The following is a 72,089-nucleotide window of genomic DNA, read 5'->3' as shown; positions in this document are numbered from 1 at the left end:
AAATAGCATTTTATTTTAATCATTTTTTAAATTTCATTATCCAAAGAAAGTTGTAACAAATATATAAAATATTTAAAATGATACTTTAAAATAATCTATTTAAATCAATTTTTCATTTGAAATTTTACTTTTAAAACCTTTTTCTAAAAAACTTGTAACAAACAAAAACAATACTATAAAAATTATTACAAAAAAACAAACGGTCCATTAATTGGTAGATTGAAATGATAATTAATATTGGGCTTTTTAAATATTCAAAATGTAACTTTTTTTGGTGAATTTTTTAGATAGTATGTTATTGGGCTTTTAGATATTAGACAATGTGTTATTTATTTATTTAGATTAAGAGTAGTCTAGTCTTTTATATTTCTAGATTAAGAGTAGTTTTGTTTGATTGTACATTCTCTTTCTAACGTTTGAATTCATAACAAATAGTATTCTATTGAAACCATAGTCTCATTCTCTTCTCTATGTTCTACGTAATTTTCAATATTGTTAAAATGGATGCTAGAGCTTCTTTCAATCATCTTTGAATCTTTATGTTCTATGTAATTCTCAATATTGTTAACATGGAAGCTAGAGTTTGAGAATGTAAGATTTGTTCAGCCTACCATTTGGAAGAAACATTTAGAAGAAAAAGAGCTATGGTGTTTACCCAACAATATGTCATGCTATGGTGATAATTTGTATGTCTTATTTGGTACTATTAATTCTTTTTTGTTGGATATTGGAATTTATTGCTTGAAGGCTTGCTTATGAAGGCCATTATTGCACTCTTTTATATATGTCGTTGAGTTTATAAAGTGACATCGTATTGTATTTAAAGAATATTATTTAATTCTCTTGGATTTTGGCATTTGGTGTTGTAGTTGTCAATTATATATTATATATATTTACATTTGAAAGTTTTAGAGTTGGCAATTAAATTCTACTATGGAGCGGTGGAAGTTGTAAAGTGACTTGACCTTTGGCCTTTGGACGAAGTTTGTTTTGTTCGACTTTAGTTTGGTTTGGTTTATTTTGTGGTTTTATTTTCTTTGATGGTTCTCTTTTAATTCCTATGATTATTGCTCATCTCTCAATTGGCTCTTTTGTTTGGTTGATCATCTCTTTATTGATTCTTCTATTTGATTGGTGCTTCTTCATCTTTGGTTGCTTCTCTTTCTTTTTGTTAGTTTGCCTCTTTGGGTGTTGCTCCTTTCTATGTTGGTTTATCTCTTTGGCCACTACTCATTCTTCGATTTCCCTTCTCGGTTGGTTATGATATTAGTTCGTTTGGTTTGATCTCTTAAGTTTTAGTTTTATATTATTTATTATTAAGTATTTTTTTAAATCATATTATGGAGTATGTTTTTCGTTTCTCGATTGACAAACTTTCTACAATTTATGTTAATGCAACGTGAGATAATATGTTATTAATATGTTATTGGACTTTTAGATGTTAAATAATGTACTATTGCACTTTTTACATTTTTAGGTTAAGGGAAGTACAATGTTTTTATGTTTTATTGTAACTCTTGAATTCATAATAAAAAGTACTCTATCGAAACTCTAGCCTCCTTGTCATCTTTCCCTTATCACATTAACAAAATTGACATGGACGTTTTTGTTGGAGTGATAACCAATTATTCATATATTCATGTATAAGAGGTGACCGGTTCAGCATAGAAGAGGTGGTACAATTCAAACAAAATAGCCTATTGAATATTCCATCCATCCCAAATATTTGGTCCTTTAAATTTTTTATTATTTTGATTTGGACAAAATGTCTCCGGCGGTTTTTTAATTTAATTTCATATAATAATTCAGTCTTTTTTTTTCTTTTCGAATTGATCGTGTACTTTAATTTCAGTAACGATTTGATTTTTTATGTCTTAAAATATCAACAATGCAATCTTTATTTATAGAAATTCAGGAAATTCATCATCATCTTCAAACAAAACCCATAAAATTAATTATTATCTTCAACAAAGTTCATATTTTCATCAAATTCATAACTCAAATCTTCAAATAAACTCATATTTTCATCCTAACAAAAACAACAACATCAAATATATCAAATAAAGAACGCACATTTAATGTTGGTGAATGATAGAAAGACGAAGGTATTCTCTTGATCATTTAGAGATCAAATCTTAAAGTGAGTTCTTTTTGATGTTATTGTTGTTGTTGGAGATGAAAATATGAATTTATTTAAAGATTTGAATTATGGATTTGATGAATATAAGAATTTTCTTGAAATTGATAATGAATTTCTTTAATTTTATTTGAAGATGAAGACGAATTTTATAGATTTATTTAAAAAAGGTATATTATTATTGACATTTTCAGACATAAAAGATTAAATCTTTACTTATAATTAATTAAATGATCAAATCAAGAAAAAAAAAAGAACTGAATTGTTAATTAAAATTAAGTTAAAAGATCACATGAGTTATTTTGCCTTTAATTTGTCTCAAAACTTTAATTCTTTTGAAAAATCGAGATACAATTAATTATATGTTTTCTTTCATATCTTTGCAAAATTGCAAACATGAATTTAATGAATTTTACTTTTATTAAATAAATTGATGATAAATTGGTCTAAACTAATCTAAGTTACTTTCTTAATTCTTAATACGCGGGCCCAAATTTATGCTCGTGGACATTAGGGGACATGCTACTTTTATTGATGGAATAGCCAAGGCTACCATTTTTTTTTAATAAGTTGATATATTTTTTATTTGTTGTAAAATTAACTGAAACAAGACCAAGATAAGATATAGAAAAGTAGAGACAATTCAAGTTTTGAGAAGTTGAGAGATGAAGAAGAAATCTAGAGATCAAATAATATAAATTTTATTTTTGTATATAAAATTTAAGTCTCAAACCCGATTTATAAGTTCTAAATTATATAGAGTTACAAGAATATCTAGAATAACAATAATGTACATTATCATCTTCATCAAAGGCTGTCTTCCATTATTCTTCTCAAATACAACTTGTGAACATCCACTAAATATTATTCATAACACTTCCTCTTGGATGTTCATTAAGGATATGTCTCATTTAAACATTTTTAGTAAAAACTCAATGCAAAAAAAAAAAAAAAACTAATGAAGAAAAAAAGAGTGAATAATACATTTAATGCTCTCCTTAATGAAGGCAATTATATCTGATATAGTGAAGAACAGTTAATCTTTGATACTAATTGCACAAAAGCTTCACTCGACAGAGTATTTGTAGAAAGATTTATCATATCTCCTTTATTATACTTTTCTCTAAATTAGATGTGCATGCGATATTATATTCACATTAACTTGTTGCAATAACTCCTTTTTAGAAGAAAAACCACAAGTTTCTTGTATGTGTAGAATAACACATCTTGACAAAACTACATTTTTAAGTTGTCTCATGTACGGTAGCGGAGCTTCAACGAAAATGTTGGGGAGGCTAAATTTTTAAAATTTTAATGGATAAATAAAAAGATATAATATAATTTTGTATATAAAAATTTTAAGTTGTAAATTTATAAAAATATATTGATGATCAAACTCTTTACTTTATAAGATAGAGCTAATAAATCAAATTTTGTTTGACAATTTTTATAATTAAAAATTAGTTTCTAAAAATCTATTTTTTTTATTTAAACACTAAAATTTTATAATTTAATTGTTATCTTTTGTCAATGTAAAATTTTATAGTTTAATTTTATAGTTTTTCACTGTCAGCACATCACAATCATCTATAAATGTGATTTTAAAAGTAATTATAATAAAAGTCAAATTATTTTATTAATTTGACGGTTATGATTAATTAACAATGTAAAATATATTTACATTGTCGATGCATACAAATTAAATTCAAATGTTTACACTATTAATATAATTTTCTTAACTACAAAGACAAAAACAATATATATATATATATATATTAAAATACATTTAAACACAACACATTGTTTAAGATATCAATATTGACATAGTGTTAATAAAAAATAAGGGTTTGGTTCGAGTATTATGCTATCTATTTTAAAATTAAATAAAATTAAATCTCAAATCAATAAAGGTCGAATTTATTGGTTTAGTTCAACTTCGACTCCAACTCATCAAAAAAATATGAATCTAATTTAATTAGTTTTGGTTAAATTTTTGGGATCTATAATCATTGATTTGATTTTTATATCTCTATATAAAATTCACAATTATATTTTCTAGATAAAATTCACAACTCACATAGTTAGAATTTATGTTGAAAAATTTAGTTTATTTTATATTTTTTTATGAACAATTTTCTCCGATTTTTTTTATAATAGATATTTGAGTTATAATTTAGTCAATAAAAATTGATGTATTTGATCCATAACATGGATCGAATTTATCAATTCTTGTTGATCAAATGATAACTCAAATGTATCTTATAAAAAAAGAGTAATGTTATTGGAACACAAAACATAATACAAAATATGACACAAATACAACACTGTGTAAAATAAATAGGATCACGTTTTGTATTTGTATTTCAATATATTATTATTGTATTTGTGTCTCGAATTATCTCAAATTATGTTTCAATAACATTATCCAAAAAATAAAATAAAAATAGTAGTATTCTTTTAAAAATTATTGGGGACTTTGGGGTGGCCGTGGCCACCCTATGTCCCCATGAAGATCGGCCAATGCTCATGTAATGATAAAATATCATTGTGAGGATTAGATAAATAAAACTACATATCTAAGATAACAAAATATATATTTGATTTCATTCCAATGTCTTTGTGTTGTGAAGAAATGTATATTGTTAATAGATTGACAAAAAAATAATATATCAAAATATTTACAATTAACAATGTTCAATATTATCTTCAAATTGAACTAAAATATGGTACTTCACGATCAATTAGTTCTTAATCCTTTTCTCAAGTTCTAAAATCAATCTTTGTTCACATCTAGTGACCTTCGAACTATTGGAGTACACAATAAATGTGAGTTGTCCATATAGAACTATATTAGTACTTTTGTTTTATAAGCTTCACGACTTACTCAAATACTCTTCTTGTAGTATTCAATCAAAAAAAGGTATTGTTCCTTAGTATATATTTCATCTAATTTTTTTTTAATCAAATTGATTTACTAAGTTGTGATAATATTTATATCAAATTAATTTCCAAATATTTTCTTAATAATAGAAAAACATTGTCAATCTCATATCCCTCATCAGTTAATATTCACTAAAAATATTATATAATATGCATCTAGATTGTTTAAGAGGATAAAGAGACTTATTTCTTTTCATTAAGTAATCTCTTCAACTCAATTCTACGTCTCACAAAAATTAAATCCTTAAGAGATTTTCACATAATTATCACTATCAAGTAATCTATAAAAATACATTGTAAATCTTTCATATGTAAACTGAAAATTTCATGTGCTACTAAACTTAAATAAAGTATGAAAAAGATTTTGAATACACATCAGATGAATATGTCTCTTCAAAATCAATGATAGTCTTTTGCTAGTAGTCTTGAATTTATGTATTTTACCATTCTAATTTTCTTTTCACACAAAAAATAAATCATATTTAATTAGCTTAACATATTTGGATATGCATACTTCAAGTCTAAAAGACTTTCGCTTTACAATGCAAGCTTAACTCCAATATATTGCTTTTTTCTACTTTCTGAGCTTTTCTTTGTCTATAATCTTTAATAGACTTTAATTCATGATCTTCATTATTATTGATCACATCTAGCGTTAAATTATATGAAAAATTATTGTCAACGTTTGATTTCATTTATGTTTCATCATATTTCGTTCTTGACCTGATTTATTGAGATCTCTTTATTTTCATAAATTACAGGTACCTGATTAGTTCGTCAGGAGCTGAAAATCAATTATATCAAATTAATCTTTTGAAATATTCATATCCTCATTTAGGCCATCTTTCATTTTAGCTTCTTTCCTTGTTCAAGATTTTTATCTTTGGAATCGACAAATTTTTATCTTTGAAATTTTCATATCCTCACTTGACTATCTTTCTTTTTAGATCATTTTTGTTGTTTGAGAATTTTTGTTCTTGGAACCGAGTTGTCTACCACGTTTCAGGCGCAATTGAGATTTATTTGTAATATAAAATTCGAACAGCGACATCCATTTTGATTGAAGTATTAGCAACCGATAATTTGTTATATAAATTTTACAAATGAGTTATCTATTGAACTTCTAGTTCAAAGTAGTTTGTTTGAGGATCAAGATGAGATAATATGTTTCAATAATTATTTTCATCAACTTATTCTCTCCCCTGATATTTGCAATACTAATTTATCAAATGATAATAAATAAATTCATTTGAAAACAAGTCTTCAATTTATTGACTCAATGTACTCTATTACATATGAAGATTTCATATCCAATATATATTCTCAATATTCTTTTATGTCCTATCTTAGTGCATTATATTTGAGCAATTAAAATATACACAACACATTCAAAAATCCTCTTAGATGGAGAGTATTAGGTTATTAACCCAAAATTGATTATAAATTAAAGGAAGAAATTTCATGTAGTAACTTGTTGGGTTGGTGCGAATCAATATCTTTGTGACATAACTTTATTCCCAAACTTTTTTCTTCAAATCACATACATAATCGATCCTCCCTCATTTGGGGTGTTCATGATGCAAAAACTGAACAACATTGGACCACATTAATGTCTAGTTTAGTTCTTAAAAACCATATTCGAATCAAATTCTGTGCACTTCTAAAACCGATTTAAAACTGATTTATAATATAAACCAGTTTAATATTTTGAACAAATTTTTAGTTAAAGAACGATTTCAAACTAGTTAATCGGAAAAAGAGTTTTAAAATTTTTTAAAAAAATTTTGATTTTTTTTATAGAATAATAGATGTAAATATTTCCGGATAAAAAAATTATGAAATTCTTTTGGAATTTTCTTTTTTTATTTTTTCAAAAAAAATTAGATATAAATAATTTATTGATAGAAAAGTTTTCAAGAAAAATATATCCATTATTTTTTAAAATAAAAAATTGAATATTTTTCAGGAAACTGTTTTCAATATTTTTCTCAAAAATTTTCCAATAAAATGATTTAAATTTTTTATTTTGAAAAAAAAAATTTTGATATTTTTTTAAGAAAATTATCTTAATTAATTGAGATTTCAAAATTTTAAAATTGTTAAACAGATTTTTGAATTAAGTTTGGTTAACTGATTTATTGTAAATATATAGTTCAATCTATTAATACGGTGAAATTAATTATATATTTGCACACTTCTATCCCCACCACATCGATCACAACCTCCTTATTTTCACTTTAAAAAAAAATTATCAAGATGTATCGAAAGAAGTTGATATAAAAAAAATAAAACTATGAAAATTAATTTTTAGTTTAGTTTATATAAAATCGTGAAAATAATAAACTTATATAAAATTGTGAAGATTAATTTTTAGTTTAGCTTTTATATACCGGTATTGAAAATAAATAATGGTTAACACAAATAATGATTAAATTATATTTAATATTAAATTATTGATTCAAGATATCCACAATTAATTTGGTCAATAAGCACTTAGACGCTAGAATTATTTTGTTCAACAATTGCAGCTACGTGTGATAGATATTATACACGTTATGAATTCCAAATAGAAAAAGATTGATAATTTGATGCAACATAGAAGTGCTTCTACCTTCCTTCAAGAAAATAAGCCGATTATGGATGAAAATGACAGTCACATATTCTTTATTCAAGTTTACACCTATTATCCTAAGTTTAGTGTATTTAAATTTATTCATATGAAAAGTAGTTTTTATAATCAATTTATTGTGATGTTTTAGTTAGTTTTTTAACATTTTATGACAGTAATTCAAAAATATTTAAAGTTAAAGAATTGCAAGTATAATTTAATGTATCTTAAAGACTAATTATGCAAATTAATGTAATTTAAATGGTCACTTCCGAAAAAAATAAACTTAAAGTAACTAAGCGAAAATTGAGTTAAACTTAAAAGACTTTTTTATTTAAATTTATTCATCTTGTTTTGAAACTTCTAGTCTCTAACACAACTATAAAGAGAGATCTTTGTTAACAATAAAAATTGTTAAGACAATACTCATAAATAAAATAAACGATAACGATGATACTTACAAATAACTAAATTGTTTACACAAATACATTGTTAGTCTATTTAATACAACAATTATTGATGAATTTAATTATTCAAAACGCCGTGGAACTCAACATGCCTAAACAACTATTGTCAATTTTATATTTCTTTTATATTGTTGTAATTGAAATTTTATATTAAAAGATATTATAAATTTATTTGTTTAATAATTAAGTTTAATACATTAACTTTAAAAATATATTAAATTTTTTCTTTTATATATGGCCTGCTCCTAAAATTAATTATAGCTTCGACATTTGTCGACATCCTATTACATGGCCACATAATTACTTGGTCTAGGCTTGATGATTCAACAGTGAGTCGTTTGGATAGGTTTTTGTTTTTGGAGGAGTGGTGCTTGGTTATGATCATTGTTCTATTACGCCCGTTTCGTATGTTGAAATGTTAGTCAAATTTTTCTTGCTACCAAGACTTTGTTTATGATCAAATTTTTATGATCAATTTTTATAAATTTTTCTTTTGCACTCTTTATCACGTTTGAGTTGTATTTTTCAGTGGGAAAAGTTTCGTTTACTATGGTTAAAAGAGTATGTCAATTCTAAATTCTTTCATGATGTGATTGCGCATAGAATGAGGTTTAACAAGATTTTTATATTAATGTATATGGTGTGCAAATAGAAGGAGTTACTGAGATGAAGGAGATAGTTTTTTTTATCATTTCATGAATCATTTTAAATAAGTTACTTTTCTAATATTAGGGATTAAGAATTTACATTTCGTGTCTCTTGTTGATCAGGAAACCACCTAGTTGGAAAATATCTTTTCAATAGGTGTTGTGTTAAAATTTTGCAAGCTCTTTCTTAGTTCTTTTACAAGCTATGATGTTAGTTTTGTTAAATAGTTAACAAATTATGTAGTTCACTTTTTTTAAATACCAAGACATTTACAACTAATTCTTAAGATTATCATCATTTGTGTTTTTGTAAGTCGGTTTTGACTCAAATACGTTGAATTTTTATTCTATGTTTGATTTAACGGAAGGGAAATGAATGATGAGAAGTAGAGAGACATGTTTGGTTCAAAAAAGATTATAAGAGGGGATGGTGGAGATTTATAATGATTTTGTGTTTGCTTCAAGTGGTGGGAGGTATTTTTAATGATTTTTAAGTTATATTTACCCTCCCCTCCAAATTCCTCCAAAATAAAAGGAGAGCAAAAACAACTTTAGGAGAAAGTTTGCACTCATTTTCTTTTTTCTTAAAATTTGAACCAAACATACTTTTTTAAATATATTTTCTCCCCTTTAACCAAACATATTAGTATATAAGTTGTTAGACATATTAATTAATTAGTTAGATATACAAGTTAAGAACAATAGTTAGTTATTTACTTTATTAAGAACAATAGTTAGTTATTTACTTTAATAACTTATACTAATTAGTTGTTGCGTGTTACTTATGGGTTTATATAAATTTTATGTATTTTGATTTACTTCAACCACTCTTTCATTATTCAACCTACTTTCTTTTACTTTTCTCCTATTTTATGATTTATGTTTAGCATTGTAATATATTATCAAAAAAATAATTATTTAATTATTTTTTTTTCTTAAGTGTAATAATTATTCATCTTGTTTTCCTCCTTTCTCTAACCTTTTAAAAGTGGAGCATTTAACCCACATATAAAAAATAAAAACATTTTTTCCGCTTTCTCCTCATCTCCCACAAAAAAAAGAAATCATTATTTCTTCATTTTTTTATTATACACAACACAATTGATATTCACTTAAATATGACTTGAACATTTTTGTTCATTTTCTTCTCCAAATTAAAATTATCTAATGACGACGATGATAACAAAAAGTAAAATAAAAAATAACACAATAGGTATTAAAGGCAGTGTATTTGCTCATTATATTTTAAATTCTTCTTCTTTGTGACATAAATTTTTTCCCAAACTTTTTTCTTCAAATGACAGATATAATTGATCATCCACCACTAATGGTGTTCATGATGCAAAAACTAAAATGTATTGGACCACATTAATGGTTTGATTTAATTCTTAAAAACTACTTTTGAATCAAGTTCAGTGCAGTTATAAACGGGTTTATAAATATAAATATATTTAATATTTTTTAAAAAATAAGTTAAAAATTGATTTTGAACTAGTTTTTCGGAAAAAAGAATTTTGAAATTCTTTTGACAAAAAAATATCAATTTTTTTCGAGAAAAATAAATGTAAAAAGTTTTTCGAAAAAAAAAAATTTATCGTTAATTTTTTTAAAAAAAAAAAATGATCTAATAAAAAAACTTGTCCAAGAAAATTATTTATTCATTTTTTTGAAAAAAAATTTCAGCATTTCATATGTATTTTTTATATGAGAAAATAAATTTTAAAAATTTTCTAAGAAAAAAATCTTATTGAAATTGAAAATCTTTTAAAATTATAAATTGGTTTTTGAATTAAGAAGTTTAGCTTTTATATACCTGCACTGAAAGAAAAATAATGGTTAACAAAAATAATAAATTTCTGTAAACTATAAGTATTGGTTATAAATTTTGCCAATTAATATTAAATTATTGATTCAAGATATCCACAACCTAATCTGGTCAATAAGCACTTAACGCTAGAATTATTTGTTCAACAATTGCAGCTATGATAGATATTTTACACGTTATCAATTCCAAATAGAAAAAAGATTGATAATTTGATGCAACATAGAAGTGCTTCTAACTTCCTTCTAGAAAACAAGCTGATTATGGATGAAAATGACAGCCACGTATATTTTATTCAATAGACCCACATGTAGTGGTGTCTTTTAGAAAAGAAAAAATAATATTAATAATGAATTAAAGTTCCTTTTGAAAATTTTAATTCTTTATTTTATGATACAATTCTCAAGTTTGGAGAAGCTAGGTAGTAACTTTTATCATGCTACTGTAACTAAAAAATAAAGATGTTTTCTTTGCTTCAATCATTTAGCTTCTTTGGCCATATATGGAAACGTAGCTCTATTTTTAAATTATAACTAAATTGGGTATGGGTTGGGGAAAAGGGTTGCATAGTAGAAAATTACATATCACTGATTATCCACTAACTACTAAAGAGATTCTTATATTGGCACTGAGAGTTGAATCTGCGTTTTTGTGAATGTAATTTAATTTCTTATTAATTGAATAAACTTTTATTGATGTAAGACATGTATTTTTAACTATCACATGGTTACTCATTTTTATTTTTTGTTTATATATTTATAACTTTTTTTTAAGTATATGACTCTTACAACATGAGAGAAAATAAAAGAATAAAACGGAGAAGATTGTAATTCTTGCTAAAATTGATTGATCTAGAAGTGTTTATTAATATTATATGCAATTTATTATACGTAATTCAAAGTCAACAAGGAGTTACTTCGTAAATAATAGTCTTGATAGTTTCAAAAGTGTCTCATTTCAATAAAGTCAAAGACATATGATCGAAGAATCGGATCTTGAGAAATAAGAAATTATACTAAAAAAGATTCATCCAAAGCACAAACTCGAATGTAGGCACTTACAAAAGAAGTCTAAAGTTAGTTAAGGGATGTTGAAAGTGAAAGAAACAAAAGCCACGTGTCTTACATATGATGTTTGGTAGTTCTCTAAGATTCTCATCAAGCCTAGATAGAGGCAAACATCCACCCTCACAAGATTCTCAATTTCTTTTGCTATTCAAATGATGATGTATGAAACTCTTACTAAATAATAATCTTCATTTTTACGGTTCTTTGTTATTTACTTTATTTATTTCTTATTCGAATTAATATTACATAATCTCGATTTCTAAATTTAATCTTGTACTCATTAGACATGTCAATTTAGAAACATCTAATTTCAGTCTTAGATTAATCATCAAATTTATTTGTTTGAAATAATAAAACTTACTATCAACAAATGAATTTTGTTATGTTTTGTTGTTCTAGACTATAAGTTATTTTGTTTTTAAAACAAATTTTAACTTGAAATTAGAATTTTTGTGTGTTTGGTTTTCCTGTTACAAAAATTGATTTGGAATTAATTCATTTTTAAAAATTGATTTTAGTTAAAAGTCAGTTGAATGTAAAATAATTTATAGGCTAAATAGCACCCCTTAACTTTGATGTAGCTAAATATCACTAGAAGGAGGGTTGAATAGGGATTTTGCTGTTAAAAATAATTTTCAAGTGTTTTTAAAAACTATCCTCTTGCAGAGGATGGCAACCCCGAGGATGGGTTTTTCAAACCCTTCAGATTTGAACTGAGCTAAAGAGTGAAAGAGAAATATAAGATTGACACACACTGTTTTTATACTGGTTCACCCAAAGATGGCTACGTCCAGTCCTCACACCCTTGTGAGATTTCACTAATGTTAAAACAGATCAACCTCGGACAGATGATGATTACAACTTGTGTATTTTTTAGATTCACCAAGCTTACAATCAGATTTCAAATGATTCCAAGTGTATCTCACGTGGAAATTACAATGTGATATGAGAGTGATTGATTCTAAATACTTTCTCAAAAGATTAACAAAGATCTAATGTAGGATTGTTGAAAGTATAAAGAGATGATGGATGTTGCTTCTTAAAAGCTTTAAGATCTTTGATCTTTTTAATGCAATGTGTTGTGTGTTTGATGAAGATGAGCTTGCTGCATTTTATAGAGGTCTTGTGATGTTCATTTCATATGTCAAACTTTTTATGACCGTTGGAAAATCCATTTTAGAAATGCCAAGGTTTTTCTTCATAATTACGAAAATGTCATTCAGCTCATTGGATAGATGCAATCCATGTTCAAGTACGAGGTAGCAGATTTTCTGGGTACTTGGGGCACGTGCTGTCATTTTCTCTTTTCTTTCTTTAATGTTTGTAAGATTATGTGAAGTCATTTTCATTCTCCTTTCTTCAATGTCTTGATAAAGCTTCACATGTGAACTTTTTCTCTTTCCTTCATTTAATGCTTGTAAGAACATGTGATGTCTTTTTCATTCCTTTCTTCAAGGCTTTGTAAAGGCTTCACGTGTGAAGTCATTTTCTCTTTCCTTGCCTTAAGACATGTGAGCAATTTATTTTTGACTTGTTTGTTGTTGCCTTTTTGAAGATTGACTTTATAATCTTTTTAAATCACACAAGAGTGATCTTTTTGGTCTACATGTAGCCTTTGCCTATGATATGATGAGTTGCTTTCAAAAAGTGTTTGGGATGCTTTTCAAGATGTTGACTATAGGCACATGCTAGTATAATCCTTCCTCGTACCTTTCTTTTGCCTCCTTACTCCTTTTCTTCAAAAGCTTTTCTTTATTCATTCTTTAATAGTATTTTGCCTTTGTTGAATGAATCAAACAATTCATTCTTTAATATTATTCTGTCTTTGTTGAATGATTCAAATAATTCATTCTTTAATACCATTCTGTCTTTGATTAATGAATAAAAGTAATTCAAATCAGCGAGGATGCAGAACTGCAGTTTCACCAACTCGTGAGGCCATCCTCGTCATTTTTCATACTTAGCATTTAACTCAGAATTTTCTTCTTTTTGCCTTAATGAATAATAACCTGTTTTCTTATATGAATACTCTCAAAAGCACAGATTAGTCATTAACCTCAATCACTTTATTCTTTAATATTGTTTTGCCTTTGTTTAAATAAAAAACAATTCATTTCAGCGAGGATGAGTATTCTGTAGATTTGAATATTCATCAACTCGCGAGGCCATCCTCAGCATTTTCCATACTTAGCATTTAACTCAGAATTTTCTTCTTTTTGCCTTAATGAATAATAACCTGTTTTCTTATATGAATACTCTCAAAAGCACAGATTAGTCATTAACCTCAATCATAATCTTTTAATTAATTTTGTTATCATTAAAACCATTTGAGAGAGATTTTGTCTCAACAAACTTAATTTCAATTAACATTTTAGTTATTTATTTATTTTTCTTCTAATTTGATCATTTATTTTAATTTTAAGTGACAATTTGATGTTTGGTGTTTTAAAATATCAACAATTTTATCATTTTTTTTTACAAATATTCATCAAAATTTTCAAACAAAACTCATAAAATTAATTATTATCTTCAATATAATGCAAATTTCATTAAATGCATAACTCAAATATTTAAATAAACTCATATTTTCATCTTCAACATCAAATTCATCATATAAAAATAAAGGGACCGCGTGTGCTATTTAGCCTAATTTATTTTTAGATATATTTATATAAAAGTAAATTGAATAATAAATTTCACAATAGTGTAAAATACACCTTTTAAATCAATTCATTACCCAATATAAAATTTTCTCCTTTTTAAATCATCCGCATCTATAAACAAATACAAAACCAATTTAAAAAGTATATTTTGTAGTTGTGTTAAAATTTCTGGAAGCAAAATCTTAACTTCAAGTTAAAATCAATTTTGGGAAGCAAAATCAATTATACTCGAATAAGACATAAACATGTCAAAATCCATTTTACATTTAGTATTGATTTTGTCTCCTCCAAATCTGGAACCAAATATGCACAAAACCTTTGCCTCAAGAATTGATTTTTATCTTGGAATTTATCTTCAACTCACTTTTACATAAATGGAACATATATTACTTTACATTCAACATATTTTTAGTCAAATCAATTTTACATAATCAATTCATTCAAAATCAAATTTTATCAACATAGAAACGAACATAAACTATGTCACTAACTTAGTTTTGGAAGAGTTAATAACATATGTAATTTTCTCTTGTGGAGAGTTCGGAGAAGCGAAGACAGTAACAACAAACAAATGATCATAGCTATCTAGAGACTTGAACAACATATCTCCACCCAAAATTTTTTAAATAATAAATATATGGGTCACATCTTTTATATATGATTCGTTTAATTCATTTTTAATCGATGTTTGACTAACTACTCACATATAAAATTAAACAATTAATATCCCTTACTAGTGGAAGTCACCCACACAACTACAATTGATAAAATATACCAAGATCTACTCCTACTTCCTACTAAGCCAAACCATGCTCTCATATCACTTTGTTGGGAGTATGAAGAGCACCTGAAGCGACACTAGATCAATAAATGACTTGGAACCACAACTTCACTTAAAATCTTATATCACTAAAAATATGAGTTAGATCTCTTATTTATCCTTCATTTTATCATTATTCTTAGTAAATGTGAAACTAACTACTTAAATTACCATTCAAATAATTTTGACAAAAAAATACAACGTTCTAATCTGAATTTTTTTTGTTAATTGGTTATTTAGGAATTAGTTTGTGATACTTTCAATTTCTTATTTTGTTAGCTAATTGATATTTTGTAATTTAAGCTTCTTGTGGTGATCCCACTTGTCAGCATCCAAGAGAGAGGAATGAGAATCTTAGTTAGAATTCGTTATCTAATTGGTCAAGTAGAAATTAGTTTGTTCTTATAGTTAAATTTTAATTTGCTAGTTAGTTACTCACTATAGAGTTAGTTAGCATTTACTTTGGTAGTTAAGTTGCTCTATTTATAGAGAGCTTATTGTATTACTTTCATCATATTTTTTCAATACGATCTTATGAGTTTTCAACACTCTCAAGCTTCCATAGCTCTTTTGATTCGTTCTTCCAAAATCCTCTAATTTCTAATATATTTCACTGTTGATTTGGAATTAATCAAATAGTGAGAGTTATCTTGGATTGTCTTCAAGAGATCAAATAGTCTAATGACAATATGTTGACATAAACAAATATAGAATCCACAAATAATGTTAATTATACATAATTCTCAATTATATAGAGAACAAAATTAAAAAATATTCACTTTTAACAAATATTAAAAGAACTTTTTAACAATACATAGTTATCTAAATAATAAGGAATTTGAACACTTTAAATAAGTGATTAGAGGTTTGATGAATATTTCGTACCTATATATTATGAAAACAATTTTCATATACTATACTTTTACAATTTAAAACAAAATATTCAGTCCATGTTGCCAAGATCTTCATGCAAATTAAATCTAATATTAAAAAGATATGTTAAATTGTGGTCGATACCATATATTTTATATGTTGAGATTCCAAATTTGACCATATATCAAAAGGAGGGAACTAAGTGGTCTTTGCTTAGCCTTCTCTTTCCAAATATAATAAAATTACACTTTTGCAACTTTTTTCCTTTTCAAACACCACTTTCTCTCTTTATTTTGTGTTTCCATCACTTGAGTGTCCCTTTTAGTTTTTTTTTTTCCTTTTCCCTTTTTTATATGTATTAAAGCATTACTTCCCCTTTGCCTTTTGACTTTGGTTATCTTAATTCATAATGACTTAGCATCATAGTTCACAACTCAATTTAATTTATATTTTATCAAGTACATGATAAAATACTAATTATTATCAAGATTCACTATAGTAAAGGATTCTTAACATTAATGATGTTGATTTAAAGGCAAAGCTATACCACTATCCTTTAACTAATTTAAAGTTTTGAATAGTTTTATTTATTATTTTTTTTTGGGGTCAAATTAATCTTTTATACTTAAAAACATCAATAATATTGTGAAGTAGAAATGTCAATTTTCAAGGAAAAGGGGTTGGAATAAATTCACTCTTTTAAAATTTCCTGTTAAAACTTACAAATTTTAACTCTAGATTGATTTTGATTGTGAAAACAGAGAACATTATTGGTTGCGAAAACAGAAAACGTGGTTAGTATGAAACACACAATTTAACTTATCTATTTAACTCAATAATCAAAAGACTCTAAATAAATATAGATAAGAGAAGAGAAACCACATATAGATTTATCCTGTTTCACCTAATTCAGGTTACGTCCATTCCTCACAGTTTGTGAGATTTTTCACTAAGTGTCCAAACGGAGAACGTTCTTGATTTTTACACCACCAGTTCATATCAACTTTGATCTGCTACACAACTCTTCCTTTCTACCTCGAAAGAATTTCAACAAACTACCTTTCAACCTTTGAGAGGATTTTTATACTTTACCTTTTACACATAAAAGAATTTGCTACAAATTACTAAAACTATCTTCATTATAATAGTCTTGAGTTTACACAATTATGATTTAAAGTGTTTTGTCAGAATCTAATAAAGTTCAACACTTGTTTGAGTTTTGATTCTTTTGACAGAGAAATACAATAGAATGATTATAGGAATCAAATGAGAAAAATCAAAATTGATTTTATGTAAGTATATGAGAGACTTTCGAGTATGATTGTAAGTAAGTGATGATTTGCTTTGCACTTGAAACTTTGATTTTTCCTTAAGTTTGGAGTTCCTTTTATAGGTTTTAATGAGGCTTATGACAGCTCATATGACCGGTGGAAAGGGTCTAGCTGTCATGTGTCATCTTGTGGATAAGATCAGACTTGAAACAAGAATTTCTTAACTGAACATTCTTCGTTTTACTCCTTCATGAAGAATAAAGATTTGTAGCCTTCTTATTATCCATCATTGACAGTATTTTTTGGCCTTTTATCACTTGCGCATATATCTCAGATATACACCTAAAGCATATATTTCAAGAACGTTCTTAGTTCTTGCCAATCGAGCAAGAGAATTATCATTCTTGAATATCGAGAATAAACTTGCTTGATTTATCATGAGCCATAGATTTTATCCTTTGCATTTTGGAGTGTCCTTTTGCTAAGATGAATCATGTATTTTCCTTGGAGAATACTGATAACATGATTGTAAAATCTAGGAGCAATTTATTCTTCAATGAAGGTGACCACTGTTCTTGAAATTTCAGAACTGTGGAGAACATTCTTCCTTTTCAGACTTCTGTCAAGAATGTTCTCCGTTCTGTCTTTGTATTTTCCTTTTCTTTTAAATATGATTTTGCTTGTAATGTTTGGCACCTATCTTTGATTATCATATTAAAAAACGCATGTTAAGTTAACATACTATTTAGAATCATCATTAACATTCTTAATTAACATTTGTTTGTTTACATCAAAATACTAATTTGAGATGTTGTCTTAACATATTGAACCAAACTTCATTTTTTCGTAATTGTAATTTATCAAAAGTCTTATTTGATCATTCAAAAAGTTCAATTACTTTTCAAATTGATCAAGATAATATATACATTACATCATAATAATTGTTACAATATTAAATCTATCAAAATTAACATGATGTTATGAAATAAATTAAAAGATAACATGATAAAAATATAGGAGATTGAAGCGTTTTATATTATTTTCTTCTCAAGTGTGTGCACAAAACATGGTAAATCCTATTTATAGGACACAAATAGGTAAGTGATAGAACAAGATAAAAAAAAATAATTAATCCATTCACTAATGAAAGTTACGTGAATGAGAGTAATGAGAATATGGAAGACCAAAGAATTGACATCTATTAACAAATATTATTCATAACCTCTCTGATGTCCATGAAGATATGTCTCATTAAAACCTTATGAGAAAAACTCGGTGGGAAAAAACTCTAGTGAATAAAAAAGAGTACAACATAATTTCTATGAGAATTGCCTTATTAAAAAATTTACCAGGAAAACCCAATGGGACAAAACCATGGTGAATGAATAAAGAGAGCAAAATATATGTATTTCTCCCCCTCACGTAGACAATAATATTTGAAATGACGAAGATCGGTCTTTGTTGTAGTTGTTGAAACACATTACTTGTCGGTGACTTTGTAATGATGTATCAAATGTTATCACATAAATGACTTTGTTGATGTCTATATCATCACTCGGTTGAAGATCATGAGCGATTACATATTTTTCTTGAATATGTCTTTTCATTGTTTCAACTAAGTGGTGGATGCAATATTATCCTCATAAGAAACTGTTGTAGTCATTTCTATGGAACATAAACCATACGTCCCTTGCATGTGTTGAATCACATGCCTCAATCAAAACACCTTCTTGACTTGCCTTGTGTAGCTGTAAAATTTCCTCATCATTTGATGATATTGTTGTTGTCGTTTGTTTCACAATCTCCATGAAATAGTTTTACTTTCTCGTGTAAACAAATATCTTGTTTGTGATATATACTATTATGATGATTACAAAATAACTTTCATATCTAAGGTAACAAAATATATATTTGGTCAAGTTCTAAAGAAGTTCACTTGTCTAACAAATTAATAACAAATGATATTTCACAACAATTTAATAATTAACAAGATATATCAACGTTTGATTGTCCTAATATTTGATGTTTCAAGACTATGTAGTAATCATTATTTTAATTCATGATCCTTATTATCATTTATCACATATAACGCTAAATTATAATGCAAAAAATATTGTCAACAATCTTTGACAACCCATCTTAGTGCGTTATATTGGAGCAATTGGAACACACACAACATATTCAAAAAATCTCTTAGATGAAGAATATTAGGTATCAACCCAAAATTGATTGTAAATTAAGGGGAGAACTATAGTAACTTGATATTTTGATGCAAATCAATATCTCAACATACATGATTGCATGTTCCCAAAATAGAATTTAGAAGCTATGATTTCATAAGTAGAAATTAGAAGTCTAAAAAATAGATTTTCAAGTACATTTTTGTGTATCAGCATATGCTTGCTACATGATGTTCAATATCAAATCCAACACATTCATTATTTTCCAAATTCTTTTTAAATATTTATGAAAGTTGACTCTTAGTCAAAGTAGTTGACATAAAAATCTCACAGATTTCTAGTTGTGATCGAGTTGACAACAAACATATACGACACCATTTAGTTTATGATCGATGTATTGATCTATATAATCGGTGTATTGATTCACATAATCGGTGTATTAATTCACAAATACAACCTCATTTACATTTAAGAAATATGAGAGACTCGTTCCCTTAAATTACCACTTCTTATGGGAACTAATAACACACAAAAATTATTTGATTGAAGAATCTTTTGCCTCTTCAATACATGTTGTCATAATTAAAAATCTAATTTTCACATCATAACAGATTCGGGATGGCTAACCGGTCTTGCCAACAACAATCTTCAATATGATTTATAAATTTCTGGTTTACAAATATTACACATGTTTCAATTGTTCCAACTCATTCAAATCAATAATAAACAAATATAATTTCTAAAATTTTGTAACCAAATGAAACAATTAAATATATATTTTTAAGACTTAAATTCTATTTTGCACTATCAAATGTTATAATTTACATAAATAAAACCCCTTAAGCCATGACATACATTGTTTAATTAACTATAAATTAAACTAAAAAATAAAATACACTTATATATAAACCATATGAAAGTTATAAATCATATGATTTTTTTTTTCTTTATAAGTTGCACAAAAGAAAATGCACTTATATATGTACAAGAATTTTTTAAAAGTAATTTAGCAATACATATTGTTAGTTCTCTATTTAAAATATAGGCATATTCAAAATATATATTATACATATCCGATCATAAATAATTTTCAAAAAAAAAATTAATATTAATTCATATCTAACAAGAATATTTTAAAAATTTAAGATAAATAGATTTAAAAAACTTCAAAAATATACCACTACACATAACTTACAAATGGAATTTAGAAGATATATTTATATTTATCTTGATTTAATCTCATGTATTTGTTTTTTGACAGTATAACATATATATGTTCATTGTGATTTGTGATGGATCCAGAAATTTCCTTTTGATGGGTGCAATAAAATAGTATATATTTAGACCAAATTTTTTTTTACTAACTCTTAGAAAATACATAACTATAATGACTAGAAAAACTAAAAACATATACGAGTTTTTACAAATTACAATTGTTATATACGAAATTTTATATTCTAAAAATATTCAATCATTTTTCATTGTCAACATTATCAAATATGTCACTCTCTCTATATATAAAACAAACAAATCATTCAACCGATCATGCTCAATACGATTGTGAATTCAATTCTTCACAAAATGCATGGTACATACATTTCTTTCAATAGTTGCAGTTATCAGATAAATTAAAACTAACTTTAGAAGTAAATATATCATTGAATATACAATTTGATATTTAAAACTAGAAGGTTTTATGAAAGATTACTAAAAATAATAGTATTATTTTAATAATTTTTTATTTTTTTGTGTGGGCAAGAGCCCCATTAATTCTATAGTGCATCCACCTCTTATTTCATACAAGTTATAATATTGAGTAAACATAAAAAGAGAAAGTTTGAACATAAATATAGTTTTTTAGAAACTCATCATACCAATGACTCTTTTTACTCTTCCTTCTCATGAAATGACATCGATTGAGTAGAAAATATATATATATATATATATATATCCTTCTATGACACATCTTTTTAATGTATATTACTTGTGATGTCATTTTAGAAAATACCATACCACAAATCATATTAAATGAAATTTTATCACATTCACTTATAATTAATCAATATCATATTAATGATAATTTTATTACTTTCACTTATAATTCATCAACACCACATCAATGGTAATCTCTAGAACACCAATTATCGTAACCACAAAATTGGTTATACAATCTATCATGTGACCTTTCATATTTTTGTTCAGTGATTTATGTTTTGTTCAATAACAATTTATTATCAATCTTTCAAAATATTCTTAAAAATCTTTCTCAGTTTTGCTGCTTTAGAAGCATATTTAAATGGATAACAATATATATAGTTTCTCTTATTTCATTTCCTTTATATACAAAGATCAAATAGATCTTATATATTTCAACCATGGTTTAAATGTGTAGCTTTTTAAAAACTTAAGCACAAATCTTCATATACAATTATCATGGAGAGTCACATATTTTGTAATCCTACAAGGATGCTTATATTAAATTATTAGTATTTAAGAACTATACTAAAATTCTTAACAATTGCCAAGTATAAAACATATTTTGAAACTTGAATATTAGTTCTTTTGAAATTATATCTCAATAATCTTCAACAATTATCAACAACACTTCACACTTTGAACAATCCTTCATAACTACTTTAATTTTAAATTTTAGTTGTTCAAAACCTATATTAAATATGATATTAATAAACAATGATAAATAAAAATCATTTTTGGAACAATTTTTGTCTCTATGGAGACTCACGTTATTGATTAACAAAATGTTTGAAAAAAATTCATTGCAAAATAAATATTAATTTAATAACAAAAATTTTAAATGCATACATGATAATTTTATAGATACTAAAAATTGTATTTTTATTTTTTATTGACTAAAATTGAAAAATTAAAATTTTATAGAAATTAAAAGTAAATTTAATTTTACATTCTACCAACTTTAATTTAATTGATTTAATATTGAAAATCATTTTTATAACCACAAAATCAGTGACAGATCTTCTCAACAGCGGGCACAAACCACGGTATCCCTGTATTTATTTTTTATTTTTTTTATAAATAATAATAATAGATTATTAAAACAATGCAAATTACTAAAATATCTCAAAAAAATACAACACATTGCCTCTCTCTTCTTCGTCTCTCTCTTCTCTCATTTCTTCGTTCAAATTGCTCTTCCTCTATTCTCTTGAACTCTCCCTCTCACTCGCAGCGATCAGTTGCTAGCGTCACTTCTTGGTCTTGATTCTCAGACTATCTCAATTTGCTTCTAATAATTTTTGGTCTTGATTCTCATAGTATCTCAATTTGCTTCTAATATTTTTTGGTCTTGATTCTAAGACTATCTCAATTTGCTTCTAATATTTTTTAGGTTGTTACTTTTTTCCTCTTCTAGTTAAGTATTTTTTTCTATAAATAGAGTAAAAAAATGTTAATGGTTGTTGTCAACAATAATCTTCTCTTTTTCTTTACACAACGTAAATGCGAATGTTCAATAATTTTTAAATCACAACCATATTGCTGATAACATATTAAAAATCAAACGACGAAGAAGATATAAACTAGAAATGAGGTAAATATTTATTAAAATTTATAATAATAAAATATAAGATATAAACTAGAAATGAGGTAAATATTTATTAAAATTTATAATAATAAAATATAATAAAATTAATACAACGAAATCTATATATAAATAAACTATCTAATATCTCCAATAGTTGATATATGATATGGTTTGATCCTGTTTTAATTAATTTGTGTATTTTTTAAGAATAACACAATATTTAAAGATAAGAAAGTTAATATATTTTTCAAAAAAAATAAAAATTTCAAAGAAAGATAAAAATTACAAACCTTCACTTATAATATTTTAATTATATCTTTTGTTCCCTCAATATTTTGTGTAAGTTATTTTGTATAAGATCTATCAGTGCACAAAACCAAATACATACATTTGCTGAGTTCTGAAACGTTATTATGAACTATAAATATGAAAGCATCATCGCTAAGCATCGTTGTTTCAAAATACTCACATGATTATGAATCTCGATGTAAAATAATGATAGGATAAATAAAATTCTAAACACTATTAGTAAAGGTAAATCTAAGTATACAAAAAAATAAATAAAAATAAAAGTGAAAATACAAGGTAAAGGACGAGAGAGTATCGTTTTCTTCTGACTTCCCATGAGAAACTTCTGCGAATTGGTCCCATACGGTTAATCAACACACGTGACGGATTATCACGTGCGATTCCGCGTGCATGGTCTCAGATTCCCTACGCCATTATCTATCCAATTATCTAATCTAATTCTAAACATGCCAATGCATACTAGACCGCCACGTGTCATTTACATAAACTCTGATTCGCTCTACGACACCGGTTCAACCACGGCGTTTGCTTGTTATCACGATGATACTGACAATCCAACGGCTCTGATTTCACGTCCGTAGAACCAGGTTGATGTAGCCTCAACAGTGTATCTTCTCCACTTTCACAACCGTTTTCTCTTGTTCGTTTTACTCCAATCGCAACACCAAACAGCTTCGGATTCATCTCTTTCACGCCGGAGCCTCGCTTAACCTCCTCCGGCATCAAATCCAAAGGCTTCACCGCTGTCATCCCGGACTCTCTACTTCCTTGCGCGCCACCGTCCGATTGGTTATTATTATTGTTGTTGTTGTTTGCATAACTTGACATAAGAGTGTAAATATTGTTGCAGAGTGATTTAATCTCAGCGAGCTCCTTATTCAGAAGTACGTTCTCTTTTCTTAATCTCTCGTTCTCATCGAGAAGCTCCGCTGGCGCTCGCAACGGCGACGAGCTCGAGGATATTACTTGTTCATCACCGGAGTTCGATGGTGATATAATCGGCATCGCAGTAGGTATTACAGTAAGCGGAATCGGGGAAGGAACCGCAACTGTCGCGGTTTCTGCCGTTGCAGCAGCAGAAACAGACGTCGGCGAAGGCGCCGGAGTTGAGATCTTCCGGCGTTGAATCTCGCACAGAAGCCGTTTATCACCTCTTCGAAAAAACTCGTTCGAGAATTCCCAACGATCAGGTACTACTTTTCTAAATCCCTGAAAATCGATAAAAACCGAAACAATTCACTAAAAACAAAATCAAAATCACGAAATTGAATAAGAAAACAAAAAGAATTAACAATTTAATTTAATTTAATTACATAGGTATTGAGTTGGCGAACGAAGCTAGAGAAATTGTTGTGTTTGAAATATTTAGGAAGCAAATCTCTAGCGAAAATGGTGGGATTCCAAACGATGAAGGTGGATCCATCGTCGTTCCATGAAATAACGTCGTCGATGGATTGATCTTCGACGAGGTTGTAGGTTTTTGTGAGAAACGGCGTCGGAATAGATCTCTGTGACTCTAGGACGGATGCTGTGGTAGATTCGCCGTTATTTTCCACCGGCGGTAGCGGCGGAGCCATGGAGAAGTTTAAAACAGATTATCGCCGACGAGTTTTGTTGTGAAGAGAGAGAAAGAGAGAGAGATTTTGGTGGTTCTAGAAGGTTCTGTTGAGAATAATAAAATGCAAAGAGAGAGAGAGAGAAAGAAAGAAAGAAAGGAAGGAACGAGAAGGTACTGCGTTAGTTACGTCTAATGTCGAGAAAGTTCCGTGTGAATGAGGATTTTTGCTTTGATTAATATTAACCGCATTTGAGGATGATGATGCGAAAAAGATAGAAAACTTCCTTCCACGGCTCTTCGCAATGCAAGAAACTTCTACACCTTTTATTATCTTCATACGACAAAAAAAAAATTAATACTAGTAGTAGTACTAATAAATTGAAAAATAAAGGAGTGTTTAAGAAGACTAGGGTCTACAATAGTCGGGTTTGATGTATCTTGAATCGGATCAAACGAGAGTCACGTAAAATTTTTATTTTAGATTTAATTAAAGAAATTTGTTTTAAATTTTATATGGTAGGTAGATTTAATAATATATTATAATTTTTTTTAATTATATTCATAATAAAAAAGACCTTCAAAAATTTTTAATTTCTAATTTTTGATATAATTATTATTTGAATTAATATATATGTGTTGATTGAACTAATAAAAAAGTATCGCTTTTTACTAAAACCATCTTATATTAAATGTATTGTTTTTCACTTTGACTCTACTTCTTTATTCTTTATTTTTTATATTTTATATTTAGAATTTTAATTGTCTGATTAGTTCTTGTCACTGGCCATAATATAGTTAGATATGTGTTTTTAATTTATTCATCTTTTTTTCATATGTTAAGTATTAAGTAAATATTTATATTCTAAATTATTAGTTTTCTTTTTCTCTTCAATTGTAGTAGAATCAACCATTTCTATTTGGTTGGAACAAAAAATAAAAGAAATTTTTATGTCAAATAGTATCTTATCGATCAAGTTCTATTGTTCTAATATTTATCTTAATCTTGTTGAATCTGTGTTGCTTCTAAGTAGATTTGAACAATTTAAATTATATGCAAATATTTTTGGTTTTCTATTTAATATAGAGAAATTAAAATTATTGGATAATGAAAAATTAAAAGAAAATTGCATTAACCTTGAACGTTCTTTAAAAGATAAAGGCAACTCAGACATTGTAGAAAATGATACACCAATTGACATACTTAATTATATAGGAAGATTATATTCTTTTCCAAATGCATATATTGCTTATAGAATAATTTTAATAATTCTTGTAATTGTGGCTTTAACATAAAGAAGCTTTTTGAAACTCAAATTAATTAAATATTATTTAAGATCAACGATGTTACAAAAAAAAATTAAATGGATTAACTTTATTATCGATTGAAAAAGATTTGTTAAACGAAATTTATTATAATAATTTGATAAATGATTTTGCATCGAAAAAAGTGAGAAATGTCAATTTAAAAAAAATTAATAATTTATTTATTAACTTTGAAAAGATCTCGTCTGATCATTACGCTTTAGGCCTCATAACATATTGGGTCAGCCCTGGATGTATTCATTATCCGATTTCAATATTTGTTTTGTTAAATTTTAAATTCTAATTTGTCCCTTAATATGATCAAACTCATCGGTCGCTGGTTTATTAAGATGAGACAAAATAAAGGGGAGATCAGGTTGGTACCAAAACGAGACGTCAAATAATCTTTAAACTTTTTTTTAGATAAAAATAATTAAAAATAAATAAACTTATAATAAGTCATATATGATTATCACTTGACAATTTATTGAAGAGTAGTAAATCATAATATTATTTTATAAACTATAAATTACTAAGTTAGTATTCCGATTGATAATTTTTTTTGGTGAGAGTGAATCAATAATAATATAAAATAATAACAAAAAATAATTATTTATCCTTAAAATAATTTGGACCGAATGGATAAACCGAGGAGTAACTCGAACGTGGTCTTTTTTTCTACCTTGTCTTTTATTGTCCTTATTTTTTTAGGACCGATTCATATCCTTCCCATTAATTACGAGAAGATGAACTTGGGTCCACAAGAATGCATTTGAACCTGAGTTTATTTACACACAATAGAGGATTCTACAGTGCACCCCACATCTAAACCTGTCGTCCCTCAATAAACGTGAAAATACAATTTTGTCCTTTATAAAATGACAATTTCCAGAATTTTCAAAACTTTCGAACATTTCAAAACTTCTCAAATTGAAAATTTTAGAATTTTCGAAACTTTCAATCAATTCAAAACTTTCCAAATAGGAAAATTTTGAAACTTTCCATATTTGGAAACTTTCAAAAAATTTCCAAATTTGAAATCTTTGAAAACTTCTTAACCTTTCGAAATGTAATTCTTATTTCAAAATTGTATTTTTATATGTCGTAAGGGGTGGCAGGGTTAGGTATGAGAGTGTAATGTACAATTCTCTATTATATATCTCATTTTATCTTTTTTTAGACACATTATATATCTTTTTTTTTCTTCATATTACATCGCTATCAATATATTATATTTATTTTATCATTATTTTATATTTTTTTCTCTTAAAATATATTCTTTAAAGATTAAATTTATATTAAAGATTTTCTTGTTCAAGCGTGTTTTTTAACAATAAAACAAAATGATATTAGTATATCCACAAATGACAATATTAAGTAGATGAGAAATTAAATTTTTGTATTTTTTTATATAAATAAAAATAAGTTAAAGAAAACGAAAGTATATCATCCAAATTATAAACTACATATATTTATTTTCTTTAACCAATTTTTACTCATATTATAATACGAAAGAAAGAAGTATACTTAATAATTATTTTATAGTCAAACATCTTCATAAAGATGATAGAACTGCAAAGAGATGACTCCTTGAATTTAAATCAATTACTTACCGTTTTAGAGAAAATATATTATCATCTTTATTAGATTTAAATGTGTGTTTAGATGTGTTATTATTAAAATCTCTAATAAGTGCAATTATTAATAAAAATAATTTAGTCATATAGCCATACTTATAAAGTTATTTATTATTTTTATTGTATTTGCAAAATCAAATTACTCGTTCCGTCTATTTTTATAAATATTCACTGAATGTTTTCTATATACTACTTCTATCTCTTCCTTAATTACAAGCAGGAAAAAAAAATACATTTATTATTTTTTTAAATATACTTTCTATCAATACTGTTAATTTATTTTGAAATATAAAAAGTCAAGTTAAACACATTTAAATACATAAATTATTCTATTTTCTTTTTTCAATAAGAGTGGAAAAAACAATGAGTGTTTATAATAAAAGATATAGGTAAAATATTTTTTAAAAGTTTACATACGGGTTGTTTTTTAAACAACGAATTACTCCCAAAAAATAAAATATATATAAAAAGAAACTGTATTTAAAATTAATATGTAAATTAGATAAATTAACTTTTCTACTTTGGTATTGTTAAAAGTATAATTTTTTCTAGAGAACAATTTAGTTATCTTGTGTATAATGCTAATTTGATATATATATATATATATATATATATATATAATCCTTATCATTAGAAAATATTTAGAGGTTATTTTGGTCATATTTATAAAAAATATTATAAATTTTAAAATATATTTATTATTTAAAATTTAAACAACTTTTTTTAACCCATTTACTATATTTGTTTTTGTTTTTATATATAATATAAGTGTATTTAACATCTCACATTTCAAAGGTATAAAAACATTCACTAAAAAACGTGTCTCACATTTCAAACATATATTTGTAAAAACATTAATCGTGTGTTTGTGATGAGTAAAGCACCATTAAAAGGGTTTTTATTGACCGTTACATACCTTGGGAACACGTGCATAATCTCTAAAGAGCAATCTTTGTGTTTGCAAAGGGTAAAGCTCCTATGAAATGGGTTGTTGTATGTTAACGTGTCTGAGGAGTCATATATATGAATATTTGTTGGTATATATTAGTACAAAAACGTATGAATAAATAAAATTAATATTAATATGCGTATGAGTTTGAGTTTTGTTATAAATTCAGAGCATGTGTTAGTATATTTTTATGAATATGTGTTATTTGATTTTCGATTATATCTTATTGTTAGAGAGGGTGTATATAGGTATGGGTCGATCCGTCAATTCGATCATTCAATTCAATTCGATTTTTATTTGTATTGGATCAATTTTGAGTCCGACTCGACCCAATCCGTTGAAACCCATTTATATTCAGTTCAGGTAATGAGTTCAATCATTTGAATTTGATTAGTTATGTTTTTTTTTTTTTTTATTTAAATTTCTTTGGTGGAAGTCGCGCTCCCGCCCACATTCTTCTTCTGTTTAGTTTTGTTTTTTATATAAATTTGTATGGCGGAAGTCGCGCCACCGTCCACCTTATTTTTCTTTTGTTTCAACAGTCGCGCCACTGCACACATTCTTCTTCTATTCCAGACTTCGTGCAGCTACGCAACTCCTACCCATCTTTTTCTTCTGTTCAAGACTTCGACAACCGCGCTACAATCCATCTTCTACTTCTGATATAGATGTTTTTTTTTTTTTTTTTTTTTTTTTTTTTTTTTTTTAATGTATTATTTTCCTATTTTATCTATGTCATTCATGCAACATACAATTAAAAAAAAACATTATCAGGTATATTGATTTTTATGATAAATTGAATTTTATGTAATAAAATCTTTGATAAATTAAAACACAGTTGTGAAGAAACATTATAAAAAAAAATGTTGCGAATAAAACTTCATTTGAGTTAAATACTATTTAATTAAATATTATATTTTATTATATTCCTTTTTTATTTAAATAAAATGATATATAAATTTACGGTGTATTCGATTATGAAACATAATATTCAATTATAGATTTTACAGATATTTCATCATAGTATTTAATATCAATCAATTAATATTTCTAAAAATTAATATTAAATATGATGAATCTAGTTTAAATTTGTTTACATTTAAATCTATTAAACATTTTTTTTTAGTATTTTATATAAAATTAGTAAGTACTCTGAAAATAAACAAATAAAGCAATACTCTTAAAAATTGTGGTAGCTTAGTAAACTAAAATGTGGTGAATGATGTGATTGAAATTTTGAAGTTTTTGAGACATTAAATTTTTATGTTTTCATTCAATTAAATTGTTATTATTAGGGGTGGGCAAAGTTTAGAACTGTTTGAAAATTGAACCGAACTGATTTTCAGTTCAAAAAAATGAACCGAACAAGTTTCCAGTTCAAAAAACCGAACCGAACCGAACTGAACCAGTTTTTTATTTTGAACCAAACCGGACTGGTTTAATTTAGTTTTTTTTGTTCATATAGGCCAAATTTTATATAATTACCCCTAATTACTTATAAAAAAACCGGTTCAGTTCGGTTCAGTTTTTTCAAATTAAAAACTGGTTCGGTTCGGTTTTTTAAATTGAAAACCGATTCGGTTCAGTTCTTGTTTTAAAAAATCCGTTCGAAAACAGTTGGGTTCTCAATTTTTATAAATCAATTCAGTTCAAAACCAGTTCGGTTCAGTTCAGCAGTTTGGTTCAGTTTTTGATTTTTTTGAACACCCCTAGTTATTATTGTTACTTATGTTTCTCTCGTAAAATAAAAAACATATTATTTATGCATAACTCGTCAACCCAATCCAACCCAACCCGTCAGTTCGATTCGGGTTAAATGAAAAAATACAGATTTTGAATAGTCCAAAGATAATCGATCGGTTCGAGTATCGAATTTTGTTAAAATCAACCTAATCCAACTCGCGTACACCTCTGTTGTTGGAAATTCATCAAAACAATGAGAGGGAGTTTTTGAAAATCATCAAGAACTAAGGGAGCAATTAGGGTGTCAATAAGAAATGATTGAGCAAATATAGCAACAAACGATGGAGCAACTACAACGTGACGAGAGCATTTTTATTGCAAGATCAACGGCACAAATGTTGCACAACACCTTTTGCTTGGTTAAGGAGAATAACCTATATATGATTCTTACGATGAGGAGGATAAGGCTAGTAACGATGATGTCTCAATATTTGCGGGTTTGCAATAGATATAACTAAATACAAATCTGCACGCAAAATAAAATTTAATATATTACTGTATATAAAATAAAAATAATATATAATTTTAAAAGTAATGTTAATTTTATTTTATATTAGAATATACTCAAGTATTTATGCAGTTAAAGGTAAATATATTTTTGAATAATTATATATAAGTTATGTTTGCTTTAGTAAAAGAAAAAGTAAAATATTGTTGACTAATATAATTCATGTAAAATATATTTAAATGTAGAATTAGTTTATTCAAGCTTTTCGATTTCATTAAAGTAGTTCTTCTAATAAATATATTTGTTAAATAGTTATGTACTTCTTTATTGTTAAAGTTATACATTTAGCTATAATATTTTTTTATTTTATATATTTTATATTAGTTTTGAAACATTATATTTATAAATTTATGTACTTTTTCACATTTTCAATTTTATATGTTCATCGTAATTTTGTCAATCTCACTGTCGATCTAAACATGCACTAGATAATATTATGTACTTTGTGATATATTATAATATTCATTCGTGTGTGCCTTGAAATTTTCAAATAATTATTTGACACGGTAAAAAAACTTCAAGAGTGGTTGAAAAAAAATTATAGGCAAGAAAAGTTTCTGAATGTTTAAGACATAAAAAGTTTCGAGTGAATAATAAAATAGTTATAAGTTATTTATTTTCAAATATTTAATATTATTCATTTTTTTGATGTTTCAATTATATTTGTGTTTTTTTAATTATAAAAAGAAAAAATGTTATGAGAGACACATTCATAGGGAAAAAAAACGTATTTCCTATGCAATAATATTGATATGTTATTTGATGATTAAAACAAAACCCCAAAATTTTTCTTTGTGATGATTTGAAGATATTGGATGATTTTTATTTTTTTGTATGAGTTATTGAAATGAAAGTTTTGATGAGTAATTAGAGTTTTTAAGTGTATTGATGAGTCATTGAGTGATAAATTAAACCTGAAGTTATATAGTGTATGACATCTATATAATAATTAAAACAGAATCCCAAAATTTTTCTTTGTGATGATTTGAAGATATTGGATGATTTTTATTTTTTTGTATGAGTTATTGAAATGAAAGTTTTGATGAGTAATTAGAGTTTTTAAGTGTATTGATGAGTCATTGAGTGATAAATTAAACCTGAAGTTATATAATGTATGAAATAATTATACTTGGGCAAGTGAAAAAGATTTACATTATATATTGAAGAAACAAAACATAATAGAATAGAAGATTAATTTGAAATGTGTCACATCAAAATTTTGGTCTAACTTGCATATATTTTATTGTTATTTTTATTTTGATATAATTATTTGCTCTACGGTGAGTTGCTATTGATTTATTTAGATACATTTTATGACTTTTGATACATCTTTGTGAACTATTAAAGAATCAATTTCTTTAAATCTTTTATTACGAAAAGATTTTATATTCATATTTTATGGTTGTTAACTTATTATTTAGTTTAATTTTTATTGTGGGATGAACTGACCCATTACACAAACATTTAGGTACTAATGATCATAAAGAGTTGCATGTGATGCTTGCTTACTGTGAGATGAAATGACCCCTTACACCAATATTTAGGTACTAATGATCTCAAATAGTTGCATGAATAATGTTTGCTTGGTGCACACGAGTGGAAATATGAGACTTTACTTAAAAATAATGTTTTGTATTAATAAAATTGTTATGTTAATTTTATTTTACAGTAGAATATGCTCAAGTATTTATGTACTTAAAGATAAATATATTTTTGAATAATTATATATAAGTTAGATTTGCTTTAGTAAAAGAAAAAGTAAAACATTGTTGACTAATACCATTCATGCAAAATATATAAAAATATGGAATTATTTTATTCAAGCTTTTTTATTTCATTGAAGTGGTTATTCTAATAAATATATTTGTTAATTAGTTATATACTTATTTATTGTTAAAGTTATATATTTAGCTATAATATTTCTTTATTTTATATAATTTATATGAGAAATGTACTATGCACCCCCCACTTTAACTTCCCACCCCCCATTCCAAATGAAAATACTATTATGTCCCTTAAACATATTAACCACTCCATTATTCACCCCATTTTTCGAAACTTCCAAAATTTTCATTACTATTCCAAAATTTTCAAACTTTTGAAATATAAAAAAGAGAATTTTTTTGACATTTTCGAAGCTTTTGATAAATCTGAAACTTTCGAAATGTATTTTTTCCAGAATTGATCAAAAATTTCGAAATTTTTGATAAATTTCAAAGTTTCGAAATTTTTGATAAATTTCAAAGTTTCGAAATTTTTGATCAATTTGAAAGTTTCGAAACTTTCGAAAAAGAAAACTTCAGAATTTTCGAAACTTCCGAAATAGAAAATTTCAGGATTTTCGAAACTTTTGATTAATTCAAAACTTTCGAAATAGGAAAATTTCAAAAGTTTCCATATTTGGAAAGTTTCGAAACTTTTTCAGATTTGAAAACTTTCAAAATTTTCTAGATTTAGAAACTTTTGAAATTTTCCAGATTTGATATTCGAAACTTTCCAAATTTTCGAAATGTAATCCTCATTTCGAAAATCTGAAACTTTAAAAAAAGTTCAAAAAAATTGGAGTTTTCTATTTCGGAAGTTTTAAATATTTCGAAAGTTTCGAAAATTCTGGAAATTGCATTTCAAATTTTTCAAAACTTTTGAATATTTTAAAATTTTGTTTAGTTAAAAGGGTGAAATTGTATTTCTATAAAAATAGGGGTGGGAAGTTAAAGTGGGGGGTGCATGGTACATTTCTCAATTTATATTAGTTTTGAAACATTAGATTTATAAATTTACGTACTTTTTCACATTTTCAATTTTTTATGTTCATCGCAATTCTGTCAATTTCACTGCCGATTTAAGCATTCACTAAATAATATTATGTATTTTGTGATATATTATAACATTCATTAGTGGTAGTTTGTTAAATCCAAAATATTGAAAACATTCATTTGTGCGTGTCTTGAAATTTTCAAATAATTATTTGACACGGTCAAGAAACTTTAAGAGTAGTTGAAAAAAATTATAGACAAGAAAATTTGGTGAATGTTTAAGACATAGAAAGTTTCGAGTGAATAATAAAATAGTTAGAAGTTATTTATTTCCAAATATTTAATATTATTAATTTTTTTTTATGTTTCAATTATGATTTGTGTTAATTTTAATTATAAAAAGAAAAAATGTTATGGGAGACACATTCAACATAGGAAAAAAAACTTATTTCCTATGCAATAATATTGATATATGAACTTGAACATCTATGATAATAATTAAAACAGAACTCCAAAAATTTTCATTGTGATGATTTGAAGATATTGGATGATTTTTATTTTTTTGTATGAGTTATTGAAATGAAAGTTTTGATGAGTAATTAGAGTTTTTAAATATATTGATGAGTCATTGAGTGATAAATTAAAGCTGCAATTATATAATGTATGAAATAATTATACTTGGACAAGTGAAAAAGATTTGCATTATACATTAAAGAAACAAAAGATAATACAATAGAAGATGAATTTTGAATGTGCCACATCAGAGTTTTAGTGAGTTGACAAATATTGAACAATGTGCCATAGATGAAGAAGAATCTTAGGTTCTGCTTTAAGTATTATAATAGATATGGATAATTCTATTTTATTGTGATGGATTTGGATAATTTTATTTGCACGATTTTGTTTTAAAGTTTTAAGGCATTCTAATTATATTTTTTTTATTCAAATTAAATTTAAATTTTTATTTAATTTATTAAAAAATTATAACTTGTGGATAAATTTTCAATTTATTAATTATTTTGAAACAATAATAAATAAAAAATAACTTTTTAAATAACTTTTTCACAAAAATTAAAATTGTAAATTCCATAGAAGCATGCATCTTAGAGATGGCAATTGGACCCATGCTCTTTTGTTACCTGCAAAAAATGTGAACCACCAAATCACTGGACAACTTAAAATACTTTTCAAGTTAAGATATTTTTCAAGGGTTTGCTCCTCGCAAATTTTCACAGGGATGTTTACTCCCTATATGTTTTTTGTTTTTATAATTCCTAAAAAAATTGTTTTCATTATTTGCTCATGTTTACTTGTGTATATTCTTTAAATTAGATTTTTTGTTAGTAAGATTAATTAAATATAATTTTTTAATGTTTCCTAAAACAATATAATTTTTTAAATGTTAAAAGCTTAAAAATTCATATTTATTATAAATTTTATTTAAAAATTATAAATTTTTGTAAGAGATATTTTTATAATGTCCTAAATATATCTATAAAAAAACCATTCAATAATTTAAAGGATACATATGAGTTTACTTAAAAGTAAGGTCCAAAAATGGAAATGAAAAAAAAAATGGAACTGAAAAGTTAAGATTTTTTTACATAGACATAAAACAAAATGCTAAATTTTATAAGGACTAAAACTCATTTAATTCTATTTAAATATTTAACAACTTTAAATTTTTAACAACTTTAAATTTTCTATAGTTTTTTCTTGTGGAACTTATGATAAAGCTATGTTTGGACTATCATCCAAAGAATCATGAAAAAGTTTTCAAATTTTTTAGCTCAAACAAGACTTCTAGTAGCCCTTTTGCTAAACTTTTTATTTTAGATGAAAAAGTCATACATCCTCTATTTGCAATGTAACAAAGAACAAAGGTATGGATGACAAAAGAAAGTGAATTCCAAAGCACACAATGCCCATACCTAACACAAAAGGAGCCAAAATAATTTGGGTACCAAAATTTAAAACTTGATCTTGAAGGTGTATTTGAAGGTCAAGAACTCAAATTGATATTTTGATAGCAGCAGTTCAAAACACATGTCAGACACAAATGCAAGTTCTCCTTATTAACTCCTAAAAGAGTTAGTTGTGTTTCATATAGTGACAATAAATAAAGGTAGAATTATTTGTAAGATTCCTAATCCCATTATTGAAATGTTTTACGCGTTGAAGGCTTAAACCACAATTTGCTAAACATTAGTCCATTGCTCGACAAATGTAATGATGTTGTATTTGATTCTTCTAAATCCATGGTCATGGACTTTTTTAACAAACACTTTTTTTATTGGTAAAAGATTGGAAATACTTGCATTGTTTGTTTTAAATGATCTACCTTCAAATGATGCATGTTGTATTATTAGTTGTTCAAAGGATGAAATTTGATTATGGCATATGAAAATAGCTAACATCTAGATGAATCATTTAAATAAATTAGTTCTTAAGGAATTAGTAAATAGTCTACTAAAGATCCACTTGGAAAAGAAAAAATTGTGTGACACTTGTCAAAAAGGAAAACAAGTAAAGACATCTTTTAAATCAAATATATAATATTATTTCTAGAAATATTCCTTTATAACTTTTATGTATGGATTTATCTGGTCAATCTATAACCCTGAGCTTTGGTGGCAATTACTATGAAATTGTTATTGTGGATGGTTATTCTCTCTATACATGAACATTGTTTATTTCTCATAAAAATGTCTCGCAGAAACTTGCCAAAATCTTTAAAAATGAAAAGGTTTTGAATATTGCATTTATCCAAAGTGATCACGGTGGTGAGTTTTAAAATGAGATATTTGAGACCTTTTGTGATGAGAATATAATCAAACATACTTTTTCTTCATCAAAAACTCCATAACAAAATAAAGTAGTGCAAAGGAAAAATAAGTCTCTTGAAGTGCTAGCGAGGACAATTGTCAATAAGACTAACCTTCCTAAAGATTTATGGGTTGAAGCAATAAGCACTACATGCTATGTGATGAAAATAGTCATCATAAGATTTATTCTTAAACATGCCCTATGAAATTTACAAGGAAAGGAAGCTCAATATCTTCTACTTTCATGTATTCGAATGTAAGTATTTCACTACGCCAGAAATGACATTTAACAGCGCCCATTTTACAGCGCTTTCTAAACACAAGCGCTGTTGTAATTATATTTTAAAAATAACGGAACCTATTACAGCGCTTTTTATGTAAAGCGCTGTAAAACAAGCGCTGTAGTAGGTCATATAACGTTTGCGCATCACGTTATAAGGATTTTACAGCGCTTGTCAAAAAAGCGCTGTAAACGGAAGCGCTTTCGTAAATGTGTTACAGCGCTTTTTTCGCAAGCGCTGTAAAACACATGCGCTTTCATTGAATTTAACTACCTATTACAGCGCTTTTTTCACAAGCGCTGTAAAACACATCCGCTTTCATTGAATTTAACTACTTATTACAGCGCTTTTTTCACAAGCGCTGTAAAACACATGCGCTTTCATTGAATTTAACTACCTATTATAGCGCTTTTTTCACAAGCGCTGTAAAATACATCTTTCAAATAATTATATACGTTGGAAACCCTCATATCCTCTACATCTTTCAAATAATTATATACGTTGCGAACCCTAATATCCTCTACGTACTGTGCGGCCATCTACGTTGTCTAAGGTATTTTTTACACATGATCTGTTCTGTTTTGAAATTGTCAAAAATTGTCAAAAACTCATACCACATGATATGTTCTGTTTTGAAATTTTTAGTTGATATTGGTTTCTTTTTGAAACTTGTTGATATGTTTTGAAAGCTTATTATTTTTGTTACTGCATTTATATAGGTGGTATAATATGGATAGGAAATGGATTTCAGCCAATCGATTGTCAAAAGAGTATGAAATTGGAGTGAAGGAGTTTGTTGAGTTTGCAGTGAAGAATGCAAAAGATCCAAATAGAGTAGTTTGTCCTTGTTTAAAATGTTGTTTTGGAAAACGTGTTAGAGAAGATGAATTAGAAGGACATCTAGTATGTAATGGAATTGATCAAAGCTACACATGTTGGATAAGACATGGTGAGAAAAAAAAAGGAAACATTAATTTTGAGAATAGTTCTACATATGCTTCAACTGATTTCGATACAGATACATATGAGCCGGACCGAGTTGATGAGATTGCAAAAGCAGTTGAAGAAGATCTTCGAGATTGTCCTAAAATGTTTGAAAGTTTGTTGAGTGATGCAGAGAAAGAATTATATAATGGTTGTACTAAATTCACAAGACTGTCAGCGATATTAAAGTTGTACAACTTAAAAGCGAGTAATGGATGGTCTGATAAAAGCTTTACGGAATTATTAACACTCATAAAAGATATGTTGCCAGATGATAATGAACTTCCCAGTCGGACCTACGAGGCTAAACGGATTTTGTGTTCTATTGGAATGAGTTACGAAAGGATTCATGCGTGTCCTAACGATTGCATTTTATTTCGAAACGAATATGAACTACTTAAGGCGTGTCCGAAATGCAATGTCTCTCGATATAAGAAGAAAGAATCTACTCCAGCAAAAGTCGTGTGGTATTTTCCTATAATACCAAGATTTAGGCGCATGTATCGCAGTGAAGAAGATTCAAAACACTTGACATGGCATGCAGATGAAAGAATTAGAGATGGAATGTTTCGACACCCTGCAGATTCCCCACAATGGGCAAAAATTGATCACGAGTATCCTGAATTCGGGATAGAGTCAAGAAATCTAAGACTTGCACTTTCTACTGATGGAATGAATCCACATGGTCTTCAAAGCATCTCACATAGCACGTGGCCTGTGATTTTGGTAATATATAACCTACCTCCATGGTTATGTATGAAGCGTAAGTTTATGATGTTGTCTCTGTTAATTTCTGGACCCAAACAACCGGGGAATGATATCGACGTATACTTGACTCCTCTAATCGAAAATTTAAAAAGTATGTGGGAGACAGGTGTGGAAGTTTATGATGGGTATAAGAAAGAATGTTTCAATTTAAGGGTTATGTTGTTCGGCATAATTAATGATTTTCCAGCATATGGTAATTTATCAGGATATAGCATTAAAGGTCAGTGTGCATGTCCTATATGTGAAGAGAGTACAAATTGGATGCGGTTGAAACATTGTAAGAAGAATGTGTTTCTTGGACATCGTAGATTTTTACCTTATAGTCATCAGTATCGTGGGTGGAGAAATGCATTCAATGGAAAATCAGAGGAAGGTAAAGCTCCTTTAGCACCGACTGGATATCAAATACTTGAAAAAGTACAAGGTTTGACCAATAAATTTGGCAAACCTTTTGCGGGAGAGCTGGTGAAAACTGGGTGGAAGAAAAAGTCAATTTTCTTTGAATTGCCATATTGGAAGTCATTGTATGTAAGACATTTCCTCGATGTGATGCATATTGAAAAAAATGTATTTGAAAGTGTTATTGGTACGTTACTCAATGTTCCAGGAAAGTCTAAAGATGGCGTCAATGCAAGATTGGACTTGGTCGATATGGGAATAAGAAATGAACTGGCTCCAGTAAAGAAAGGAAATCGCACATATCTACCTCCAGCCGCTCATACTCTATCTAGAAAGGAAAAAATTGTTTTATGTAAATTTCTACACGAAGTTAAAGTTCCAGAAGGATACTCTTCGAACATTAAAAATTTGGTTTGTATGAAAGACCTCAAGTTAAAAGGTTTGAAGACCCATGATTGTCATATTATAATGGAGCATTTGCTACCAATAGGTATACGTTCCATTTTACCTGAAAAAGTTCGACTAGCCTTAACTAGATTATGTTTCTTCTTCAGGGAAATTTGTAGTAAAGTGATCGACCCTCAGAAATTACCGACATTGCAGAGGGAAATTGTTGTTACTTTGTGTGAGCTTGAAATGTATTTCCCACCATCGTTTTTTGATATAATGGTTCACCTTACTGTTCATCTGGTTAAGGAGACACAACTTTGTGGGCCAGCTTATATGAGATGGATGTATCCGATAGAACGATATATGAAAATATTAAAAGGGTACGTAAAAAGTAGAAGTCGACCAGAAGGTTGTATTGCTGAACGATACATTGTTGAAGAGGCTGCTGAATTTTGTACTGAATATCTGTCCAATGTTGAATCCATAGGGCTTCCCATGTCTCGTCATTCGGGAAGACTATCAGGAGAAGGGATAACTGGAAGGAGACTACTGACTATATCAAGGACAGAATGGGAGCAGGCACAATTGTATGTTCTGCACAATGATGATGAGGTTCAACCGTATGTTACAATACACATTGATCAGTTATCTCGTTTGAACATGAATAGGAATCAAAATTGGATAACTCGAGAGCACAATCGAAGTTTTGTAACATGGTTAAAAAATCACATAATGTCAAAATTTGATATAGACCCCGGATCAATTTCAAATAGATTGAGGTGGCTAGCAAATGGTCCGAGCTTACATGTCTTTTCTTACACTGGTTATGTTATTAACGGCTACACATTTTATACCAAAGAACAAGATGATCAGACCACTATGCAAAATAGTGGAGTCACTCTCGTAGCTGAAGCGATGCATGTCTCAAGTGCAAAAGACAAAAACCCAATATATGCAAATCTATCATATTTTGGGGTTATCGAGCGCATATGGGAGTTAGACTACACAATGTTTCGTGTTCCCATATTTGGTTGCAAGTGGGTCGATAATAATAATGGCGTTCGGATTGATGAGTCAGGATTCTTGCTTGTCGATTTTAATAGGGTGGGATACAAAGACGAGCCTTTTATTTTAGCGTCGCAAGCTCAACAAGTGTTTTATGTCACTGATCCTTCTAATGATAAATGGTCTGTTGTCCTATCGACCAATAAAATAAGTGATGATAACAATAATGATGAAGATGTTGGTAATGATCTTTTATTTGCAACATCACAACAACCACATGAAATTGATTCAACTGATGATGGTTTATATCTTAGAGATGATCATGATGAGGGAATTTGGATTAATCCATCGTTTCGTATTGTAAATGGACAAACAAATGTGAATGTCACCAGGAAAAGAAGAAGGGCATCTTAATGTATATATATGTTTAATTGTTTTATATAAGCTATGCATGTAATCTGAACTGTGTTATTGTAAATATGCATGTAATCTGAATTGAGTGTTTTATACTAAGTTCTGATTAATTTATTTTCTGATTAATTTATTTTCTGCTTATATTTAGCTTGATTTGAGTGTTTTATACCAAGTTCATGTAACAATGAGTGTTTTATATTTAGCTTGATTTACATGAACTGAACTGAATATAAATTAGTAATTTACATGAACTGAACTGAACTGAATAGAGAGATTCTCTTTTGCTCAGTGCATATATATATATAGATTCTTCAGAATACTCATTTCTAATAATTCATCATCTCCTAAAGTATTGTGATAAAGACAATGATAACAATATTTTTAATCCAATAAACAATGATAAAAATGTTTTTAATGTCATCCCAACCCAAATAAACCAAACACAAAAATAAAATAAAGAGACATTTTACAGCGCTTATCTTAAAAAGCGCTGTAAAAGATCCTTTTAAAAATAAAATAATGAGTGTTTTATACCTTTTACAGCGCTTTTCACACAAAGCGCTGTAAACGACTCTTTTGAAAGTGAGTAAAAAAGACATTTTACAGCGCTTATTTGACAAAGCGCTGTAAAAAAGCTTTAAAAATAATATTCATCAGACACCTAATTTCTTCAAACACCTTGTACGCATCATGGGAATCCAAAAAACATCAGACACAAACCCATTTCTTCAAACACCTTGTACGCATCATGGGAATCCAAAAAACATCAGACACAAACCCATTTCTTCAAACACCTTGTACGCATCATGGGAATCCCCAAAAACACCAGACACAAACCCATTTTTCGCAACATGGCAATGATCCTGAATACCAATTAAGTTTCGATTTAAGAAGGAAAGAGAATGTAAAGAGATAAAAAGGGTGTTGAGGTGGAGATTGAATTGTGAAAGAGTAAGCTTTGATGTTTGTGAAGAAGATGCATAAAAGGAGAAGAGTTTGGTGAAGAGGAAGGGATTTTTGTGGTGACCAGTTACTACTATGTGGGTTTTGCATGCATGTTGAGCTTGTTTAAAAAATAACATAACATAACAAAACACAAAAACAATAAGGCCTTTTACAGCGCTTATTTGGAAAAAGCGCTGTAAAAGAGCCTTTTAAAATTAACATAAAGAGACATTTTAGAGCGCTTATGTGGAAAAGCGCTGTAAAAGGCTTTAAAAAACATTCATATAACATAATAACACACGGAGGTCTTTTACAGCGCTTATTTGGGAAAAGCGCTGTAAAAGAGCCTCTTAAAATTAACATAAAGAGACATTTTAGAGCGCTTATGTGTAAAAGCGCTGTAAAAGGCATTCAAATAACATAATAACACACGGAGGTCTTTTACAGCGCTTATTTGAAAAAAGCGCTGTAAAAGAGCCTTTTAAAAATTTAACTAAAGAAGCCTTTTAGAGCGCTTATGTGTGAAAGCGCTGTAAAAGGCATTCATATAACATAATAACACACGGAGGTCTTTTACAGCGCTTATTTGAAAAAAGCGCTGTAAAAGAGCCTTTTAAAAATTTAACTAAAGAAGCCTTTTAGAGCGCTTATGTGTGAAAGCGCTGTAAAAGGCATTCATATAACATAATAACACACGGAGGTCTTTTACAGCGCTTATTTGAAAAAAGCGCTGTAAAAGGCATTCAAATAACATAATAACACACGGAGGTCTTTTACAGCGCTTATTTGAAAAAAGCGCTGTAAAAGGCATTCAAATAACATAATAACACACGGAGGTCTTTTACAGCGCTTATTTGAAAAAAGCGCTGTAAAAGAGCCTTTTAAAAATTTAACTAAAGAAGCCTTTTAGAGCGCTTTACAAAATAAGCGCTGTAAAAGGCTTATAAAAAGCGCTGTAAAAGTGTTACGTATATATAACAGTTACCTCTTCAGTTTCCTCTTCATTACGTAACCTTCATCTCAACCTTCATTTCTTCTCTTCTTTTGCAAACCCTATCATCCCGTCCTTTACGAACCTTATTTCCACGATCATCTCCTTCATTTCGAACCTTATTTCCATCCAAGATCATCTCTCCCATTTCACACAATATATTTTCATTGAAATACGTAACCCTCATTACGTATTTCTTCAAACCGTATTTCTGTGAACCATATTTCTGTGAACTTTCTGCAAACCCTCTTTTCTTTGCATTTCGTCTTTCTTCGAACCATCATTATTCAGGTATTGATGTTATTAAATTTTTGTAATCATTAGAATGCATGTTGAGCTTTTTTAAGATATACTGATACATGTTGAGTTTGTTTATAATAATGCATGATCCATGTTGAGCTTGTTGATGTTATACTAAAGTGCATGTTGAACTTGTTGTAGTTAAATGGATACAAACAAAGATTTAGAAGTTCAAAATGAAGAAGTTGGCACCTCTAAGACTTACGAAAAAGAAGTCAAACGTGGTGCAACTATCATGCAAAGGGTGATTAAAGCACGGAGCAGTGGCATTAAATTTGAGGTATACTATATATACTCTGTTTGCTGTGTGTTTTTTTATCTTTTTTTAGGGTTTAGGGCATGTACTTACTATATGAGTTTATTAGGTTGGCTGGAACGAGAGTGGTCAGCCAGTTGACCCCAACAGCTCCATGTTTGTAAGCTACATTGGGGCTGTTGTTCGTCAAAATGTCCCAATAACAATAGACAACTGGAGAGATAAGGCGTTGAAGGATGCCAAAGATATCATCTGGAATGACATTCAAGTAAATATTTTGATCTACTCTTTTGTCATTTATAATTTTTTTTCTGTAAAATACATTACTTATAATTGTTTTCATTGCAGACCACTTTTGTTCTTGATGAGGAACGAAAGTCATATGTTTTGAGAGTTGCTGGGAAAATCCATCGTGGATTTAGATCCCATCTCTCAAATTTCTATCTAAAAGATAGAGAAGGAAACACAAATGCTGAACCTCCAAAGATATATCAACATTATATATCAAAGGATGAATGGAGTGCATTTGTTTCCAAACGTTCTGACCCGGCGTTTGTCGTAAGTGATTAATTTATTAGCATTTGTGTTTTATTATTCATATTCGTAGCGTATTTTAAATTTTTACACAATTGCTATTTTTTTTTTATATAGAATATTAGTAAGGCAAATCGCGAACGGGCAAGCAACCCAAAACACCCATACAAGAAATCACGTATGGGATATGCACGCCTTGAACAAAAAATTGTAAGTAATTAAACATCACTTGTAATTTGTATTATAAACTATAGTGTGTAACTAATTTGTATTATTTTGTTTATGATTTTAACGAATAGAGAAAAGACACCCAAGCCGATCAACCCTTGGGTCGTCATATCTTATGGAAGGAAGCGCGTGTTAACAAAGAAGGAGTGGTTGATAATGAAAATGTCAAGAAAGTTGTAGAACTTTGTGTAAGTATATTATCACTTTAATATTTTTTAATATTGTATTTTAAAAATGCTATTGAACTTATCTTTTTAATGTTACATGTATTTTAGGAAACTATTGAACAAAGTTCTGAAACTCAAGAGGGCAACAAGGATACGTGCAGGGACATTCTTGGGAAAGTGTTTAATGTCCCTGAGTATTCCGGTCGAGTGAGGGGGAAAGGATTTGGCGTAACTCCCAAAAGCTTTTTTCCTCAAGAGAAGCGCCAAAAACCTTCCAACGAGGAAGTATTAGAGAAGCTCAGAATCTTATCGGAGCAAGTGGCACTCTTGGTGAATACGAATAAAGACAAGCAACTTCCGGTTCAGCTCCAACCTGAAATACAAATGGAGAGTGAAACCGGGAGTTGCAACGTCGGTTTGAAGAGTATTCCCGAGGTAATTAATTACTTACTACTTACTTGCTTATGTAATTACTTATGTATTAAACAAACTTATATATTAACTGTACTTATGTTTTAACTATTGATGTAGGGTGTCACTACATGTGTCCTATACTTGTCCTCGCCGACTCAACGGAAGGTGGGAAAAGGAATATTGCACAATACTTCGGGAGAAGTATTGCACAATATTCCGATCCCCGCGGGCCATGTCAAAGTATCGCCTACGGTTGCTTTCGAACCAACTGCACCGTTGCCCATACCGGACAACGATGGAGATATGAAGTTCTTAAGCGACGCTATTGGCAGTTACGTGGCATGGCCCACACACCTTGTTGCCCTCGAAAAAAAGATTCCCAAGGACAAATCAGTTACATCTCCCGAAAAGGTTTGTCACATTTATTGCCTAAGGTTTTTTATTTTTTCAGATTCAATAAACTAACATTTTACCTCATTTTTGTAGGTCCAAATAAATAAACCACCCCTACAGCCAAAAAAAGGCAGCAGACCTCAAAAATTGGAGGTTAATAGGGCTGCCAAACTACAAAGGCTGGAGGGTAATAAAGCTGCAAAACTTGCAGCAACAAAAAATCTGGATCGGGGAAAATCGGTCGCTGCTGCTGCTGCTCCTAATAAAAGTCAGCCACGCCTTGGTAAATACGGGGCGTGTCTTGACATCCAAATAAAAAGGAACATGGGCAGCAGCAACGATTCGCCCATTGTACAAATGAATCAAGACATCTTTGGAGATGAGTATATTGAATACCTCGAAAAGGAGCAAATGTACGATCTTCTCGAACATAAGGAGCTGAGTGTTACTGTAATCAGCTTGTACATAAGGTAAAAAATACTTTTAATTGCATTTATTTGTAATTAATTAAATGTATTGGTAATTAATCTAGTTTAAAATTTTCATTGAAGGTTTTTGTACGAGAAGGTCGTGTGCACGAGGAAACTGTCAAATAAATACTCATTCTTGTCTCCGCATAAGATGTCGATGTTCAAACTCGATCCAGACAATGTAAAACACTACATTGTAGATATGTTTTTAAGAAATAAAGAAAGTGATAAATTGTTCTTGGCACCATATAATTCAGGGTACGTAATTTTATCTTTTTTAATTGATGAGAATTTAATTTATTAGTTGTCTATAAACAAAATTGCTTAACCAATTTTTTGTTGTTGTAGGGCACATTGGGTGCTATTTGCAATCAATGCGGTCTCTGAAGTGATATACTATTTGGATCCCGTGCACGGCGATTACACCAATCACCCCGGAATAAAGAATATGCTCGACACGTAAGTAATATTCATTTATTTCTTACATATATATATTTATATATATATATATATAAATATATATATGTAAGAAATAAATGAATATTACTTACGTGTCGAGCATATTCTTTATTCCGGGGTGATTGGTGTAATCGCCGTGCACGGGATCCAAATAGTATATCACTTCAGAGACCGCATTGATTGCAAATAGCACCCAATGTGCCCTACAACAACAAAAAATTGGTTAAGCAATTTTGTTTATAGACAACTAATAAATTAAATTCTCATCAATTAAAAAAGATAAAATTACGTACCCTGAATTATATGGTGCCAAGAACAATTTATCACTTTCTTTATTTCTTAAAAACATATCTACAATGTAGTGTTTTACATTGTCTGGATCGAGTTTGAACATCGACATCTTATGCGGAGACAAGAATGAGTATTTATTTGACAGTTTCCTCGTGCACACGACCTTCTCGTACAAAAACCTTCAATGAAAATTTTAAACTAGATTAATTACCAATACATTTAATTAATTACAAATAAATGCAATTAAAAGTATTTTTTACCTTATGTACAAGCTGATTACAGTAACACTCAGCTCCTTATGTTCGAGAAGATCGTACATTTGCTCCTTTTCGAGGTACTCAATATACTCATCTCCAAAGATGTCTTGATTCATTTGTACAATGGGCGAATCGTTGCTGCTGCCCATGTTCCTTTTTATTTGGATGTCAAGACACGCCCCGTATTTACCAAGGCGTGGCTGACTTTTATTAGGAGCAGCAGCAGCAGCGACCGATTTTCCCCGATCCAGATTTTTTGTTGCTGCAAGAAGCGCTGTAATATGCACACCCATATATGAAATTATGGGTAGGCATTTTACAGCGCTTTTTCGAGAAAGCGCTGTAATATGTACACCCATAACTCATATGACGGGGTGCATATTACAGCGCTTTTTCGAGAAAGCGCTGTAATATGTACGCCCATATATGAAATTATGGGTGGGCATATTACAGCGCTTTTGTGAGAAAGCGCTGTAATATGCACACCCATAACTCATATGACGGGGTGCATATTACAGCGCTTTTTGTGAAGAAGCGCTGTAAAATGTGCATAACAAGCGCGCGTTGTATTTACATGTTTTATAGCGCTTTTATAAAAGCGCTGTTGTATCATTTACAGCGCCCGTTTCCACATCGCTTATTTTTTTGAAAAAGCGCTGTAAATGGCTTAAAAAAAGCGCTGTAAAAGCCGTTTTTTCGCGTAGTGTTTCGTTTTAAATATAGGTAAAAATAATCTTCGCAAGTTTGATGCTAAAGCTGACGAAGGTGTCTTTCTCAGTTATTCCTCTTCTAGTTGATTTTTTTCATATTTATAATAAAATAAGTATGTACACATTACATTTCATAAATATGCTGATGATCTTGCATAAATTTTTGGAAATAATCTCTTAAGGATAAAGACAAAGGTAAGAAAGATGAAGTTCAATAACCTAATCAAGACCTACCAAAAGAATGGAGAGCTTCAAAGAACCATCTTCTTGAAAATGTTACATGAAATATGTCAAAAAGGGAGACTACTCGAAACTCTCTAGATCATGTAGTGATTAGAACCAAATAGATTTTTTGAAACAAGCTCGATGAAAATGGTATTATTATATGAAATAAAGAAATACTTGTTTCAAAATGTTAGGATCAACAAGAGGACATAGATTTTGATGAAATATATGCTTCTGAGACTAAATTAAAAGCCATCGACATGATTATAGTAAAAAGTTCTTTTTTTAAATTGTTTGAAATTAAAGTAAAAAGTTCTTTTTTTAACAGTTATATTCAATATAAGATGTACTTTATCAATCTCGTGATTATACAAATTTTGAACTTTTTAATTATGTTTTCAAATTGAAGAAGGCTTTATATAGACTGAAACAAATTCCTCAAGCTTGGTATGGCCATTTAGAAAAATATTTACTTGAAGATAATTTTAAAATAGGAAAAGTTGATACAATTTTTTCCATTAGAAATTCAAAGCATGATATTTTACTTATTCAAATTATGTGGATGACATTATCTTTGGTGCAACTAATTAATATCTATTAAGGATTTTTATGAAATTGTGCAAAGTGAATTTGAAATGTCGGTGATGCGTGAGATCCTCTTCTTCCTTGGTCTACAAATTCATTAAACAAAGGGGGACATTTTTATTAATGAATCCACATATTGTAAAGAGCTTCTCAAGAAATTTTTAATGCATAATGTCAAAGAAATATCAACTCCTATGAGTACTTCATGTTATCTTGATAAATAAGAAGGAGATAAGTTGGTTGAAGTAATCAAGTATAAATGTACGATAGAATCTCTTCTCTATTTCACTAATAGTCGTTATGATATTATGCTTATTGATTGTATGTATGCTCGCATTCGAGCTAATCCCAAAGAATCACACCTCTCTACTATCAAACACTTTATGAGATTCCTTATTGGCACACAAAATATGGGTTTGTAGGCCTAATGGTGCATATTTCACTTTGGTTGGATACTCAAACTAATTTTGTGGGATACAAAATGGAGCAAAAAAGTACTAATCAAACTGGTCACTTTCTTGTCAATACCTTAATGTCATAGTAGGATAAAAAACAAGTCAATTTGGCTTTCTCCACTATCGAAAGGGAATATGTTGTCGCCAATTGTTATTGCACTCAAGTTATTTGGATGAAACAACAATTAAATGGTTATAGGATCAATTGTGAAATTGTTCCAATTTAATGCAACAACACTAGTGTCATAAACCTTACCAAAAATCTGGTTTATCAATCTTGAATTATACAATTTTAATTCGACACAATTTTATAAGAGATCATGTTCAAAAAAGGAATTACTTGGTCGAGTATGTGGAAAGATATTACTAAATCTTTGCCTAAAGAAAATTTATTTTTCATAAGAACTAAATTAAAAATTCTGAATCAGTCATGCATTGAGTGATCGTATGTGTATTAATATTTTCTTTTATTATAACTAACTTGTAGGTTGAATGTGTTGACAAGTTTATGCATATCTCTCTTCAAATGTAAAATTTGAATAAGTAAGGAAAACGCATGATTTTTTAACTCTTAAGAAAATATGATCAATTATATATTCAACTATAATTAGTTATACATTTGTGTCATAACCAATTATGAACTCATCCATAATTCGAAATGCAGTCATATGTCATAACCAATTATGTATTCATACATAATATGTTATGCATACATAATCAATTAGACACAAGTTTCCAAGCAAGATTACACACATATACTTCATTTAAGGTATTCATATTTCTAAAACCCAACCATCCTTCAATCTTTGGTTTTTAAATTTTCTCCCAAAAAACCAGATGACATTTTCTAGGCCCATTACTACTTCCCCAGATAAAATCTCTACAGATTTAATCAGCCTCGTCACAAACAGAAGTAGGGAAAGGCATCGTTTGCATAATATAGCCTAGAATGCTTGCAAGAAAGGACTGAGCAAGACTAATACAACCTACACGTGAAACAACGTTGTCTTTCCGAAAGCTGAATTTCTTCTTCATTTTATAATAATAGAAAAAAATGAAGATTTGGATATAAGTTGATGAAGCATAGGTGCTCTTAGGTACCAAGTTGATGTGTTGATGAAATTTCAAGAGTTTGACTTAACACCTATGTTTTATCACCTCTAGTATTTTTGAAGAAAAACACTTTAGCACTGATGACTCTTCATCATATGCATATTTTTCATTGTTTTTAGTCTTATTTATCTTTTATTCATTAGTTAATTTAAAGAGTGATTTGATATATTTTGTTAACTAAACCCTATTTGTTAGGGATGAGTGTAACAAGATTAAACCCTTATTTTTTGATTTGATTTTTTAGTTATATGAATGAGTTTATTGAATTATTTTTTTCATCTATGTGCTTAATGTTTTTTATTGTTTGATCAACATTAAAATGTTCTACGATTCGTATTTTGAAACGAAAGTGGGCTTTACGAATGCTTGATATGAGAAATTCATAAATTTGTAGTCTAGGGATAGATGTAAGTCATAAAACTAATTAAATTAGTTGCAAAGATAATAGTTTAAAAAGAGAGTTTTTGTACGGTAAGACTTAATGCTAATCTTAAATCCACTAAGGAATTAAGGGTTACTTTGGAATTAAAGATTCTGCCACTAAGACATTAGAGCAATAATAATAAAGAAAATTCAATAATAACTCAATAAAAGAATTTAGTAACTAGGATCAAATTAGACACCAAAGTTGGATTCGAAGTGAAACTCATCCGTGACATTTTTATTATTATAAAAGATCAATTTTATTAGTGTTGTTAATTTTAAATATTATTTCAATTAATCTGAGAACTTTTTGTTCAACTTTAGTGATTAAATATAATTCGATAGTAAAACGCAATCCTTGGATTCGACACTTGGTACTACCGTTTTAATTATTACTTGCAACAATTCAGTACACTTGCTGGAACGCTATCAAACACACATTCCAATTAACACTCATAGAAGTAGTATAGACACAATGCTTGATGATATTTGAGATGTTAACCGAGAAATGCATTCAAAACCTCTATGATAAAACCCATAATTGATGCAGTCATAAGCTTTTTCAAAATCCACCGGATACAACTTCAGAATCATAAAATTCTTGGTCCTACATATGAGTCATAGAATGAATTACTTTCTATAAAGTTAAGATAATGTCAGTAGTAGATCTTCCATGTATGAAACTACTTTATGTTTAAGAGACCACACATGCCATAATCTCTATAATTCTTTGATAAATAATATTATAGCTCACATTACATAAAATAATAAAATAATAAGTCTAAGGTGAATAACTCTAGAAGGATCATCACATCTATAGGAGTTTGGATTATACATCATAATATAATCCTTCCCTAAGTAGGGAATTGTTTACCCCAACTTCTCTACAATTCCAAATTAAACAATTGATTGCACATTAAGATCCAACTCTCACAACAAAGATGATCAACAAGTTCTCACAAAGAATAGAAAAATCTAAATTCTCACAAAGGAGAGATAATCATCCAAAACAGTTACAAGGAGGAATAACAAACTTGTAAAAGCAATATATTAATCACAACATCCACAACCATGATGATTGAAATGCAAGTGATGATGTTCGGAGAAGCCTCCCAACACAACAACTTTGTTTACATTAACTACAATTCTGCAACAGAGGAGCATGAGGAAGATTTTTAATAAGATTTAATTTCAAAGATATTTTTAATAAGATTTAATGGTGAATCAATCTCAGAAGATTTGATACGAAATTTTAGTTCATAATGATTTCTTGATTCATAGTCAGGTACAATAAGCTAAGGAAAATTTACTAGTCAAGAAGTATGAACTTTTCCAAATGGAAGAAGATGAAGACATTGAAACAATGTTTTTTAGATTCTAAACTCTAATTTCCAAATTGAAGGTTCTCCAAAAGAGTTACGGTATCTCTTACAACGTCAAAAAATTCCTCAGAAGTCTTCCCAGTAAATGGAGACCAAAGATAACAACAATTCAAGAGACTAAGGATCTAAACAAACTACTTATGGAAGAGTTGGTGAGTTCACTCAAATCCCATGACATTGAATTGGTTGCACATAAGCCCAAAAAGAAGTCAAACTCCTTAGCTCTACAAGCTACTGAAAACTTAGAGGAAAGCAAATTGGAAGATTAAAGGGAAGACTATGATGATGAAGAGTTGTCCTTTATCTCAAGAAAAATCCAGCGCATATGAAACAACCGAAATAAATCTTTCCCTTAAAGAGATTTCAAACGATCCCAAAATAATAGAGGAGCCAGTGAAAAATTAGTCAAGAAAAGAATCATCTACTATGAATACAAAAAACCAGACCATTTTAAATTAGAATGTCCTAAACTTGAAAAGGGAAATTCTCAAAGAAAAGACTTAAAGGCATAAAAGAAAGGTCTTATGGATACTTAGGATGATTATGATGAATAATCTAATGAAGATGAAAAACATGGCTTTGATGGCATATATACACTATGATTCTGATTCTGACAATGAATTAGTTGATGAAGAAATTGAGGTATTATCTTACCTATCTCATAATGAACTTATAGATATGTTAAATGAGTTTCTCAACAAGAATCACAATGTTTCTTCAAAACTAATGTCTCTTAGAAAAGTGCATGACATCTTAACAAATAAATTCAGTTCTCTCGAAAAATAATTTAAAAACCTAAAAAGAGAAAATCTAACTCTGAAGAAAATGTTTCAAAAACTTAAGAGGATAGAGTATGTAATTTTGTTAAGTATAAAAAACATTTCAAGATTTTCTTGAAAATAGCATAAACAATATATGTGGTATTGGTTTTAAAAAACCAAGGGAAACTCCTAAGGTTAACTCACTTGGTACGACTTACGTATATTGGTTAAAAAACTTTCACAACAAAAAAAAAAAAAACTTGTCCTATGCAAAAAAACATCACCTTTCAAAATGAACAAACCAGGACCCAACCAAATTTGAGTACCTAAGAATAAAATAATATATCTTACAGATATGCTTAGCAACAAAGTTAAAACACCATTCGTAGTACCTAGATAGTGGGTGCTCACGACACATGATGGGAAAAAAAAATCTATGTTCCAAGATATGTCCTTCAAGAATGGAGGATTTATAGGTTTTGAAGGTAATCAGAAATGTAAGATCATTGGGCATGGCATAGTAGGTTGTTTTAGAGCGATTGTTATGTCGTAGTTCCGTCAATTTTTGAGTGGTCCTAATACCACTATCCTTCTAGAGCGATTTTTATGTCGTAGTTCCGTTGATTTTTTAGGGGTCCTAATACCACTATGAGCGGTCTGTGTGTCGTAGTCTTTTCTAGTTGTTTTTGTGTCGTAGTATTTTAGAGCGATTTTTTTATGTTGTACCATATTGCGAGTGACTTTAATCGTCATATTGAGAGTGACTTCAACCGCCATATTGAGGATGTAATTCTAGAATAATTTTCTACGGTGTAGTGGAACTTCGATAAAGTGAATCTGAACTGTTTTATCCTGGGGACTTCGTGGTTGATAGTCTGCCTTGCACAATTTGAGTAGTACCGCAAAACATCTTAAAGAGAGCGACCTAGTCTGCGGCTCAACCTAGTAATCTTTTCGGTGACATAAATTGTGATATTTAAACAGTTTTGTAAACTCAAAAATAATAATTTTAAGACGTTTTTTTCTGCCATATCAACCGAAGATATTACTGGATTTGATTATGTTGCCCATGATTTCAATAAATTGTTTCAGTTTGAAGCAAACAGAAAATGATAAGAAAGCTGATGAACTAACCCAATGGGAACATAATAATTACTTATCTAAGAATTATATTCTTAATGGACTTGATAATGATCTGTATGATTACTACAGTTCTGACAACAATACTGCTAAACAGGTTTGGGATGCTCTAAAGAATAAATATGACACTGAGGAAGCTGGAGCCAAAACGTATGTTGTTAGCCACTACCTCAAATATCAGTTGACAAATCAGTGGAAGCTCAGTCTCATGAAATCCATAAAATTGCTCACAAGATCATCTTTGAAGGTATGTCCCTAAATGAACAGTTTCAAATTGCTGTTATTATTGATAAACGGCCCCCCTGCTTGGAAAGATTTAAAAAATTCTCTCAGACATAAAACAAAAGAAGAATTCTCTATAAAAAGTCGTATAACTCGCCTTAGAATTGAGGAGGAATCCCGTAAGTAAGACCCGAAAGATAAAGTTATTCTTGTGGCAAATAACAAGAAAATGAAATTCATCGGAGCACAAGTGTAGGAACCAGAAGGGCCTTGCTAATCAAGCTGACTTGATAGAAGAGCAATTCATTGCTAAGATAACTGAGATCAACCTTATTGGTGGATCAGATGGATGATGGATAAGCACTGGTGCCTCATGTCATGTCTGTTATGATTGTGCTATGTTTAAAACATACATTGTTGGTGAAGATAAGAAAGTGTTGTTGGGAGATTCCCACACCACTAATGGGAGATTCAAACTTAAGTAACTTAGGCTTAATTCCAAAGTTATCATTAAAGGATTTTGAAAAATATGATTTTTGCAGTCAAGCTAAAATAACTAAGAGTTCACATAAATCAGTAGTTATAGAATCTGAACCTTTAGATTTAATACACTCTAATATATGTGAACTTGATGAGACGTTAAACAGAAATGGAAAACGTTATTTAATCACTTTTATTGATGATTGCTCTGATTATACTTTTGTATATCTAATGAAAAATAAAAGTGAAGCGCTTGACATGTTTAAGATCTCTGTAACTGAAATTCAAAATTGATTTAGTAAAAAGATTAAGAGGGTTTGTAGTGATAGACGAACAAAATATGATTCTAGTTCATTTAATGAGTTTTATAAAACCCAAGGAATAATACATGAAACTACTGCACAATATTCACCTGAAATGAATGGTAAAGCTGAAAGAAAGAATATAACTCTTACTGAACTAGTTGTTGCTATTATGCTTAACTCTGGTGCTGCATCTCATTTGCAGGGGGGGGAGGAAATTATTTTTATTGTCTGCTATGTTTTAAATAGAGTTTCTAAATCTAAAAATAGAACATCTCCTTATGAGATAATGAAAAAAAGACAATCCAACTTGTCTTATCTTCGAACACGGGGCTATTTGACTTATGTCCAGAATCCCTGATCCCAAACGAATTAAGCTCGCTAGTAGAGCCTATGAATGTGTATTCATTAGGTATGCAGTAAACAGTAAAACATATAGGTTTTATGACCTAAATGCGAAAGTGATCATATAATCAAATGATGTTGACTTCTATCAAAATAAATTCCCTTTTAAATCGAAAAATAATGGGGGCAGGGAACCTAGTCAAGTTCCTGTGACAAGAAGCAATAAAAGCAACAACCAAGACGAAATAGAAACTCGAAGAAGTAAGAGAGTAAGAGTCGCTAAAGATTATGGTCCCGAATATATGGCCTATAATTTAAAAGAGGACCCTGCAAATCTTAAAGAAGCTTTGATAAATACAAGGCACGTCTTGTAGTCAAATGTTTTAGACAAAGAGAAAATATAGATTTCTTCGACACTTTTTTACCAGTCACTAGAATAAGATCCATTAGGGTGCTCATATTACTTGTGGCTATTCATAACCTGGTGATGCACCAGATGGATGTTAAAACAACCTTTTTAAATGGTGATCTAGAATAAGAAATTTATATGGAACAACATGACGGTTTTGTAATTCATGGACAAGAAGACAAGGTCTCTAAGTTAGATAAGTCTATGTATGGTCTTAAACAAGCTCCTAAGCAATGGCATGAAAAATTTGATAACTTTATTATATCAAATGAGTTTAAATTGAATGAAAGTGACAAATGTAGTTATTATAAATCTGAAAATGACATTTGCACTATCATATGTCTCTATGTAGACGACTTACTCATATTTGGTTCAAACATTCATGATGAAAATAATGTGAATACATTGTTGAGTAACAACTTTGATATGAAAGACCTCGGAGAAGTGGGTGTAATCCTTAGAATCAAGATTACTAGGTCGGAAAAAAGAATTTCTTTAGATCAATCTCACTATGTTGAAAAGATCCTAAAGAAATATAATTACTTTGACTGTAAACCTGCTTACACACCATATGATCCAAGTGTGAAACTATTTAAGAACAATAGTGAAGGTGTTAGACAAACTGAACATGCGAGCATTATTGGCAGCCTCAGGTATGCCACTGATTGTATTAGACCTGAAATTGCCTACGTCGTGGGATTGTTATGAGGGTTTACTAGTATACCTAGTATGGAGCATTTACATGCAATCGAAAGAGTCGTGAGATACGTTAAAAGGACCAGCAAGCTGGTTGAGATGCTTGCTAGCTAATATCCCTTTATGGGAAAAACCTTTGTCAGTTGTATTGATCCACTGCGATAATATTGGGGTTATTTCAAAGATTGAGAATCATTATTACAACGATAAGAGATACAAATTCGTCGTAAGCACAACACTATTAGAGAGTTACTTTCTAAAGGAGTTGTTATAGTGGATCATGTATGCACTGATGAGAATTTAGCAGATCCTTTGACGAAAGGATTAGCTAGAGAGAAAGTCATAAATACATCCAAAAGAATGAGACTAATGCCTATAAAGCTACACATGATGATAACTCGACCTAAAGGACTGGAGATCCCAAGAATTAGGTTCAACGGGTAATAACAAGTCGTGAAGTGATATGAGATGAATATTCTATTATAAATACAAGAAGCATGATTCTTGAAGTGATGATAGGATGAGGTAATAGAAACTCTTAATGAGATCTATACTCTATGTGGAGTGGAGTACCTAGCTATACGAGTACTCTTTATAGACTCACCTATGTGAATGTGGAAGTGGGGCCGCTTCCTGTGGAATTTTGAGGCAGAATTTCTAAAGCATTCGTTATACTGGGATACACGAGCAAGACCATTAATGCACAAACTTTTGAGAATACACCATATGAAAAGGTTGTGTGTGGGTTTGATATTAGAGATATAGTTCAAGACTACAAGTCACTCTTGTTGAATCTGAGTCTCACTTACTATGCAAAGGTTCAAGTCAAGAGACACATTTGTTTATGCACGACCATATAGAAGCATTTGACATTATTTCATAAACACTTTTTTAAATTCAAGTGGGGGATTGTTGGAACATAGAGTGAATTTAAAAACTGTTGAAGTCCCATATTGGAAAATACTCATATTTTGAGTAGTTTTCAACTCTATAAATACTAAAGTCTCACATTAGAAAGAAAACATATGTGGGTATGCTTCCATCACTATATAATGAGTTTCAAACTATTTTGAAAAGCACACTAAAGTTGGATGCATTTTTCAACTTTCTCTTTTCTCTCTTTTCTATTCTGCTTGACTGATTTCCGAGCCACTTCTCCCATTTCTTTATGTCCCTTTGATATTTATGAGCGATTTTATACTGTTGTCCCTTCGATTATTTTAGAGTGGTTGTTCTACCGTAGTCCCTTTGTTTTTTAGAGCGATTGTTATGTTGTAGTCCCTTCGTTTTTTAGAGCGGTTTTGTATCATAGTCCTATTGATTTTTAGAGCGGTTGTTATACCGTAGTTCCGTCGATTTTTTAGTGGTCCTACTATCACTATCCTTTTAGAGCGGTTTTTATGTCGTAATTTCGTTGAATTTTTAGTGGTCCTAATACCACTATGAGCGGTTTGTATATCGTAGTCTTTTGTAGTTATTTTTGTGTTGTAGTTTTTTAGAGCAGTTTTTTGTGTTGTAGTCCTTTTGATTTATGAGTAGTCATAGTACCATATTGCGAGTGAGTTTAATTGTCATATTGAGAGTGCCTTTAACCGTCATATTGAAGGTGTAATTTTAGAACGGTTTTCTACGGTGTAGTGGAACTCCAATTAAGTGAATCTAGACTGTTTTATCATGGGGACTTCGTGGTTGATAGTATGTCTTGTACAATTTGAGCAGTACCGCAAAATGTTTTAAAGAGAGCGACCTAATCCGCGGCTCAACCCAATGATCTTTTCAGTGACATAAATTGTAATTTTTAAACCGTCTTCTAAACTAAAAAATAACAGGAATATTTTAAACACGAGTATTAAGTTGCAACATGAATTTCTTCAAAATAAATGTTGCAATGTTAATGGTGAAAGAAACTATTGCTCAGTTTAGTAAAAGTGGTTAATCTCTTACAACATGATCTTCCAATTGTATATAAAATAAAATTTGAAAATTTTATTACTAATTATAACGAATTTTAATTAAAGATAAATTTTAAAAAAAAAAGAGATTAAGTTCTTGTTGAAAAATAATTTTTTAACAGATTTTAATTATCATTTGGACATATTTTAAATTACCAAAATGTTTTTCTTTAAAAATCTAAAAGATTAAAAGAAAAGAAAAGAAAAAAGCCATTTAATTAATTAGATCCACTGACGAGCATGTATGCATGTCATATGTCAAGGAGTTAGACATTTAGAACAATAATAGTTAACCAATGTGAAACCAAAAACTAGGTTCATAAATTGTTTTGTCAATTAAATTGTCAAGTGTTGAAAAACTAGTGAAATTGAATTGATTAATTTATTATAAAAATTATATATAAAGGAAGAATGTAAAACTAGAAATTAAGTTAAGAGATTATCAATTTTGTCAACTTTTATCATTAATTGACTTAGCACAATTGTAATTATCATATTTGTTTTAGACTCTTACGTTTGTTTAGGAATAAGCAGAAAAGAAGAGAAAATAGTAATTTGTAAGGATGGAAAGAAAATAGAAAGGGAGGAAAACTGCTCCCCTTGTTTGAGGAAAATAATTTCAGGAAATTGAGAGAAAAATACTTATTATTAATATTTTATTTTGTTTTATTTTGAGAGTATAAAAAAATTGAACAATTTGCCAAAGTTCTCCAAAGTCATTTTAATACACATGAAGTATCATCACCTTTCTCTTTCTTTATTTTATTTTGTTTTTTTTTTTAACTCCCAAAAGAAACTTTAATTTATTTTTAATTTTCTCCTACTTAAAAAAGTTTTGCCACAACTTTTTTTTTTTTGCCTGTAAATAGAATGATAAATGTTACAATAAACTCACACGTACACAACTATGTAAATAGAATGATAAATGTTACAATAAACTCACACGTACACAACTATAAGATATTGGGTTCTAACTCAAAATAAGACGTTCAATTTAACAATATTGATATTTGATAATTGAACTAAATTTAAAGACAAATTTTACTTTAAACTTACAATTATGTTGGACCAACGTGTGTTTGTTTACTCTTCAAATAGCTATAACTATAATAGGATATATGTTGTTTCAAAAAGAACAACCAATGGTTCTTAAATCACAAGACAAACTGTTTTATAGCTAAATTTTACTTAAGTCAGTATTTTGAAAAAATGGATTACCATTACTAAATTTGAGGCAAATACACACTATCAACAACCATGATCATACCTCACTTAGCGGACTTCTTGCTATCATGAAAGTGGTTGGGGCTAAATCATTGGCCCAACAAGTTTAATTTAAAATTGAGAAATAGAATTAACGTAAATGTAGATGTAGTGTTTGTTCTTTGCCATCATTTATTTAGATAAGATATAAAATGTCATACTCAATTATCCAAAATAAAACTATAATACAATTTTGGAGACACTTATGAAGATGTTTGTTGATATTGATGGGTTGTTTTTAGTAACAAAGCAGAGTGACCAAAATTGTGAGTCATGCGGATATATCGGTTTGTGAGAAGTCACAAGCCGGTGCAATACTACAGTCGGCAAATTTGAGGTCGTCCGATTAAAATAGGATAGTTCATATTTCAATCACGGTATTTTATATTAAATGAAAACAAAAAATTGTTTTAAATTTAAACCTTTTGATTTTGATTAGACGAACCAAAAGTGCTGAGTGCCTGACTATAACTAGTCTGACAGCGCTTAATAGAAATTCAGAAAAATCTTAGCGAAATTTCGAATGGACTTAAATCAAATTATTCATTCTATAAAATGTGTTTTCCAAAATCATATTAGTTCACAATCTCTCATAAACTAAATATCCAACTCTCTTCTAATAAATGTATATAATCTTGTAAAAATTCATGGGTAATTCATTACTGCAAACCATCATTCATGGAAAATAATAAAAACTAATTTGTAAAAAGCATGCTTTTTTTTATCATACACCTTGGAGCCATCAATATGTAACTAAATAATTTCAACTTCAAATCTTAAAATATGAATAAACTTTCAACAAATGAAGTCCTATTGTCTTTGTTGCATATATACAGTAATGAAATAGGTTAGGAATAACTAACAAATTTGATATTGTTAATAACAATCTCTATGTAAAATCAGCCGATAGGAAAACTAACACAACCTCCTAGAATTAAAGAGACTAATCTCTCTCAACCAAACCAACAAAAAGTTACTGAATGAGAATTTGTTTTCCAGTCGAACCTTATTCTATTTAAAGATACAAACACAAAGGAAGTATCCACGTAGAAAAGAAGGTTAAATTGTTTGTTTGGATTAACATACATTGAACTCAAAATTCAAAATGACTTACAAGCACAACTTTTGAAACTTGCACCTAGAAGGAATTCCATTTTGAACCAACTAGACCACGAAAAGAACAGGATGCTACTTCAGCAATACTGTTTGACAAGGCCATATTTCTTGTAATCCAAACCAATGCAATACATCGTCTCCAATCAGTTTCTCTAGATTTTTCTACCAAATCACAGTTCATTCAACTCTAATGATATCCTGAAATTGTTTTTTTCTTGAAAAATAAAAAAAAAACCCATAAATTTAAAGGATAAGATAGTATGTAGTAAGTAGCACTGACACTTCATATTAATAACGTGTCTGGTATCAAAGACACATGTCAGTGTTAGATACCGACACAACATCGACATATATTGTTGTGTTCAATCACTTTTTCATTTTCTCAAAATATAATCGATGCCAATGTGCCAGTGTCGGTGCTTCATAAGTATCCCTCATTCTTTGATAATAGCCTTACTATTTGAATGGGTAGAGAAGGACTTTTCTATTGTACCACATAACTTACCTCCACTGTTAGTTCATTATTTCACAACAAGCTCAGACAACACTAACTGGTCCTGACAATTTGGTATCCCAAACTTGGTGCTCTAACTTGGGAGTAACACATCATGTGACTGTTGATGCTAATAATCCGATGTAATGTAACAGGTTACCAATATAATTTGATGAAAAAGTATCAATTAGTGGATAATGAAGTCATATTGATGAAATAAGATGAAATACAATTAGGGAGTACTAAGGATAGTAACATAACCCTTTAACAGCTTTGCTAAAAAATAGCCAAATATGACATGTAATAGCTCAGAGGCACTTGCTCCTACATATGCTAATGGAAAGTTAAGAATCAAGTTGAAAAGGAATCTAAGAAGAGAAACATTCAGAAGGAGGGACGTAATGAATCAGAAAGAAGAGTAAAACATTCTGGAACAGGATAAGCTTATAACCAAAGCTAATAAACAGAACTGAAACAATTTAAATAGCAACACAAGTGCTGAAAAACAGAAAAAGCAGAATTAAAATTAAAAGTAACGTATAGAAACAAAACAGTTTTTCGAGCATTCCCATAATTAAGACCCATCAAGGAATTATTGCCAACACATAAGTCCCATGTATAGGGCTTAAATGCTCACTTGAATAATAAGGGGACTTGATGGGATAACAGAAATCATCAAATTAAAGAAGAACCAAGTCATTTAACTTGTAAAAATTTCACATTTATATAATTAAATAATAGGTATTACATCCATATTCATTTTAAATTACTAAATAAGTATGCACGTAAGATTACAATGCTACCACAATCTAACCAATAAAATTTTCCCCATTTTGGTGTATGCCATCAAGAATATGAAATATATAAATATATAAAGAATTGAACTTCATGATGTACTTATTACTCAATTCACTTAACTTGAGAAGTTACTCTCCGCTCTATCTTCACAGAGGCAGACACACCATTGTCCGTCTACTGTAAAATTAACAAGAGTGATTATAAGTCGAAAAAACCAATGTATAACTAGAAATATCTTATCAAGTTTACTCTTATAGTAGACCTTTAACAATCATTTCACAAGGTTGTGTGCCTTATCTCTCTCACCTTTATGTAAAAGATAATAGACAATTGTTTCATAACTTACAGCATCAGGAACACAACCATTGTCTTTCATTCTTGATAACAAGGCACGTGCTTCATCAAACAAGCCCTCCTTACAAAGCCCATTTATCATAGCATTATAAGTCCAAACAGATAGACGATAGCCTTTAGACAAAAGCTCCTGAAAAATCACTTGTGCATTCTTAAGCCTTCCACCTTTGCATAGTCCATCAATCAATATAGTGTATGTGAAAATATTTGGCTGAATACCTTGGTCTTTCATTTTCTTAACCAATGCAATTGCTTGGTCAAGATGATTCATTTTGCACAAAGCTTGTAATAGTGAACTATAAGTGATTACATCAACCTGCAGACCTATACATGCATCTCATCAACAAGTTCCCAAGCATAAGATATTTTCCCCGATTTACACAAACCATCAATGAGGGTACTATAAGTTACCACATCAGGAACAATCATCTTGTTATGCATTTCTTTAAAGAAGTTCATGGCTTCGTCCACCATTTTATTCTTGCACAATCCATTAATAATGATACTGTAGCACCAAGCATCCGGCACCACTCCCTGGTGCACCATAGTGTTGAATATTTTTATGGCCTTGTTCACTTGATTAACTAAGCAATACCCGTCCATTAGTGTATTATAAGTTACAACACCTGGTTTTACACCGTCTTTTATCATCATAGCCAACACATTCATAGCTTCTTTCACCTTTCCTTCTTTGCATAAGGCATCAACCAATATACTAAAAGTATAAACATCTGGGTGGATTTTTTTCATTGTCATTTCATAGAACAAACTAAATGCTTCTTTTAATTGACCAACCATGCAAAATCCATAGATTAGAGCACTGAAAGTGATAACATCAGGATAAATTCTCTTTGCAATCATTTCAGAATATAACTCGTAGGCATCCTTAATATATTTATCTTTACATAATCTGTCAATGATTATGCTATACATTACCACATCAGCATTGGCCGATTTCGCTTCAGTCTGTCTCAGCAATTGCAAGGCGGCCCTTGTTTTCCCCATTTTACACAACCCATTGATCAAGATCCCATAACTAACTTGATTCAACTGAAACCCCTTTGCCACCACATGGTCATGAAAGTGAAGAGCTTCCTTGACCTTACCATTAAGACATAGACCTTTCATAAGAATAGTCAAGGTTATGGTACCTTCCTGAAATCCCATCTTGAGAATCTTTCCCAATATAGAAAATGAAAAATTCATTTGACCTAAGTGGCAGTAACAATTAATCAAGATGTTAAAAGTAAAAATATTAGGCTTAATTTCGTTGAATTCCAATAGGTGAGAAAGAGAAATAGCAGTAGGATAATGGTTCATCTTAACAAAAGAAGTTAAAATTCTGTTGAATTCAACAATGGATGGGGTAGGATTCATAGAGAGCATGCGATGGAATGAGGAAACAGCATGATTAACATCAAATTCGTTGGAATTGAAAGGAGAATGAGAAGAGAATGAAAGAAGGAAAGTGTTTGAAGAAGAAATTGGAAGAAAATTGGGAATGGAAGAAAGAGAGAAAACATACCTTTTTAGGGTTAATAACTTTGAAACTGAAACTGAGAGAGACAACATCATTGTTGCTGAAACTGAACTGTGTGAACTTTACTGTCAGTACTGGCCGCAAGTTAACCTTATTTTATTTTTGCTTTTTTGGTTAATTATAATTTGATCCTGTTATAAATTTAAAAGTAGACATTTTTAGTCTATGATTAACAACTATGAAATAGGAACAAGTCATACCACTTTGAAAAGGTCTATAATTAATTTATTATTTATTAGGCTTAAGTCTAGTCCACGGTTTATATAGGAACATTTACCATCTAGATACTAATATCACATATTTATATATATTAAATAAAAAATAAATTTTTTTAACAAAATGATTTTAAAAAAATCTAAAACAAACATCTTTTAAACCCTACAAAATAATTTTTGGTTTCAAAAAATAGAGTTTTTTCTGAAGCAAACGCAAACATTATTGACTCTCAAATAAATGTGGAACGACTTGAGTGATTCACTAATTGAACGACTACCATATATGAACACTGCCAAATATAGAATTGCTACCGAATATGGAACGACTACTCAGTATGGAATAAATAGTGAGTGATTGCATATAAAATAAGAAATAATATTATTAATATGATAATAAAAAATAACATTAATAAATAATAAAATATATATAAATCAGTCTGTCAGGCGTAATAGATTTTTTTTATAAGCCTGAGCGTTTTAAAATTAATATGAGCCAAACCTTTTTATTAAATAGGTCAGACCATAAGTAGACTAGGTCATAGGCCCTTGACGAACAGTCTAGCATAGCCTATTCTCATCATTAAATACGAATAACACGCCGTAAAATTTAAAAATTCTAACTTTAGAAAATTTTCATATATTTAATTTAATTAATGACATATGAATAATTAATATATTTAAATAATTCTATATCATAAAAATGTATGTTACGTCATTAAAAATATGTTAAATCGTGATATTTTAGTTCAAAAATGTGACAAATAGACCAAAACTGACGACTTTGAAAATACGAAGATCAATTTCGTGAATCGGTAAAAATAAATGTACTAAAACTGCAATTAAGTCTTATTATTTTAGTCTCTCCAATTTAGACACATTTTGATATTAGTAGATAAAAAAAAAATTAGATTTCATCCCTTTAATATTAAGCTATGAATTTGGATCATTCAATTCTCTTCGTCCAAATCTTCTTCAATTTCTTATGATCATTTTTATTTCTTTTTATTTTATTTTACTTTTTGTTTTTTTTATTATATTACGAATCTATATTATTTTGATCACGTAAGTAAAATTTTACACAAACTTAAAATTATTGGATATATTATTGATATTTATAAAAGTCAGCTATAATTAATAAAAATATATGATGATAATTTTAATGTATCTCAATAATATATAAAATATTTTAAAATTCTATAAAGTTATAATTGAAAGATGTCTAAATCAAGAAGATTCAAAATCTTAAATTCTCCACTTTTGATATTTCATCTAACTATGCCCATATAAAGGAATTGAATATTAAGTTTAAAATGAATATATCCGTTGGACACACTTCACAAGTTTCAGACATATTTTAAAGCAATTAAACATGTGTTTATTTGATGTCCATAACGTTCTTGACAATCGGAGAAAGTTCTTGCTTTTAGGTCTCATGGAAAATGTGAATGAGTTGTCACATGTCAGTTGGCACAGTTTTGAGTCAGGTTTATACATAATTTTATGCAGAATATTGTAAGTACAATGTACTTGTGTCCTTGCTCGCAACTTATCAATTTGAAGATCAATCTTGAGGCTGTTTTTCTCCTTAGGGCATTCAACTCGAGTTTTGGGCTTCATTGTTGATTTGAGAAGTCTTGATAGTCTTTAATAAGTGGCTTATACTGTGGAAATTTCTATGTTTTAATTTTATCTTTAAAAAAGAATTAAAACCAGAATGTTCGTTTATAAAAACAAGAACATTCTTCGTTTCTATTTTGTATGATTGTTGAATTTTGATAATTGTTATATTTCAGTCCTTCGCTCAAAAACATAATGTGCCTTCTGCAAAAAGTTGCAGCAGCAATGTCTTGGCTATCATGGATGTCCTTGCTCATAGCTCGTCAAGTTGGACATTGATCTTGATGTTTTGCCTTTGTTGATCCTCTTTGATCGAATCTATCTAAAACAATCTTGTGTAGATTATTAAATTCATCTGTAATGAATATTGATATTTTGTAGTGTAGATAAATGTACTTTCACAACCCATATCGGTCCTAAATTACAACAAATTTTTCCCTTTGTAAACCAGAACGTTCTTGGATTAAAGTTGTGAAAACGGAGAATGTTTTTCGTTTCTGTTTTGAGTGACTGCTGGATTTTGACAATTCTGACAGCTGTTCTGTGCCAAGAATTTATGTTTTGGGCGTGTGTTAGTGATGCAATGACTTTATCATTTCTGTCCAATTTGTACTTGCTTACTTTTAGCCATCAACTTTAGGGGCTAATTTTGCTTTTTATTCTTTATGCATTGTTTTGCTTTTTGTTGATCTGATGGAAAAAATGTGTCCTAAATGATCTTGAGTATATAATTATGTTCCTTTGTATTGAATACTGGTGATTTCTAATGTAGATTGATTTATTTTCGTACCCCAAATCAATCTTGAATTAAAGAAGACTTTGTTTTTTATAAACCATAATGTTCTTGGATTAATACTGTCAAAACTAGAACATTCTTTGTTTTTCAGACTTCAGTCCAGAGAACGATCTTTATTTTTCAGACTATTGTCCAATGTCCATAATGATCTTCGTTTTTCAGAATGTTGTCAAGAATGTTCTTCATTTTTTTTTTCTGTTTAATAACCAGAACATTCATTGGTTCTCATATTTGATCTTGCTTCTGATTTATAGCATAGTGTGATATTGATTGTTGTATGAATGTATTTGATCATTTTCTTCATGAAGATATTATCTTGAAGATGTAATAATCATTCTCTTGAATTATTGATATACGATACATTCCTTTTGAGATTATTTCATATTGAGTGGATACTTATGCACTTTGATGAAGTGAATGGCTTCTTGCTTGTTCACTTATGTAATTCATGTTCCTTAAACTAAAATCAAGTGCAACCATTAGTAGAACATCATTCATAAAACTTAATCATTTGTTTCATAAGATTTGTTGTCATTAAAACATACATCAAAAATGTTTTTGCCTCAACAATCTCCTCCTTTTTGATGATGACAAACCTTTTGAATAAATCATAAGTTTTATGGATGGATATAAATAAAATGCAAGAATGTTCATAGATATGTAATTAAACTCCCCTAAACACATGCAAGAGTTTAATTCTTATCATTCTACTTAAACTCCCCCTAAACATATGCAAGAGGTTAATTCTTCGCATTCTTCATTAATTACTTTCATCTATATCCATCATATATTTATCTCCCTCTTTTGGCATCTACCAAAAAGGTTTGGGAATAAAATTTGAAGTAAAAATGTAGGGAGCAATAGCATGAGTATACTTCATATAGAAATCATGTGGTTGATCAATGCATTTATATATCATACTTGCAAGTTTGCATTTAACATCAAGGAACATAACATGTATGATGATCAAATATTAATCAATATTGCAATCAAGATATGGATAATGATAACAAAAGCAATCTGATATGATTATGTGCACGCATTTTAACACACTTGAAAATATTTCAATGAATATATTCTTATCATTTGTTTTAAAAAAAATGAGTCGACTTCAGTTTTAAGAAAATAATATTTTCTAAAAACTCCCCCTGAATATTATGAAATTAATATCCTATAATAGTTCAAAGTTCCATAAAACAAGTAAAATATTTCTTTCCTCTTTATCCTCTTTCACAAGAGCCGACATTTTGATTTGGACATGATTATACTTACTTGTCATAAATAGATCCATTTTTCATTTTTAAAACTAGAGAGAATGAGCACATACATGGAAACGAAATAAGATGAATCTGATACCATCTCAAGTATAATTTCTCTCTTTACAAAATATTCTTATGCTAATAATGTTTGTATTTTTCAAAGACTATTTTTTTTAAATGGATAAAATAAATATGCCAAGAGATTTGTTCGCATTAAAAAAATTATTTTGTTACAACATTTTTGAAACCACACAAATTAACAATAAGACACATGTTCAAGGTTACATTCATTTGTAAGTGTGTATGAGATTTTTTATTTTTCTTATTTATATCTACCATGCTTAAAATATATTTGAACACTTGAGATTAATTTTCACAAAAGAAATAAACAACAAATAAGACTAATTTGCAAAGACATATATTAATATGCCTCAAAATGTTCAAATATCAATTTTTGACCTCATGCCATAGTCTTTTTTGGATTAGTTTTTAGTTTTAAAGTAACAAGAGACACAAATCATTTTCATGAAGACCAAACATATATTCTCTTGTTGGAATCATTCAAAAATAAATCATAAACAAGGATATATATTGAACATATTTTGAAGAAGGATATTTTTCAAAAACCACATTATAATCTAATATTTTTTTAATTTTTTTTAAAAGCCATATTAAAAAAAATTATACTCAATCATCAAGCAATGTATAGACTACTCAATATATGCAAAATAATTTAAGAACATTATAGAAAATGCTTTCAAGGATATAAAGAGGTGAATTTGAACAAAATGATGTTAATTCATTTAACATGATACTTTGAAAGATGTTATTGTGCAAAATGTGAAAAATGCATTCAATGATTTAGACTTGACAAAATGTCCCTTTGTCTAATTATTAAAGACAATAATTTTAAACATCAAGCTAGATTTTCACACTTGTTTAAACCATCATAAAAAGTGTAGGAACAAAGAGTAAAAACATGTTGAATTTAAGATAGGAATTAGGCATATGCATGTTCAAGTAATGACAAAGAGTGATGTAATCAATTAAACTTTAAAGTCATACTTGCATAAAAAATAGTATGCATTCTTAATTTTAAGAGCACCCAATCAATCACATAATATCAATATATCATTTAAAAAATATTCATTATTATCATGATGCAAATATCATAAGAATTGGAATTAAGTGTACCTCATTTAGTGATTTTGTTCAATGACGAGTAATCTTCGTATAGTTTGAAGCTTCTCTTCATGCTTATTCATTTATCCTGATTGATGGTTGAATGCGACAATTTATCTTTTGTTGTTGAGAGAGTTCCAAATGACTTTTAGAAACTTGTTGAATCTCAGCGTGCATGATTAAAGGTCTTTTGTATTGTGCCAACAGAGACAATCCTTTCTTGATATGGTCAATAGTAGTCATAGGAAAGTTGTCAATTCATTTATGTCAAATTACATCATTGTAGGTTGATATGGTCTCGTGTTACTATTCCTTTGACCCGATGATTGGCTTTCAGCAAGACTGCAAGAGCTTGGTATGAGTATAGCAATGTTATCTTCAATAACTGAGGTTTCTTTCTCACCTCCAACAACAACCACTATGGTACCAATAATAAATCCCTTCAATTAGTTCTTCAAATGATTTGATTATGAGGAGATGTTTTGGATGAAAGATCAGCCGTGAGATAGGTGTAGAAGTGCCAAATGGGAAATGATTCAAACTCATTTAGAAGTTCATATTCACTGTCAAGAACATTCAGCTCTTGTGGAGAATGGTTTTCACTTTGTGGAGAATATTATGCTCTTTATGAAGAATGGTTTTGTATGAACTTTTTTGCTTAAATTGATCTTTCTCTTCGATTTTTTTTGTTTTGCAACTTCATGATCAGACTTTGGAGATATATTTGAACATTATCAACTTTTAAATTTATCCAAATTTAACATTTTAATTATTTTTCTTCACCATCCTATCTTTCATCATAAAAATCAACATATTCATTAAACATAATATGCATAATTTCATATATATATATATATATAAAAAGTGATGATTTGTTTTATAATTTATGATATACAATGAATTTTATAAATTAGTGTTCAATGTTATTAAAAACTAAATTTACATAAACATTGAAAGAGTTGATAACAAAAAAATAAATAAATAGAATTATAGTAAAATTAATTTTACACTTATCTATCAATTCGAAGATGTAGAAGTAACATCGAGTATTAACAATAATATTCACCCACATATTAGTATTTTTATATCACCTCCTTACATTTTTTTATATAAAATAGGCTAAATTACATTCGTGGTCCCTTAACTTAATTTAATGTAACGTTTTAGTCCTTTATCTTTTTTTTTTCCCCCGATTTAGTCCTTTATTCCTAAAAATATCAAATAAAGTATGAAAATATGAGTTTATTTGAAGATTTGCATTACGAATTTGATGAAATTTGTATTATATTGAAGAATATAATTAATTTTATGAGTTTTGATTGAAATTTTTTTTTGAATTTTTGTATAAAAAAGGATATCATTGTTGGAATTTTAAGACATATAATATCAAATTGTCACTTAAAATTAAAATAAAGGACCAAGTCGGAAAAAAAAAAAGATAAATGACTAAAACGTTACCTGAAATTAAGTTAAGGGACCACAAATGTAATTTAGCCTATAAAATAATTAATAGTTCGTTTATAATCAAGATTCTTTAAAACTCATTTTTAATTGAAGTCAAAAAATCTATTTAATCTATTTTGCACTTATGAATTTTATAAATTAGTGTTCAGTGTTATTAAAAACTAAATTTACATAAACATTGAAAGAGTTGATAACAAAAAAAATAAATAAATAGAATTATAATAAAATTAATTTTACATTTTTATACTGTAGATCGCAAATAAGTTTTCAAATTTTAGTTTAAAAAACACATTTTAGAAGATGCAACATTTACATGGATATATAGTTAATATTATTTTTTAAGTTATGCATGCATTAGAAAATACTGAAATGTTTTGAGAAAATTTAATATCATAAAATTTGACTTTAATTCAAATGTTAAACCTCGATAACTTTTAATTCTTTAAATAGAACTTCACCTTCAAGATTATAAGAATTACTATGTTTCAACTAAGTTTCAAGGTTTTTACAACATAATTTCAAGTTTTCATCGTAGAAATGACATACATTTTTCAATACTAAACAAAAATAAAGAAAAAAATCTTCTCAAATATATTTGATTTAGAGTATATAAAAAAAATAATGAATTTTAAAAGACTTCTAAGTAGACTCAATGTTTATGACAATTCATAGGATTTTTCCATTAAAAGTAACAAATTTTTCTTTTTATGATGGTGATTTGACGCTTTTGTTTTTCTTAGATTTTTTGTAGAATGTTTGAAATTTGAGTTAGAACTTTATAATCGATAAAAAAAAAAAAAAACTAAAACTCAATTTTAATTGGAACAAGAAAGAATATTAAGTTATATGATAAATAATTTTTTATTTAAAATTATTTTTATACGACAACATAATTCTAATTAAATATCTTAACTAAAAAATAAGTGTGTTATGTATATATATGAAGTAAAAGAAAAAAATTGTTTTGTCCTTAAGTATTTAGGACTTTGTGCGGCTGCACCTCTAGTACACTCTGAGAACTCTCTTTGATCATAGCATGAATGGACACAAACTGTTGAAATAGAGTCCATGTGTCATTCAAGACAAATCGTTATTTACAAGGGTGGAAGAGGAGGAAATAGTCGAGCCCTAAATTACATGTAGGCTTGAGTTACCAATTTGTGTTGAAAACTGACAGAAACAACCAACATAATGAAAAATAATTAAGAGACCAAAGTGAAACTAAAAAATAAGTTAAGAGACAACAAACAAAAAATTAGTCAACTTTTTTTTTGTCTTACTAAGGGGTGTCATAAGTACATTGGTTAAAGAGTTCATAAAAGAAACTTTTGTCTAGAAAAATTAAGTCAAACACTAATAGTCATTATAATAAGAGCAAAAGGGATTCGCTGTAAAATAAATTTAGTTTTACACTAACATCTAATGAAATTCATGTAGTATGCCTCATCAATTCATTTGCCCCAACTTTTATGGTATGACATGAGAAAATAAATAACTTCAATTAGATGGTGTAATATTATTTTATATTGACAGGATGTATCAATTAAACTTTTATCTGGATGTCCTAGTCCAGTGCTTGTGGAGGTACATTTAAAGAAAATTCTAGCCTTTACTGCTTCCTTGGGTTGTTTTGTTGTGAATTTGTGAATTACAACCATACTGCATGTTGAGCTTATGAGAGTTATATTTCTATTGAAATAACCTACAAGAATGAGTGGCGATTTCTATACATTGAATATGAGTCGCAATCGACAAATCTGTCTTTTAGGAATTCTTGCATTGGTCCTTGGTCTATTAGAAAATAAATAACTCTCATTAGATGATGTAAAGCTATTTTATACTGACAATATATATCAATTAAATTTTTATCTGGATGTCTTAGTTTGGGTGCTTGTGGAGGTACATTTAAGGACAACTCTAACCTCTACTACTTTCTTGGGTTGTTTTGTTGTGACTTTGGGAATTATAGCTGTACTACTTGTTAATCTTATGAGAGTTATATTCCTATTGAAACAACCTACAAGAACAGGTGGTGATTTCTATAGATTGAATATGATTCACGATTGACAAACCTGTCTTTTAAGAATACTAGCATTGTTCCTTGGTCTATTAGAAGCGGATGAGTTAATTGTCTTAAGATTGTAAAGAATGAGTTTTATTATATCTCATATTATTAGAGAATGTAATCAATGTGTAGACAAG

General features: G+C 28.7%; 2 protein-coding genes and 1 pseudogene across 2 annotated transcripts; 1 reads left to right on the top strand and 2 right to left on the bottom strand.

Moving 5' to 3' along the window:
* Positions 1–23,530: 23,530 nt before the first annotated feature.
* On the bottom strand, positions 23,531–25,269 carry HSFB2C (heat stress transcription factor B-2c). The gene is made up of 2 exons (XM_004515654.4): positions 24,680–25,269; positions 23,531–24,575 (listed from the first exon to the last, which is right to left on the bottom strand). Exons 1-2 carry the CDS (start codon positions 24,941–24,943, stop codon positions 23,841–23,843), a joined length of 999 nt encoding a protein of 332 aa, XP_004515711.1. The 5' UTR covers positions 24,944–25,269; the 3' UTR covers positions 23,531–23,840.
* Positions 25,270–44,034: 18,765 nt separating this feature from the next.
* On the top strand, positions 44,035–51,752 carry LOC140919088 (uncharacterized). The gene is made up of 4 exons (XM_073364607.1): positions 44,035–44,121; positions 44,211–44,327; positions 44,415–44,741; positions 51,504–51,752. Exons 1-4 carry the CDS (start codon positions 44,092–44,094, stop codon positions 51,750–51,752), a joined length of 723 nt encoding a protein of 240 aa, XP_073220708.1. The 5' UTR covers positions 44,035–44,091.
* Positions 51,753–61,367: 9,615 nt separating this feature from the next.
* LOC101506951 (uncharacterized) lies at positions 61,368–63,439 on the bottom strand (annotated as a pseudogene).
* Positions 63,440–72,089: the final 8,650 nt, after the last annotated feature.

Source organism: Cicer arietinum, chromosome 8 (genome assembly GCF_000331145.2).
Source record: "Cicer arietinum cultivar CDC Frontier isolate Library 1 chromosome 8, Cicar.CDCFrontier_v2.0, whole genome shotgun sequence".
In the NCBI taxonomy this organism is placed as follows: domain Eukaryota; kingdom Viridiplantae; phylum Streptophyta; class Magnoliopsida; order Fabales; family Fabaceae; genus Cicer; species Cicer arietinum.
This window is presented reverse-complemented; position numbering and strand designations above follow the sequence as displayed.

Coding starts and splice junctions, on each gene's coding strand:
- HSFB2C (XM_004515654.4), bottom strand. CDS start 24,943: ATGGCTCCGCCGCTACCGCCGGTGGAAAATAACGGCGAATCTACCACA. Junction 24,576..24,679: donor TTCGCCAACTCAATACCTAT/GTAATTAAATTA, acceptor ATCGATTTTCAG/GGATTTAGAAAAGTAGTACC.
- LOC140919088 (XM_073364607.1), top strand. CDS start 44,092: ATGGGATATGCACGCCTTGAACAAAAAATT. Junction 44,122..44,210: donor CACGCCTTGAACAAAAAATT/GTAAGTAATTAA, acceptor TTTAACGAATAG/AGAAAAGACACCCAAGCCGA. Junction 44,742..51,503: donor GTTTGAAGAGTATTCCCGAG/GTAATTAATTAC, acceptor TCCAAATTGAAG/GTTCTCCAAAAGAGTTACGG.